This window comes from Aquarana catesbeiana, linkage group LG04, assembly GCF_042186555.1.
Source record: "Aquarana catesbeiana isolate 2022-GZ linkage group LG04, ASM4218655v1, whole genome shotgun sequence".
Classification (NCBI taxonomy): Eukaryota; Metazoa; Chordata; class Amphibia; order Anura; family Ranidae; genus Aquarana; species Aquarana catesbeiana.
Window position 1 is genome coordinate 58193994 of NC_133327.1, and position 72089 is coordinate 58266082.

Below are 72089 nucleotides of genomic sequence, written 5' to 3' on the forward strand. Positions count from 1 at the left end.
TGTCCAGAGGGGCCCGGGCCCCAACTAGGGCTTTTATTAATGCAAGGCAGCTGCTGTCAGAGTGGACCTGTCTGGATGCAGAAGAGGGTGGAGTGGTGGGTGGATCCCAGGTGTGTGCAGGGAGCAGTCGGGCCCACTGTCAGGCAGACTCTGGTCAGGAATGGCAGTGTGTGTCCGGCTGTGTCAGGTGGATCAGGCCAGGGGGTGCCAGCGGAGGGCCCCGTGGAGGAGGTGAAAGAAGTGGAGGGGGTCAGGGTGGAGGATACCCCCCACTCTTTGATGCAGCTGCCGCTGGAGATCCTGGTAGAGATGAGACACAGACTCAGCTACCCCTCCTGGCACCAGATCCTCTCCCCTGGAGCCGCTGTGGGACAGGTGCAATCTGGGAGGACTGGTGCCTCCCAAGGGGTGTGTGATCAGAAAGACACTGCCACCCTCCTGTCCCGCTGCCCCCTCCTGTCATACTGCCCTCCTTCCTATCCCTCTGCCCCCCTCCTGTCAAACTGCCCCCTCTTGTGACAATGCCCCTCTCCAGTCTGGCTGCACCCTTCTGTGACACTGCCCCCCTCCTGTCCAGCTGCCACCCTCCTGTCCCACTGTCCCCCACCTGTTCCAATGCCCCCTCTTCTCCCAATGCCCCCACCTGTCCCACTGTCCTTTCCAGTGACACTGCAGCCCCCCTGTCCCGCTGCCCCCTCCTGTCATGCTGCTGCCTTCCTGTCATGCTGCCTCGCTCCCATCCCTCTGCCCCCACCTGTCCAGCTCCCCCCCTCCTGTGACACTACCCCTCACCTGTCCCACTGCCCCCTCCAGTCACGCTGTCCCCCGCCTGTCCCACTGCCATCCTCCTGTCACGCTGCCCCTTTTTTTCCCACTGCCCCCCTCTTGTCCTGCTGACCCCCACCTGTCCCACTATTCCCCTCCTGTCCCGCTGCCCCCCACTTGTCCCACTACCTCCCACCTGTCACAATGTCCTCCCTGTCCCAGTGCCCCCCTCCTGTGGAGGGAGAAGATGAGATTGGAGGAGGAGGAGGACATGGGATGGAGGAGATGGGACTGGAGGAGGACATTGAAATTGGCCACCTGGTTCTCAGAACTGTTGATAAAGTTAAGAGTTCTCAAACTACAATTTTCAGATGATCAACCAATCCCTGAGGGGCATTCTTATAATGCGTAGCCTGCCATTTGGACTTCTCTGACTTTTCAGAGACAATAATCACACAGTCTTCTACTGTCATAACCCCTATGCTCCAGGCCAAAATCTATGATTTGATAATCCCAGGAGTCTTGGTAAACATGGAAAACATGCGATTCTTACTATGACCTTTCCGTTTGAGAGAAAAAACTGTTAAATGCCCTCGGCCTCTCTGAGGTCTTCTTTTACCAATGAACCGCATCATAGTTAATATTCATCCATTATACAAAATGCCTGTATCCGGCATTTACTACTTTAGGGTCACATGTGAGTGGAGTTTATATGTGTGTGTGGTTTAAAGGGAACCTTACATGAAAAGGCAAGTTAAGCTTACTACCTAGTGCCTTCTTCTAATGTTTGTTGCTTTGTTTTGTTTTTTTGTTTTTTTGTTTTTTTTAGCTTTTAATTAGTAGATGTCCTTTGGGAGTGGAGGACCTTGTAATATGTGGACCTTTCATTTTCATGCTAAATCTGCTTTGAGAAGGCTTGCCTGTACAATGCCTTATCTGATGAAGCTTCCCCACTTCACTGTATGTGGTGATGGCTCAATAAACCCACAAATAATGAAGACTATAAAGACCTGTTATTCCCAACAAAACATAGCTAGCCTTCCAATGCCACTAATCTAGCATAAGTGCTAAACTTTGTGGGTATGTGTCACCTTTGTTTGGGTTGTGGTCCCTTTAAGGGGGATGATAAGAAGTAGTTTGGAGTACTCAGGGATTCCAGGGTGATGTGGTAAAGAGGGAAAACTAAATTGCAGTTTTCCCAGAATTTCCTAATATGGGTCCTAGAATTTGGAGGCTCTGAGAGATCTTGGGTAGAAAAGAGCATCCAATCTTCACATGGGGTGCCTTGGAACTGAAAGGTTCAAAGTATAATTAAACACAGTTTATTTAATTTTTTTTTAACATTTCGGATAGAGTGGAGAAGGATTAGAATACCTGTCAGGTTTTATTGATGTCTGTGCCCCTGTTAGGGAGATTTACCCTCACGATCAGTGGCGTCTCCAGCTTTCATATTTAGGGGGGGCACATGGGGGGACAGGGACAAAAGTAGGGGGGCAACTATAATATGCAATTATATATATATATATATATATATATATATATATATATAGATATATATATATATATATATATATATATATATATATCTATATATATATATATCTATATAGATATATAAATATATCTATATAGATATATATATATATAGATATATATATATATATATATATCTATATATATAGATATATATTATATATATATATCTATATATATATATATCTATATAGATATATCTATATATATATATATATAGAGATATATCTATATATATAGATCTATCTATCTATCTATCTATCTATCTATCTATCTATCTATCTATCTATCTATCTATCTATCTATCTATCTATCTATCTATCTATCTATCTTTCTATCTATATATCCTGGGGCCCTTTACTACGATCCCACAATGGCCCTTTCACATGTTCTGCAGTGAGCTCCCTTCCTACTGTATTGGGGCCCCCCAGGGTGGCAGAAAACAAGAGATATATGTCACCAGCATACCAAAAAAAATAAGGTTCCAAAGCAGTGGGAGAACTATTAGGGTTGCAAAGGTTGTCTTGCCACCGGGCCCTGGTGTTCTGCCACTGTGAGGTTCCCCAGCCTCCTCTTGCTGTCCTGCCCTTGCTATTGACAGTGCTGGTCTGGCATCTCTTGGAATTTACAGGCTGGTTCTCCTGTCCTAAGGACGGGAGAAATCAGTCTGTTTTTTCAGTAACTGAGAGTCCTGGTGGAGTCCTTCCTGAAACTTGCTCGTCTCCCTGCCAATGAGGATGCAGGGAAAGGAGCAGATCGGGCGGCCGTGGTTGTATGAGCGCTCGCATTATGCACTGTCAGCGAGCAGAGGGAGGGGGGAGGAATCACCCGCAGGAGCTGACTGGGGACGCTCTCCCTCTTAAACATTGCCTTTTTGTAAAAAAAAAAATAAAAAAATTGTATTTTAATGGGGCGGGGGGGGGCACATGGTGGGGCACAGCAAAATGTTGGGGGGGGGGGGGGTCAGGGCCCCCTCTGGCCCCCCTAGGGACGCCATTGCTCACGATTTGTCCTGTTTACTATTATCAAGTAAAAGAAAATCCTACATTTTGGACTGTGGACTGGGATTTCCTCTCATTTCCAGTTTTGGCTGTGGGTCAGGAATTAAAGGGAAATCTCCCCAATTGGACACAGATGGCAAAAATAAACATTACAGGGGTTGTAACCCTTCCTTACTCTATGCAAAATGACAAAAAAAATTGCCTTTTATTCTACTTTAACCAACCCGCAAGAGAGGGCTGAAAAGGGCAGGAAGCAGATGTCCATTAGGCACTTGTGAAAAAAGAGCTATTTAGCTACTGAGACCCTTCTGAGCTGTGGTGACCTTTTCTCTGGACCTCTGGAGCAGGTGGGGACTTTAAACCCTGTTATAGGTCAAGTTTATGCTGTTCGATGAGCCAAAGTTTTACTTTGTACCAAAAGCTGATTAACTTGCTGTTTGTTTTATGCTGAAAGAAATAAAAACTGTTTATTTTTACATAACATGGCTGACCCCAAGATTATCACAATTAGGTTTATCTATAGCAGGCATGGCTAAAACTAGTGTACATGTGAGCATGGTGCAATGAAACCAGGTTTTCATTAACATTATAATAAACACTTATAGCACATGTAACCACGCATATATAGAATATAGCAACAACAACAACAAAATTATAATGAACAAAACAGTGTTGCGCTACCAAAATAACATGTTTTCACCAGAAACAGGGGTCAGAACGTGAGGTGAGTGGCTAGGATATTGCGGTGGAGGAGAGCACTTGCAATCCTTTTTTACACCAGTGGTCTTGTCTTACAATTTTTAGCAGCGGTCACCAACTGGGGGGGGGGGGGGCACACCGGTGGTAAGCAATTTTTCGTGGGCAATGGCCGGTGTTGGCGGTTCAATCATCATGGCACCATGGTTGATATGGTGTCAGGGTGATTGAAGTGCATTGTTTCTATTGTTACATTCTAATATATAATGCCACCAGATGCAGCTTGCTACTTGCCACTGTCACCTGCCACTACATGTGGATTGTCACTTGCCACTGTCGCCTGCCACCAGATGTGGATTGTCACTTGCACCTGTCACCAGGCACCAGATGTGGATTGTCAGTTGCCACCTAATGTGGATTGTCACTTGCCACCATTTGCAGATTGTCACTTGCTATGTCACCTGCCACCATTTGCAGATTGTCACTTGCCATGTCGCCTGGCACCAGATGTGGATTGTCACTTGACAACTGATGTGGATTGTCACTTGCCATGCCAGCCAGTGCCACCAAATGTGCATTGTTGCTGCATTGGTGGCAGGCTGGCAGCACTGGTCTATTTAGTGAGGGCAGGAGAGCAGTGATGCGGGCGGGCAGTGAGAGATGATGTCATCTCCGCTCATCTACCCTCTCACTTCTTTCCTCTCTTTTAGGCTACTTTCACACTGAGGCACTTTACGCTAAATATTGCACTTGCAAAGCGCCTGTAAAGCACCTCTCCTGTCACTCCAGTGTGAAAGCCCGAGTGCTTTCACACTGGGGTGGTGCACTTGGGGGACGTTAAAAAAAGTCCTGCAAGCAGCATCTTTCAGGTGCTTTAGGAGCGGTGTATACACCGCTCCTAAAGTGCCCCTGTCATTGAAATCAATGGGCAGCGCCACCGAAGCACCTGCAAAGCGCTTCGGCAGCAGAGCTTTGTGGGCGCTATTAACCCCTTTATTGACCGCTAGTGGGGGTTAAAAGCGCCCCGCTAGTGGCCGAAAAGCACTGCTTAAACTACGGTAATGCGCCGCTAAAAATAGTGGTGCTTTACCGTCGATGCCTCCCCGCCACAGTGTGAAAGTGCCCTTAGAGTAGCCTCTGTGGGACATCTGCTGCAGTGAAGGCAAAGAGGGAGTCAGTGTTCCCCTCATGATCAGCGGGCTGTGCTGGCAGTGAAGCCTAGTGCTGCTTTTTGGCTGAGGGCAGCTTAGTGGGTGATGAGGCTGGGGAGACTGCAGCTCTGTTACCTCTGTCAGATGAGGAGGAGAGGGAGGCTTCAGCTGTGGTCTCGTCCATGTCAGAGTCTGGGTGACAAAGTCTCTGGGTACTATAATAGAGGGTATGGTGCTGCGCTAAACCAGTAGGAGATAGATACTGTTGTTCAAAGTAGTAGTATGAGTCGCAAATCTTAATGAGTAAATACGTGTACTGGTTTAGTATCACAATGTAGGATTGTAAAACTAAAATAAAAGTGCCACGTGCATAAATAATAGAATAAGAAAGTAAAAATGGATGCTAATAATATAAAACGCATTCAAACAAGTGACTCAGTGGCAAACACTTCAGTGCAAACAAATGTAGTGCCCTGATAAGGGTATAAATTCAGATGCTCAGAGACATAAAAACATAAATACAATATTAAGTAATGGTATGTTTATCGATAAATGAAATGCAACTGGTGAAAAAGTGCAATACGATGCAGTGTAAAAATTACTACAATCGTGTGTATCATGCACACAAAAGGGTACACTGTGATCTCAGCGTGTCTAATGTGAAAATACACACAATGACAAATATTCTACATAAATGCCAAATACATTGTATACATATAGGAAGGAGCACAATGTAGTGCCTAGTGAGATAAATAAAATAAGTGACAAAGGTATTATTCCATAATGTGTTGATAAAACATCCAGTGACTTCACACCAAGCAAGAAAGTTCTTCACAGGGCATATAGTGAGTGTATGCCATAAAGTGTATCTACCAGGGAAAAACAACACAGTGACTCCTCTTCGTGACAAGACTCCTGCACTAGTAAGTAATGGCCCCTTACCAAATCTTACTTTGGTAACAGCATAAACAGAAAAGCTGATACTGGCTCCTTTTCATAAACCCGGACCCGGCTCTGCTCTCCAGACTCTAGGTCCCTCCAGAGGTGTAGTGGTAATAAATAGAAAGAAGGGGATGACACATAGTGTAGTATTATGATTGTAAACAGCCAAAGTTTATTTAAAGCAAAGGTACTCACATAGTGCTGACACTGTGGAGAGCAGACCTCTGTAAGCAGCTCCCTGCAGCAGCTCCGGCCATCCGGCCACCCAGCTCCGGCCATCCGGCCATCCATCTTGGACCCTTGGATCCATCCTGATCCCTTTGCAGCGGTCACCGGGACCCCCCCTCACTGACCTACATCCGAGGGCCACATCCAGACAGCCGGGACACTTGGGACACTCCGCGGCCCCGGCCTAGCTCTCTGCAGCGTCACTCCGGAATCCCCCCTCCCTCCCCCTACTGACCTTCTCCAGGTGCCGCGCTAAGCCAGCAGGCCGGCCGCTCAGGGTCCTCTGCGGCCCGGCCTAGCTCCGGCTGCTAGCTCGGCAGGACATCACTGCCACCCCACACTTCAGCCTCGGTCATCCGGCCTCTCAGCTCCGGCCATCCAGCCACCCATCCTCGGATCCGGATTCAGCCCGTCTCCCCCTCCAGCGGTACACCGGGACCCCCCCTCACTGACCTACATCCGGGCGCTGCATTCAGCTAGCCGGCCGGCCGCTCAGGACACTCCGCGGCTCCGGCCTAGCTCCAGCTGACTGCCCGGCAGCACATTACCGCCGCTCATCACACCAACCGTCAGGTAGCTCATTCGGCGGACCGCGCCCCCCCTTCCTGCCAGCCTTTTCCACACCGGATCTACCCGCCTACTAACCGCAGAAGGGCCCGGGTAACTACGCTAGGACAGCCCGCGGCTCGGGCCTAGCCGGCGGCCATCTTGGTACCCCCATTGCCGGCCAGTCCACGGCTCGGGCCTAGCCGGCGGCCATCTTGCTACACCTCTAGGCTGAACGGTACAGCTTCTGGGCCTCCCTCTTGAGACCGCAAGCACTCCGGCCGCATCACCTCCTGACTGGACCCTCCTCCCACAGCCCCCCTAGTTGTACCCCCCCCCGGACACCACCGCAGCCGCGGTTCTAGCCACCTCAGTCTAGCCACTAGATTGGTGGGACAGACCACGGCTGCGGCCTAGCTCTGGCAGCCACACACCCTCCCCCCACTCTCGTCTAACAGAGCCGGTGCCCCTCCACACCTGGAAACACCCCCCCGCTACTGGACCTCACCGCAGGGGGCACTGGTTATTCACCTGAGGCCAATCCACCGCAGATCGCCCTAGACGCAGCCACCGCACCACCCACCATCCTACAGGTAAGCACCGAAGGTCACTAGCAGTTGATCCAGGGGCCGAGCCCGATCGCCCCTCGGGGGGTCAGGAAGGAATTTTTTTCCTCTGCTGCGCAATTGGCTATCGCAGCTGGAGGTTTTTCGCCTTCCTCTGGATCAACAAGAGGGTGGTAGGCACACCACCTCTGCACCACATTAACCCGTCACCCACACCACTCCAGAAGCAGTGGTGACCATCTGATCCCTACATCCTCCAGTAAGCTCGTTATCACTACATCAGTATCATCATCATCATTAGATTAACCTTCCTTCAACAACTCTGCCTCCTCATCATGTGCAACTTCAAATACACAGCAGACGCCCTTCACAGGCTAAGAAACGCTGCCTCAATTTTGCCAACCGCCACTCAAAAAAGACTGAAAAAAGAACAACTACTAAGGACCAAGCCACAATCAACCATCAGAAACAGGGAGACATTGATCCAACCACAACTAGCATGCACCATGATCAACACCAGATCTGCAGTCAAGCACAGGCTGGAAATTCACGACTTTATCATCGAAAACAACATTGACTGCCTCTTCATTACAGAAAGCTGGCTAACACCTGACTGCAACACCATCCTAACTGAATTGGTGCCCGAGAACTACAGTATCCTAACTGAGCGTAGAATAGGAAAAAAAGGAGGAGGCCTAGCAGTGATTTTCAAATCGCACCTTGAGTTTACCAAACCAACTTTACAGAACTCAGTGCCTTTCATGGAAACTCTCTCACTGCATCTTCAAACAACACCTCAAGACACCATTCACATACTACTATGCTACAGACCACCAGGACCAAAGACCAATCTCCTTACTCCACTCACCGAATTCTTCTCAATACACACCCTGAAAACCAAAAACCTGCTGGTACTTGGGGATTTTAACCTCTGGGCAAACTCAGCCCAAGACTGTATCACAACCGCCTGCGTCAACCAAATGGAAGAACTAGGCCTTCAACAGCTGATAAATGCTCCCACACACGGTTCAGGACACATTCTAGACCTCATCTTCAAACAGAATATGGACATCAACATACTGGACAACACTCCACTACCGTGGACGGACCACCACGCTATCAAATTTAAAATCACCATCAACACCACCTCCCAAAAACAGAAACGGGCAACAACAACAAACTGGAATAGATCCCAGAAGAAACTACACTCCGAACTCTTCAAAACCACATTATCAAACAAAATACTTCTGCTAAACTCAAACCTCTCAACGGAACAAACACTCAACTCCCTAAACAAGGTATTACTACAAACAGCAGACTCAGTGGCGCCAAAACGCAGAACACCTATCCGCAATAAAAACTCGAGATGGTTTAATGCCACACTCACTCTACTCAAGCAGGAACGTAGAAGAGCTGAAAGAGCATGGAGAAGAAATCCCACCAAGGAAAACCGTACCAACTACAAAGAACTTACTGTGAAATACCACAAGGCAATCTTCAAAGCCAAAAAAGAACATTTCTCGGACACCATCTCAACTGCCCTAAACCGTCCGCGGGAACTTTTCAAATTAGTCACTCAGTCAATGAACTCGACTTGCTTAGAGCCACCCGGAAACAATACTCAAGAATTCTGCAATTAATTATCAGATTACTTCATCAACAAAATCGACAATATCTGGAAACCAATTCATGAGAAAAGAACAACCAACCTCATTCAACCAAAGCAAGAAGAGGATATTAACACGAACATCACACAACCACCGAATTTCTCTTTGTCCCCTATCACCTCTGACACGACTATAAACATCATCAGAAGCCTTCGAGACAGCACATCACCAAACGACATCATTCCCACAAAACTCCTGAAAGAATGTTCCAACATCCTGGCCCCTACTCTTACACACCTCATAAATCAATCATTCAAAGAAGGGACTGTACCAACCTCCCTCAAGCAAGGCATCATCAAACCCCTGCTGAAGAAACCCAATCTTGACCCTAAGGACCCTAACTGCTGCAGACCAATAACAAGCCTCAACACCATCTCCAAGATTATGGAGAAAGCAGTAGTACTGCAGCTACAACACCACCTGGACACACACCAACTCCTGGACCCGCTGCAATCAGGCTTCCGCCCGGGCCATGGCACAGAAACAGCACTCCTCAAAATATGGGACGACGCCCTTGAAGCAGCAGATGACGGAGAATCAAGTCTCCTGGTACTGTTGGACCTCAGCGCAGCATTTGATACAGTGGACCACAATACTTTACTTGTCCGACTCTCAGAAGTGGCAGGAGCCACAGGTCCTGCTCTAAAATGGCTTGCATCCTTCGTAGAGAATCACTCTCAGATAGTGAAACTAGGAACATTCACCTCGGAAACCCGAGCAATCTCCTGCGGAGTTCCCCTGGGCTCACCCCTGTCACCAGTGCTATTTAACATCTACATCCGCCCACTTCTCAATATCATCAGGAAAATGGACATCTGTTTCCACTCATACGCTGATGACACCCAGCTCTACTTTCGCATCACCGGACAAAAAAACCATCATCAACAATTAGAGGAATGCCTCAGTTTAATTGATGACTTGATGACCATCAGCTCCCTCAAACTTAACGGTTCAAAAACAGAACTTCTTCTCCTACACGCCAACAAAAATTCCAAAATTAAGACCCCGTGGACACCTCCCACCATCCTCGGACAGACCATCGTTCCAAGCATCAAAGCCTAGAGTCTCGGAGTCATCTTTGACTCAGGAATGACAATGGCTGCACAAATAGGATCAGTGGTGAGCGGATCCCACCATCTCCTCCACCTCCTACGAAGACTCCTCCCCTTTATTCCAGAAGAAGACAAAGCGGCAGTTGTGAGAAAAATCATCAATTCCCGACTCGACTACGCAAATTCGCTCTACATAGGACTACCCCAATATCAGCTTGCGCGCTTACAACTCATTCAAAACACAGCGGCAAGACTGTTAACAGGAAAAAAACCCTGGGAATCTATTTCACCATCACTAAAATGCCTACACTGGCTAACCGTAAAGAATCAGATCAAATTCAAGACCCTCTGCCTCACCCACAAATGCATACAAGGAAACGCTCCGCTATATCTCCAGGAGAAAATAAAACACTACACACCCAATCGCAGCCTTCGATCAGCTAACCAAAACCTCCTCATGATTCCCAAATATCGCTACAAAGCAAAGGGAGAAAGAAGATTCGCAGTCCAAGGACCTCGACTATGGAACGCTCTTCCGACCCACATCCGCATGGAAGAAAACCATCAGGCCTTCAGGAAAAAACTAAAGACCTTCCTTTTCTAAGAAGCTGGCAACAGAGAACGCATTCTAGCGCCTTGAGGCGATTCAGTTCGCATTTTCAGTGCTCTACAAATCCTTCATTCATTCATTCAGAAACACAGCAGTAAGACATATCACCGACGAGCAGCGAGCTTGTACGTGTCCGTCAATGGGATGTGCCTCTCCTGTGCTTATGGCCACTGCAGATGTCGCCTCCCTATATACAATAATACCTCACCACCTAGCGTGCAAAGCTGCGAAATGTGAGGAAGCATACCCAATTACCCTGCATGCAGAGAAAGTTTTTAATTAAATGCATTGATTTTAGTCTAAAGAATAATTATTTCTGGTATGATAAAAACTATTATCACCAACACACTGGAGTAGCAATGGGAGCGAAATTTGCCCCAAGTATAGCTGGACTTTTTATGGCCCAGTGGGAGGAGGAAAATGTTTTTCTAAACACACCCAAAGAATTGGTAATTTATAAAAGATATATCGATGACATTTTCATCCTATGGAAAGGCGACGCAGATCGGCTAATACTTTTTCTGGAAAGACTGAACAAGAATAATAAAAATATAGGATTGTCCTGGGACCTCAGTGAAAATACTCAGTGAAAGTACTCAGAATGGTCAGGGGTGGGTAGTGGGGTTCCCCAGGGTTCTGTGCTGGGACCAATCCTATTTAATTTGTTTATAAACGACCTGGAGGATGGGATAAACAGTTCAATCTCTGTATTTGCAGACGATACTAAGCTAAGCAGGGCAATAACTTCTCCGCAGGATGTGGAAACCTTGCAAAAAGACCTGAACAAATTAATGGGGTGGGCGACTACATGGCAAATGAGGTTCAATGTAGAAAAATGTAAAATAATGCATTTGGGTGGCAAAAATATGAATGCAATCTATACACTGGGGGGAGAACCTCTGGGGGAATCTAGGATAGAAAAGGACCTGGGGGTCTTAGTAGATGATAGGCTCAGCAATGGCATGCAATGCCAAGCTGCTGCTAATAAAGCAAACAGAATATTGGCATGCATTAAATAGGGGATCAACTCCAGAGATAAAACGATAATTCTCCCACTCTACAAGACTCTGGTCCGACTGCACCTGGAGTATGCTGTCCAGTTCTGGGCACCAGTCCTCAGGAGGGATGTACTGGAAATGGAGCGAGTACAAAGAAGGGCAACAAAGCTAATAAAGGGTCTGGAGGATCTTAGTTATGAGGAAAGGTTGCGAGCGCTGAACTTATTCTCTCTGGAGAAGAGATGCTTGAGAGGGGATATGATTTCAATTTACAAATACTGTACTGGTGACCCCACAATAGGGATAAAACTCTTTCGCAGAAGAGAGTTTAATAAGACTCGTGGCCACTCATTACAATTAGAAGAAAAGAGGTTTAACCTTAAACTACGTAGAGGGTTCTTTACTGTAAGAGCGGCAAGGATGTGGAATTCCCTTCCACAGGCGGTGGTCTCAGCGGGGAGCATTGATAGCTTCAAGAAACTATTAGATAATCACCTGAATGACCGCAACATAAAGGGATATGTAATGTAATACTGACACATAATCACACACATAGGTTGGACTTGATGGACTTGTGTCTTTTTTCAACCTCACCTACTATGTAACTATGTAACTATGTAAAATAAAGTTACATTCTTTGCTCTGGAAATCTTGCAAGAAAACTCCGTCCTTAGGTCGCAGACGCATTTCAAGAAAGTCGATAGAAATAGCTACCTACCCATAGAGAGCTATTACCACAAGAATTGGCTTTTTAATGTACCAAAGGGCCAATTTATATGGTTGAGACGCAATTGCACAGACCTAAATACCTTCTTAGATCAGGCAGAGAAGGTAGCACTTAAATTTACAAAAAAAGGCTACGATTGCCATTTCATTGAAAAGAAAATAGAAGAGGTGACAGCAATGAACCGGAATGTATTATTTAAAGATACGCTCAAACAGAAACAACCAATGACGGGAGCACCTTTAATCTTAGACTTCAGTGCTCAGCACAAGAAGATAGAAATAATTATTAAACGTCATTGGCATATACTCCTAGTCCCTACCTTTGAACCCCAGATTTCTATATAAAAGAGCACCAACGATTCGAGACAAAGTGGTGAGGAACATACTAGATCTACCAAAAAAGACTTATTCCTTTTTTAATGGAAAAGGCTTCTACCCATGTAAGAGATGCTTTGCCTGCCTAAGAACAAGAAGGCCAAATGAAAAGAAATTTCATTTTACATCCTCTAGTACAGGAGACACATATGAGGTAAAAAACTTCATATGCTGTAATACAGAAGGAGCTGTGTACGCCCTTGAGTGCAGCTGCAGGCTCCAATACATTGGCCGCACTAAAAAACCCCTTAGGGTGTGGATTAAAGAGCATGTCCAGAATATTATCAATGGATATGATAAACATAGTGTCTCGAAACATTTTCTGCTATGCCATAACAAAGACCCCCACCCACCTTCAATTCTGGGGAATTGAACGTTACATTAGACACTGGCAGGGGGGTCACAAAGTTAGGACCTTAAGTCAGGCAGAGTCCAAATGGATATTTATACTAGACACATTCGCCCCAAGAGGCCTAAATATTGAATTTGATCTAAACTGCTTTCTCAGCGATTTCTGACCATTTTAAATCTATTGACATTTAAATACAATATAATAGAATATCCACCCCCCCCCCCCCCCAGCTTTATGTAGAATGCTGGTAGACTTTGGCCTATTCAATAATTGCTGGGTAATGACATGATTATCAGGGCCTTTGTGGTATTCTTTCATTATTCGTGTGTGCGTTTATCAATCCACAAGCCCCACTGTGCACCTTAGTACTCCCCACCTGTTTTTCATTTCATCTGCAATGCATTTACTTATCCCTCAATATTTACATGATGCACTTTGAATTGTGATAATTTTAAAGAATTTATTATGTTATCCATACCATCACTTAATTTTACTGTTATGTGCTCTGGATAGTTTACACTAATCTGTATGCATATTTACAATCATGATGCTCTTTTATGTTATTCTTACCTATTATGTATACCGTCATCAATGTTATGGCCTATCCTATCCCGTCGGTTTTTACCAAAAGAATGAACGAACTTGTGTAATGATCTTCCCCTTGGAAAAAAAAATTATTCTAATTAATTTTTAACCATTTTTTTTATATATTTTTCACATTTTTATTTGTTTTTTAAGTAATAAAACCTTTTTATATTTTTTAATATTTCAAAAAGTATCAGCTTTATATAGTGTGGTGCCTGCAATTATTATAATGGGCTGCTTTTATTCAATATTTTTTATTACTCTTTATTGCTCATTGGTTAGTTAGTAATACACTAGATTTTCAGCTTTAGTCCATCAGTCCATTCTTACTTGGGTTATATGTTATATGGTCTGTGGCAAGAAACACCGCTTGCAAGCATATTTGCAGCCGCGTTAGTGTTTAGATAACCAAGAAAATGTCCACCTCCATCACTCTCTCGGAAAATGGCTGCTATGACGTTTCCTACAACAAAATGGCCGCCACATACTGTATTAGACCATTACTACTTAAGAACAACACCCAGTGCCCTCTAGCATCCCCTGATGAAGTCACGAGGCATGTGACGTCACGCGTAAAAAAAGGGACAGGAGAGGCACATCCCATTGACGGACGCGTACAAGCTCGCTGCTCGTCGGTGATATGTTTTACTGCTGTGCTTCTATGTGAGTACCTTTGCTTTAAATAAACTTTGGCTGTTTACAATCAAAATACTACACTATGTGGCACCCTCATCTTTCTATTTATGGCCACTACACCTCTGGAGGGACCTAGAGTCTGGAGAGCAGAGCCGGGCCTGGGTTTATGAAAAGGAGCCAGTATCAGCTTTGCTGTTTATGCTGTTACCAAAGTAAGATTTGGTAAGGGGCCATTACTTACTAGTGCAGGAGTCTTGTCACGAAGAGGAGTCACTGTGTTGTTTTTCCCTAGTTGATACACTTTATGGCATACACTCACTATATGCCCTGTGAAGAACTTTCTTGCTTGGTGTGAAGTCACTGAGTGTTTTATCAACACATTATGGACTAATACCTTTGTCACTTATTTTATTTTATTTATGTCACTAGGCACTACATTGTGCTCCTTCCTATATGTATACAATGTATTTGGCATTTATGTAGAATATTTGTCACTGTGTGTATTTTCACATTAGACACGCTGAGATCACAGTGTACCCTTTTGTGTGCATGATACACACGATTGTAGTAATTTTTACACTGCATCATATTGCACTTTTTCACCAGTTGCATTTTATTTATCGATAAACATACCATTACTTAATATTGTATTTATGTTTTTATGTCTCTGAGCATCTGAATTTATACCCTTATCAGGGCACTACATTTGTTTGCACTGAAGTGTTTGCCACTGAGTCACTTGTTTGAACGCGTTTCATATTATTAGCGTCCATTTTTACTTTCTTATTCTATTATTTACGCACTTGGCACTTTTATTTTAGTTTCACAGTCCTACATTGTGATACTAAACCAGTACACATATTTACGCATTAAGATTTGCGACTCATACTACTACTTTGAACAACAGTATCTATCTCCTACTGGTTTAGCGCAGCACCATACCCTCTATTATAGTTCTATTACAGCGCCAAGTGGGGCCCTTTGCGGTGCAAGCAGCTTTTCCATACTTCTAGATACCCATACATAATAGCGCGGGATTAACTACCTAATTTTTCTAAAGTCTCTGGGCAGTGGTTGAGGTGAGGCAGGGCGGCCGTTCTCTGCTGAGCCATTTTGGACTGCTGTGTGCTTCATGAATAAATCCGTGAGGCGGTGGGCAGTGTCGTCACTAGGGTTGGTGTCACCTGGTGCAGCAAAACATGGTGTCACACCCCTCCTGTCTATCCTGCCCAGTGCCCTGCAGGCAGTGCACATTCACGAGGCATACCTCCAAATGGCCCCTGAAAATTAAAGTATAGGGTGGTATTGGGCAGGCTGGGGTGATATAGGGCAGGTTGGGGTGGTATAGGGCAGGCTGGGGTTTTATAGGACAGGCTGGGGATGTATAGGGCAAGCTGCGGTGGTATAGGGCAGTTTGTGGTGGTATAGGGCAGGTTGTGGTGGTATAGGGCAGGTTGGGGTGATATAGGGCAGGCTGGGGTGGTATAGGGCAGGTTGGGGTGATATAGAGCAGGCTGGGGTGGTATAGGGCAGGTTGGGATGGTATAGGACAGGCTGGGGTGGTATAGAGCAGGTTGGGGTGGTATAGTGCAGGTTGGGGTGGTAAAGGGCAGGCTGGGGTGGTATAGGGCAGTTTTCGGTGTTATGGGGCAGGCTGGGGTGGTAAAGGACAGGTTGCGGTGGTATAGGACAAGCTGGGGTGGTATAGGGCAGGCTGGGGTGGTATAGAGCAGGTTGCAGTGGTATAGGGCAGGCTGGGGTGGTATGGGGCAGTTTGTGGTGGTATAGGGAAGGCTGTGGTGGTATAGGGCAGGTTGCGGTGGTATAGGGCAGGTTGGGGTGATATAGGGCAGGTGTCAGGGCTGGCTCAGCCCTTCCTTCTCTGAGCTGGTTGCTCAGCTGTCGGCTAATTGCCAGATCTCATCTCTCTCCACAGTTACCCAGCTGTTCCTGATCCTGTTCGTCTGACCTGCCTACTTAAAGCTGTCCAGCTCACTTCATCTCTGCCTTTGCCTTGGTCACATCACAAGAAACCATCTCCTGCATTCCTGTTCAAGACTGGCTTTGCTGACATTCCATCTGGCTCCTTATTCTGCTTGCTGTTCCTCTACTTGGATCCCTGACTTCTGGCCTGGCTGATTACCCGATCTGGTTACTGAACTCTGGCTTGGCTGATTACCCGATCCGGTTACTGGACTCTGGCTTGGCTGACTACCCGATCCGGTTACTGCACTCTGGCTATCCTTTGACTACGCTTACTCTATTTACCTTTTTATTTTTATTAATAAACAAGTGTGATTTTACTGTACTTCTGTCTCGGTCTGGTTCATGGTTTCTGACAGCAGGCTGGAGTGGCATAGGGCAGGCTGCGGTGGCATAGGGAAGGCTGCGGTGGCATAGGGAAGGCTGGGGTGGCATAGGGCAGGTTGCGGTGGCATAGGGCAGGTTGGGGTGGCATAGGGCAGGTTGCAATGGCAGAGAGCAGGTTGCGGCGGCATAGGGCAGGCTGGGGTGGCATAGGGCAGGTTGCGATGGCATAGGGCAGGATGGGGTGACAAAGGGCAGGTTGTGGTGGCATAGGTCAGGCTGGGGTGGTATGGTGCCAGGTTAGGACTCTATGACATGTGCAGCAGTGCAGTAACTTACATCATGCCTGGAAAAAAAGACGCTCTAGCTGCTATGTCCTTGTCTCTTTCTCCTTCAGCTGTGGGATCAGCCAGTGAGTGAAAGAGTCTGTGGGAGGAGTGGAGGAGGCAGCCACATCCCCAGCTCCGCCCACCAACTCTGGCTGCCTCCGGAGACATTGGAGATTTGACATTGGAGATCCCCGAGGCCGAGGGACAGCTTAAGATGGGGGGAGTGCTACAGGCAGCAACCCCCGCATGGCTTGGTGCTCTGCTCCCACCGCTCTGCTGTGGCTCTGCAAGCAGAAGTACAGTGTGTAGCGGTGGGCGGTGGCCCCAGTGTCACCCCTCTGGCGGGTGTCACCTGGTGCCGCCCACCCCCCTGCACCCCCATAGCAACGCCGGCGGAGATCCAATGTCTGCAATCGCTGCTGGGCCATGATCTGCTGGTGTGCAGGGAACTCCTCCTCCCTGTAAGATATATTTGCAGTCACTTTGTGACTGCACACTGTTTTGTTAATTATATTACTTATGTGAAGTGAACGCATTTTTTGTGTGTGCAGCAGCCAGGTGGGGGGGTATTTTTCACACATTTTTTTTGTGTTGTTTTGGAGGTATTTTTGTTATAGCACTTATTATTTTTATCACTGTTCAGTGATTGAGGTCTTTACCATTTGCGCTGATAGAATTTGTTTCATTAACAACAAAATTATGCTTCTAGCATTGCATAAAGTTTTTTTTCTTTACTTGTTAAATCTGTTTATTAACGTTTGAACATAACACAGGCAAAGCTGGGCACAGTTAAAGAAATATGGTTGGTCAATACACTACAGTGCCACTAGTGCAAATAAAAATTAGTAAGGTAAAACAAGCACCAAGAAATAATAATAAATGGGCATATAAGGTATGAAGCAATAGTATGCGAACAAAAGTCCTGGATGGCTTAACTCCAATGTAAAAATGCATATAAAAGCAGAGGAGAAGGCCTTCAAAAAATACAAGGCTGAGGGATCATCACCAGCATTCAGACTTTACAAAGAATGCAACAAGATATGTAAGGGTGCAATTAGGGTGGCTAAGTTAGAACACGAAAAACACATAACAGAGGAGAGGGAAAAAAATCCCAAGAAATTATTTGAGTATATAAACAGTAAAAAAGGAGGACAGACCATATTGGCCCCATAAAGAATGAGGAAGGACATCCAGTTACAAAGGATGGGGAGATGGTGAGGGTATTGAAGTTATTCTTCTCCTCAGTCTTTAAGAGGGATTCGGGGGGCTTCAGTAACCAAAACTGCAGTGTTTGTCCTCATGACACATCACAGGAAGCACCCTCATTGCTAACAGAGGACAGAATTAGAAATAGATTTGGGAAACTTAACATTAATAAATCACCGAGACCAGATGGCTTGCACCCGAGGGTACTTAGGGAACTCAGTCAAGTAAATGCCAGATGATTGTTCCTAATTTTTACCATCAGTCTACTGACTGGAATGGTACCAGCTGATTGGAGAAAAGCCAATGTAGCACCAATATTTAAAAAAGGGCCAAAATACATCCCTGGGAGTTACAGACCAGTTAGCCTAACATTAATAGTATGCAAGCTCTTGGAGGGGATAACGGACTATATACAAGATTTTAGTAATGAAAACGGTATCATTAGCAATATTCAGCATGGATTCATGAAGAATCATTCTTGCCAAATGAATCTATTAACCTTCTATGAGGAGGTGAGCTGCCATCTAGATAAAGGAAGGCCCGTAGACGTGGTGTATTTGGATTTTGCAAAAGCATTCGACACAGTTCCCCATAAGCGTTTACTGAACAAAGTAAGGTCCGTTGGCATGGACCATAGGGTGAGCACATTGATTGAAACCTGGCTACAAGGGCGAGTTCAGAGGGTGGTGATAAATGTGGAATACTCGGAATGGTCAGGGGTGGGAAGTGGAGTTCCCCAGGGTTCTGTGCTGGGACCAATCCTGTTTAATCTGTTCATAAAGGACCTGGAGGATGGGGTAAACAGCTCAATCTCTGTATTTGCGGATGACACCAAGCTAAGCAGGGCAATAACTTCTCTGCAGGATGTGGAAACCTTGCAAGAAGATCTGTACATATTAATGGGGTGGGCAACTACATGGCAAGTGAGGTTTAATGTAGAAAATTTTAAAATAATGCATTTGAGTGGCAAAAATATGAATGCAATCTACTCACTAGGAGGTGAACATCTGGGGGGAATCTAGGATGGAAATGGACCTGGGGGTCCTAGTAGATGATAGGCTCAGCAATGGCATGCAATGCCAAGCTGCTGCTAACAAATAGGGATGAGCCGAACACCCTCCTGTTCCGTTCGCAGCAGAACATGCAAACAGGCAAAAAATTTGGCAGAACACACGAACACAGTTAAAGTCTATGCGACACGAACATGAATAATCAAAAGTGCTAATTTTAAAGGCTTATATGCAAGTTATTGTCATAAAAAAGTGTTTGAGGACCTGGGTCCTGTATCAAAGCAAATTTTTTTTTTAAAACGGACATTTTTTCAGGAGCAGTGATTTTTTTAATGCTTAAAGTGCAACAATAAAAATGAAATATTCCTTTAAATATCGTGCCTATAGTATGCCTGTAAAGTGGCGCATTTTTTTCCGTGTTTAGCAAAATGACAGTTCTAAAGGAAAAATTGTCACCTAAAACTGATCGTGGCTGTAATGTATTGTTGGGTCTCGGCAATATAGATACAGATAATTAAAAAAAAGAGCATGGGATCCCCCCCTCCATTACCAGGCCCTTTGGGTCTTGTATGAATAATAAGGGGAACACCGAATCAAAAAATTGCATGGGGGTCCCCCTAAAATCCATACCAGGCCCTTCGGGTCTGATATGGAAATTAAGGGGAACGCTGTGCCAAAATTTTAAAAAATGGCATAGGGCTCCCCCCCAAAATCAATACCAGACCCTTATATGAGCACGCAACCTGGCAGGCCGCAGGAAAAAAGGGGGGACGAGAGCGCGCCCCCCTGAACCGTACCAGGCCACATGCCCTCAACATGGGGAGAGTGCTTTGAGGTAGCCCCCCAAAGCACCTTGTCCCCATGTTGATGGGGACAAGGGCCTCATCCCCACCACCCTTGCCTGGTGGTTGTGAGGGTCTGCAGGCGGGGGGCTTAACAGAATCTGGAAGCCCCCTTTAACAAGGGGACCCCCAGATCCCGGCCTTCCCCCTGTGTGAATTGGCAACGGGGTACAAAAGTACCCCTACCATTTCACAAAAAAAGTGTCAAAATGGTAAAAAAGACAAGAGACAGCTTGGGACAAGTCCTTTATTAAAAAATAAAAATGTCCCACGAAATAAGTTCACGCCGCCCGACGGACCGAAAAAAAAAAAGCCACAACCGACCCGCCTCCATGGGAGGCTCCCGCCATGTGACGCTTCTTTGCTGTGACAGCTCTTAAATAACCGAGGGACGTAACCGGGTGACCCCGCCCCCCTCTGACGCATGGGAGCTTCCCCATGGCTTCCCCGTGGTGTCAGAGGGGGCGGGGCCACCCAGTGATGTTCAGCACCTGAACGGCTGGAACATACAGGAATAGACAATATAATACTAATATATAATCACACACATAGGTTGGACTTGATGGACTTGTGTCTTTTTTCAACCTAACCTACTATGTAACTCTCCTACTAGTATGCGACTATTTTAACACAGTGCAAGAAGTTGTAGCCATCTATTATGAACCGGGGTAAATACGAGCATAGAGGGTAGATAGGAAAAATTAACAAAGTAAATACGACTTGTGATAACTTAGAGGTAGGGTGCAATATGCCCAGCTGAGTAGAGTACATTTACTGTAGCCTACAAATAGAAAAGGAGGGGGAGGAAAATATGAAGGGAAAAGGGGAAGAAAAGTAAGAAAGAGAAGAAAGATAAAGGTTAGGAAAAAAGAAGATGTAGGGAAAGATCCCTGGGAAATGAGGTGGCTCTATGTGCGTGAGGGGAAGATGTGGTCGCCAAAGAGGGCTTTCCAGTAGGGATGAGCCGAACACCCCCCCTGTTCGGTTCGCACCAGAACATACCGAACAGGCAAAAAATTCGGCAGAACACACAAACACCATTAAAGTCTATGGGACACGAACATGAATAATAAAAAGTGCTCATTTTACAGGCTTATATGCAAGGTATTGTCATAAAAAGTGTTAAGGGCCCGCTTTGTGGAAATTCCATGCATGTTTCCTACACCGTGTTCAAAATGCACTGCCCTTGTGATCTGCAGCGGGTATCAATGCAATGCTAACACCCCAAACAAAGGTCACAAACGCAGTGGATCCGATTGCAGTGCACTTTTTAAAGTGGTTTTAAAGGCAGAAGTTTTTTTTCACCTTAATGCATTCTATGTATTAAGGTAAAAAAACCTTCTGGGTGTAGCTCCCCTCTCAGCCCCCCATTATACTTACCTGAGCCCCATCTCGATCCAGTGATGTGCATGAGAGCAGTGGCTCTCCTGGGTCTCTCTTCATTGGCTTATACAGGAGTGGGAGCCACTGCTCCTGCTGCTGTCAATCACAGCCAGTGAGCCAATAAGGAGAGAACGAGGGCAGGGCCAAGCCATGTTCTGTGTGTGAATGGACAATGTCCATTCACAGGAGTGTGGCTTGGAAGCAAGCCTGCTCGAGTGCCCCCATAGCAAGAGGCTTGCTATGGAGGCACTCGGCAGGGGGGAGGAGCCAGGACCAATGACAAGGGACCATAGGTGTGCGCAGCCTACTGTATTAGGGTGTGCACCCCAAAGCTCAAACACATGCGTGTGTATATATATATATATAACAGTAGGGCAATGGACAGTGTCGGTAGAGCAATGGACAATGTCAGTAGGGCAGAGATTGGTGTCAGTATTTTTATTATTATTTTTTTTTTATTATTACTTTTTACAATTGTATTTTTTTTTACAATAATTATTATTGTTTTTAGCCCCATTGGGGGGACTTTGGTGAAATATCAGGGGTCTAAACAGACCCCTGAATTCTCACTTTTGAGAAATTCCCTTTCTCTGCAGCCAAGCAGCAGAGGAAATCAGCACAGGGTGATTAGGGTGTGCCCAGGCACACCTGGCACACCCTGTGCGCACGCCTATGCAAGGGACCCTAAAACATAAGGATGAGGGCTGCACTGTGCAAAACCATTGTACAGAGCATGTAAGCATAACATGTTTGTTTTTTTTTTATTTTATTGTAACCTTTAGAATTACTTTAAAGTAGTGCTTGCACTACTTTTGGTGCGGTGCAGTGCAATTTCAGCTCATGCCAATGAGTGGGCTGAAAACGCACTGCAGTCAAATCGGACAGGAACACAAGCATATTCCTGTGCAATTTCTGGTGTGAACTGGCCCTAAAAAATACACTACAAAAAAACTACTGATCAAGCCTGCAAACAGTGTTTTCAAGCTTCATTCATACAGGGGTCACTGTCAGCCCTTCTGAAACACAGAGTGGGACCTGGCTGTCAAACTGAAAGCTGGGTCCTGTAATTAGACCAGAGTAGTTGCAGTGGTTAGGGGAGATTCAGTTCACGTGATTAAGAGGGTCAGGTTTGTGCATTCTGTATAGCAAACTGAATCTCAATTAAAGAACTGAATAGCAGTTATAAAAATCAGACTGTCTGGTAATAAATTGGCAACTCTAGTCAGTTTCAACAGATCAGTAGTGGGTATAACTGAGCCATGATCTATAAAAAAACAAAACAAAACAAAAAAACATTCCAATGTATACAGTATGAGCAACTTGGAGAGGATTTTATTTCTCTCAACAAAAGTGAAGTTCCACTTTAAATGATGCCTATACAACACTCCACTTTGTGATATCTTTCTGTACATTTCGTACAGCACTTTAATTCACTTTGCGTAATGTCCGATCCTGACCCGCAAATCATAAATTACTGGCTATATATATCCAAACCTGGAAGAATAAAGCACTTAAGGGATTGTGGGACGGTCTCAAAACATTAAAATGATTGGTGACCAAAAGCTTAATGAAAAAACGTAACTCAATAGGAGGAATCCGGCTGCAGAAAATAAAATGCATAAAATGACTAGAGATTTTCCAAGCAGAAATATAGCTGCCAGTTTATGTTGCACATTCTATGGGTTATATTACAGCAGGAGACACATTGGGATTGAAGAATGTCAGTCAACGGAGTGAAATGTAGTTCCATGACCTGTGCGAAGGCTGGAGCTTTGAGAACTTCTCATGACCTTACTAATCATGTGACCGGCATTATGCTGGCATAGAACATCAATGTAAGGTTAGCCAAAGACTGGACAGCTACAGGCTGTTCCAAATTTCACAAATTTGATACCTGGCTGATTATATGCCTGAACACAATAATAAATGACCAATAAACTCAACTATCATGTGAACTGATTTTCCATATTGTCAGAAAATCATCACTGCAGACATGTTTTAGAGTGGAACTCCTGGCATGCACTTGTCCCACCTGACACCCATCTTCCTCCCTCCCCCAAAGTCCCTTCCGAAATTTTTGATTTTAAAAACTCTATAGATATCTTGACTAGGTTATAAAAGATGCCTTGTCATCCACACTGCCTGACCACTACTCCACCCTTTACTATTAGCTACTGTAAGTAACCACACGTAACATAGGTTGAAGTTTAGTGGCCATAGCAGCCTTTTATTAACATATTTTAAATAGCATATTAATATATCATCATATTTACCTTCAGTACAGTATTAATGGGTCCCCAAGGTCCATACAGGCATCTACTTGGACTAGTGGAGTGGGTGTAGGCTCAGCAGCGTTCCTCCAAATGCAAAGCATACACGTTACAGTGTGTAGTGCCATGGGACAAGTCGCTTTACAGAGGAACTCTGCACTTTATTTATGCATACAATGAAGGCTCAGCTCTATGTTGGGGAAGTGCCCTTAATGTTAGATTCTTCACATGATCACAGTCTCCATCTGATCCCGGGCATTGGTGAGGTACTACCACGGGCATTGGAGCAGATGACCCCACCCACAAGCTGAACAAACTACCCAATACAGACATACTGTGTGTCTGCAGAGTAACCGGTACCTCTGAATGGCCAGCCAAAGGTTGAAAACTGACCATGCAAGAACAGATCAACTTTTGTACTTTGTGTTGTCAGTTTAGAACAAGGTAGAAAGGTGACTGGCAGGATCGACCAGGTACTTTGGATTGAAGAAGTACATGAAAATTATAGAAATTGCGGTCTCAATTCACAAAATGTTAACTATCGCTTTAAGATCATTGGTAAAATGGCGCACAGCGCTTTTTAGACATTTGCTTATGCTTTTGATATTGCTTTTTGATATTTGCAATTTTCTAAAAACCGCTACTAAAATACTACATGTGCTATTTGTTGAAGTGGTGCAATAGTTTATGTAGCGCATCCCCCATAGGAGCCGCTGGTGAATAGGGATCCTTCACCCCGCACAGCCAGGCACACTGAATTTCCACAGGTTCACTTGAGACAGGAAAAAGTCCAGCAACTTTGTTTTTTGTGTTTTATTTAGAGGTTAATAAACTTGGATGGGTATAGGGGTATTATGGGATGCCCACTTGACTGGGACAAACTCTCTTCAGGGACACTTCAACTATATACACTTCTTTCCTTCCTCCTGCATAATCTTGCTTGCAGATCCACTGTGGTGTCACCCAAGAAAAATCTTTAGCAAATGCCCTTTACAGGCAGGGACCACGGCCCCCTATAATTGAGAACATTGGGGTGACACCACTAACACTTTCACTGCACTTCCTCCCATGGTCACTGGTCCCATCACCACCTCTTCAGGGTTTGCCAGCCCGCCTGGCTGCAGCAGATTATTCCACTAGCCCTCCTGGCTACATCCCACAGTCCTCCCAGATTGCACACTCACCAGCCCACCCAGGTAACTTCTCCTGGAGACCTCCTGGAGGTGCTCGCTGGCTCCTGCTGGCCTCACTCTTACTGCCGTGCCTCTGGACAGGATTCCTCCGTGTGTCTTGAGTCCCTCCAGCACCCCAGCCCCAGGGTCACCCCCCAGACTAGGGACTACCTTCAAGCACCTCCGACAGTCTCCTCAGCTCTCCATCATCTCCAGCTTCTAAACTCCACCTGCACCTGCTGGCCTGCCCCTGAGTATTTAAGAGGGACCTAACCCGTTCCAGCCCCTTTGCTGGGGATTGGCTGGGGCCCTCCTCAATACTCCAGGCAGCTCTTCCTAACCTCCCTCCCATTCTTCTGGAGGCTTCTCCAAGGTTCCAGCAAGTAGGGGGAGGTACCAAAAGTGCTGCCTGATGAGTCTACTAGCCTCCCTGAGCAATTCTTCCTTACCCAGATTCAACCCAGCCTGGCTCTCAGTCAGGCCAAACAACCAAAAAACCTATTTACACTTTCTAGCACACTAGAGGGTGCTACATTTAGTAGTGAAAACTTTTGATACCTTAAATGCCAGGGCCTGCCGGCATCCTTAACAACCAGTGCATAGCTGGTTGTTAAGGAGACAGCACCTGCCGCCTCCTTAACAACTATGACTCATCTGCTGTCAGCAGGATTCTCTGATTTTTGCTGCCTTAGGCTATGTCTTATATTTGCCTTCCTCAAATCAAGGTCTGTTGGTTAGATCCCCAATGACTGGTTGTCATTTTTGGGGTTCCCAGTACAATAGTAAAATGTACATTTTGGGAAGCACAAACTCTTCGCCCAGTTGATGCTCTGCTCTGAAAGTACAAATTCATTTTTCGACTCCTGCTCTCTTTACGTAGCAGTGTGCTATCTTTCCTAGCAGACAAAGACCTTTCCATATATCTTCTTGTATTACAGAGTGGAAAGATCCGGTAAAGTCATGCTCTGTCAGAACATTACAGATTCATTCTTGCCTAAAACGGAAATCCTGAAGAAACTGCATGGCCGGCAATTTTTTGCTAATTTTAAAGGAGACATTTCAATTATGTTGAGCTCATTGGCATAGTAAAACATTAAAAAGGCCATCGTCTACATTATTGTTAATTATAGTTTTCAGATTTCTTGTTCTTGATGATTCTCAGTAAACTGCATTTGATAAATGAGTCTGGCGGTCTCCAGCATAAAACTCCTCAGCATTAGTCATCACATCCAAATCAAACAGAAACCGAGACTCGGAACATACAAAGTAGACAAAACTGGATTAATTACTATTTAAAGGAGAAAGCTTTGGTCAGCATGATTAGGCTACATCCACATCGGTTATCAGGGCCGGGGCGAATAGAAGCTGCAGGAATCAGAGATTCCTGCTGTGGATCTCAGCGGTTAGGTGCTGCCACTGGCCTTGTTCATTATAATGATAGGTTACCGGCGGCAGCAGATATTCGCGACTGTAGCTGCGGTGATTGCTGCTGGGCGCACTTTTACTGCAAGTAATCACTGGCGGTGCAGAGAGCCGCAAAAAGCTGTGGCCGCCAACGACCTGTCATTATAGTGAATAAGACCATCAGCCGCACTTAGCCGCTGAGAGCCACAGCAAGAATATCTTATTCCTGCAGCTACTATTCGCCCCGACCCTAAAAGCCAATGTGAATGTAGCCTTAAAGTATACCTAAAGGAAAAACTTTTTTTTTACATTTTGGATAGAGAGGAGATGAATTAGAACACCTGTCAGTTTATACTGCTATTTGTGTCCCCGCTAGGGAGATTCAGCCTCTCTATTTGTTTTGTTTACCATTACCATTGGAAGTGAAAGTAAAAGAAAATCCCAAATTTTGGGTTGTCCCCAAAAAAGTAATAGAGGGGAAATCTTCCAATGGGGACACTAGTTCTGGTGGCCTGGGGGTCCCTAAGAGATTCCCTTAATTTGTAGGGATTTCCTCTCACTTCCTGTGTTGTATATGGAACAGGAAGTGAAGGTAAATTTTTAATTTTTAAATTTTCGATGGGGCACAGATGGCAAAAATAAACCTTACAGGGGTTATAACTCTCCCTTACGCTATCTAATATGAAAAAAATGTTGTCTGTAGTTCTACTTTAAAGTAGCATTTATCCCACAGTGTTTTTTACCTATAACATATTTAGCACAAACAAGTGAACATTCCCCATAAACTATTTGGTAAAAATCTTACCCCAGCAGTTTACAGCTTTTAATACTGATGACATCTACTCTTTCAGTGCTGCTTCCCTGAACTTCCGGTCTTCATGGGAAAGATTGAACAGTGGACAATGCAGACTCCAGCCAGTTTGGAGAAAGGAGGGGAAAGAAGGAGGAAGGATCAGGGGAGTGCCTTGCCATTCTAGGCTATGGGGCTGTGTGTTCGCAAAGGTGGCTCCATAGGACACTACAAGAGAAAGGAGCCACCCTGAAACAGGAAATCTGGGGCAGTGGTCGTGGCACCAGCTCAACCTAGAACATAGGCAAGGATTAAGCTGTAAAGTGATTAAATCAGCTGCTGAAAGTGCTTGAAAAACTGAGGGCTTAATATTACTTTATAGTTCTAGGCCCAACTCCAGGCAATTAAAAAAAAATCCTTGCAGTGGTGCCTGCACTTCAAGGGTTAATTGTTCTGGTCTAGAGCAGGAGTCTCTAAACGTTCTAAGCAAAGGGCCAGTTTACTGTCCATCAGGCTTTAGGGGGGTCAGACTGTGGCCAGTGAGAGTAGAAAATGCACCAACATCAATGCTCCATCATTGGTTTTAATGGTAGAAATAGTGCTCTATTGTTGGTATCAATGGAAGAATAGTGCCCCATTGATAGGGTCAGTAGGGGGACTGATGCCCCATCATTGGTGTCAGTTAGTGAAATAATGCCCCAAGGGCCAGATTCGGCCCCTGGGCCATAGTTTGGAGACCAGACCACTGGTCTAGGGTAACAAAAAAAAAAAGATTTACTTACCTGATCATCCACTCCTCCCCTCAGATAGACCAATCCTTGCTGCTTCTATTCTGCCACGCCCTGATGTAATCAAGACCAAATCAGGATCCATAGCCTTGCATTGAATGTCATCTGCCGGGAAAAGAAGAGGAGAGGAGGGGAGGATCAGGTAAGTAAAACTGTTTCTCCTCTCACCTAGACAAATGAGCTATTAATCCTTGTAGTGAGGGCACAGCCCCACCACAGTGGATCATTTTTAGTTGCCCAGATTTGGACTTTAACATCAGGCAAACAGCTAAGCATACAGTTGAATTAAGTATACAGGAACTATTTTAGCTGCCAAGGGATTATTAATTCTATGCGGCCAGCTTGGTGATCCAGCTAAACCTGCTAGACAGAAAAGCCAGATCATAAAAAAACAGCACAGCACATTTTGATCTAGGACTCTGGGTGAGAACACACCCCCAGCTTGTTGATTGGACAATGAAGTAGCGGTAGCACACCGGTGAGGTATTACTCACTCAGCTTGTTCCTCCTGTCAGCGTGTTTGCTCTCAGCACATGTGCATGCAGGAAAACATTATAGACTCCTAATGTTGCTCCCCGCTCTCACTGTGTGATTGCCAATGTTCAGGTGATTACAAGGTCAGCTCAAGACAAAATAAGGTACTTACAATAGCAGTATGTAAATATATTGAAAGCGCAACTCCAGCCTTGTATTCAAACCTGCACAGTGTGCAATGAAATGAGTAGGGCTTCTCTCGGTGTGCATTAGAACCCGAAGCAAGTCATTTGTTGGATTTAAGTTATTTCTTTCCAAAAAATGTTGTTGAAGTTTTCAAAAGAACAAGTACAAAACAATACAATAGTTTTTGTAGGTCCATCTCAGCGTACAATACTGGTTACAAAAGAAAAGATGTTATCTATCCATAGAATAAAAGCCATAAGTAACCCATCATGAGGTCAGGTAGTTGAGCCATAATTTACATGGATCCTTAACGGGATATGGATTACTGAAACTTGTTTTCCAAAGAACACAACAAGAACAAAACCCATGTCTAAATATATACCGTACATATAGGAAGGAACATCAGTCTTTGACCCTGCAGACCTCTTCAAAGCCCTTCACCATTTTATCTGTTGATGGGGTCGCACCGGACCAACAATTGCTTAGGCGTTATACCAGCATCGTAAAAGAAGAGATGGAAAGTGAAAAGAAATAAGGAAAAATCTAGTAAAGCAAAAGACTAAGTACAAGGCATGCATCCTCTATGCGCTATATATATTAAAAAAAAAAAAGGATCCCTCCAACCGTTTAAGGAGGGTCCCCAAATGTATTTTATCCATGGATTCCATGTTTTCTCAAAATAGGTCAGCTTATCTGGGAGAATAGCCACCGATCTAAGTTATTTCAATCATGGAGGCTCAGCATCACATGTGACACAGGTGCAGTATTATTGCAGGTGCATCATTATCACAGGTATAGTATTGTTATAGGTGTAGTCTTATCACCGGTATAGTATTATTACAGGTGCAGTATTATCATAGGTATAGTATTATTACAGGTGCAGTATTAACATAGGTATAGTATTATTACAGGTGCAGTATTATCACGGGTATAGTATTGTTACAGGTGCAGTATTTTTATAGGAGCAGTATTAGCACCTGTATAGTATTATTATAGGCAAGGTATTATCACAGGTATAGCACTATTACAGGTGCAGTATTATTACAGGTGCAATATTATCACATGTGCAGTATAATCATGGGTATAATATAATCACAAGTACAATAATATCACAGCTGCAGCATTATTACAGGTACAGTATTATCACATGTGAATTATTATCATAGGTACAATATTATCACGGATGCAGTAAAATCACAGATAAAATATTATCACAGGTACAATATTAATATGGGTACAGTATAATCACAGATATATCACAGGTACAATATTAATATGGGTGTGGTATAATCACAGATATATCACAGGTACAATATTAATATGGGTACAGTATAATCACAGATATATCACAGGTACAATATTAATATGGGTACAGTATAATCACAGATATATCACAGGTACAATATTAATATGGGTGTGGTATAATCACAGATATATCACAGGTACAATATTATTATGGGTGCGGTATAATCACAGATACAATATTGTTGTTTCAGTTCAGCTCACAGGAAGTGACAAGGACATTTAATTTCTGATAAGATCAGCATGTATTTACTGAAAATGTTTTTAATCTGAAAAATGAAAACGAATGCAAGCTGCTTAAGCTACATCTAAGGACCGGTAAGCTGCTAAACATTACATTTTTGTTCTTAGGTTTCAATATCTTTTATATTACTTATGTAACAATTCTATAAGAATAGTGTCATACTAAACGCAAACCATTATGAATAAAACGTTAAACGTAATTTGTAACATTATTACCTCACTTGATAATATGAAAACAAAAATTCCCGAAAAATATGTTTTTTTATTAACCATAACCATGAAGGTGAAATTCTTTAATTAGTTGATTAAAGTTCCTGTATTCTAAGCAAAAATTAGTAATTCTACATACCCTATAAAAAAAAAAAAATGGAAAATATATTGCAATAGTTTCCATAATTGAATCTTCTGAGTCATACGGTGGTGGAAATTATGTGAGATCATTACTAGGTCCTGGCAGGATATTTTACAATGAGTTATTGCCCTACTCATGTGGGACAATTAAGAAATCCTTAGATGATTATAGAAGGCTTAGTAAAATGGATGTCTTGTGGAGGCTCGCTCAAGAGGGGGAAATTTTCAGGATGAAAATGTGAGGACCTATCCCAAAGCCAAAACATTTTGACTCTGCCTCAGCAATGCCAAGATCATATCTTACACAAGTGCTATCCACTTTGCTGTGGTGAAATGGAGCAAAAGGCTGTTGAAATAGGTCCTCCTGGGAGAGGTATTTTTTAACATCCTTGCAGGGAAAACTGGTTTGATATAATTACCTCTTCCTTGTCTCGTTATTCATGCCCAGAGATGTTTAGAAGAAGAAAAAAAAGCACTCCTTTGAATGACAAAATGGCTTTTGTGGTGTTTGGGATTACTGAAATACGGTTAGATTATTTTTTAAGCCAAGTATTTACAAAGTATATTTGGTTTTAGCCAAGCAATTACACCACAAGCTTCCTCAAAGCTTTGGGTTTCGTTGACCGCACATATTTAAGTTATCAATCAATACAATGACTGACTGCATCCAGGTGTAAGTAGGAGTCCAGCGTTATGTTTGTAATAGAAGTGAACAGCACTAGGCCGAGTGAAAGGTGCATAGATTAAAGCTAGACTTCCAGCAGACACAGATGAAGTGCATATATATGGAAGCCATCTTCCCTGCTGAAGAATTTTTATTTCTGTCCATTCATTCCTGTTATTCAGACAGACCTGCCATGCACCACAGTCGGCCTTAAGACCTCATTTTTCTCCTTTGCAGTTAAAGTAACACTAAACTCTAATTTAAAAAGAGAAAAAATCAAGTATTTATTCTTAATTCAAAAAAGTACCTTCTATTGTGCTCAGCCTCCTCCAAATCTCCAAAGGTAGCTACCTTCATTCTCAATGGTCCCACTATAAGTATGAACATAGCCACCCTCTCTTGCTTGCTCCTGAGATGGACTATGGGATGGACTATGGGATGTGTAGTGTGCATAGGGCAATCTACATGACTGCAACTAAAATGTACTGCTCATTCCAAACAAACACAAGTGAGGAATAAAAGGAGAGGTTCGGGAGCTCACAGAGAACATTACAAGAAGGCAAAAAAACACAGTAAGAAACGATTTCATGAAAAATAATGTAGATTACCAGGCCATTAAGTAGTAGATGTGTAGGGATTATTTTTAGAGAATTATGCGCATGGAGAATAAGGCACTCTGGATAACAAGGAAACTTTAACAAACAGTACATGACTGGCTCTTGAGATGTGATTAATGCACCATGACAGCACTTCAGAAGAGGGAAGCACACTCTATAGAAAAAACAAAGCAGAGAAGAAGGCACTGGAATCCAGGCAACCGGAAGTGACGTCAGAGTGGGGGGTACATGTTTTGAAGGATGCCCAGTCACTCGTTCTTCAAACCAAACCGTGCATGTCCATTCACCGATTCAGGTCCGATTGCAGCGCAAAGTTTTGGCTGAATTCGGACCTGAAAATGGTCCAAAAGACGCACAGGATTCCTGTGCAATTCACACCGGAGCCACCACGGAGATGTGTTAACCGGCTGGTCACAATCTCCTGCTATGGAAACCCACATCCAATTCGCAATAGTGTGAACCCAGCCTAAAGGAAAAGGTGCTTTGGGGAAAAAAATCTCCCTTTATCAGGGCAGTATCAATGTAGCAAGACTAACTAATTGGACTCAACAACAAAGCTTGTGAATAGAAGTTGTATCTCGGAGAGGAGAAATTATTCCGAAATGTATCCTATTCCTACATTGTTTGAGCCTTGATGAGGGGAGATTTTCAGCAACGAAACGTGTTGGTGTCTTTGTACTCCTGTTGCTACTCATGATATAATTGAAGGACTCCCATGAGAACTGATTGGCACTCTTTTTCACTTGGTTTTCTTGAGTTGGTGGCCTCTTTAAAGAGCTGCCAAACCCAAGCCATTATGCACAATCAGTGACTTCCTCTTACTGGATAAATCTCTGTATTCAGTGTGTCACCCCTACCTCCCCTTCTTCTTCTACTGTGCTGTCTCCTCCTATCAGCAAATGAGCACTTCAGCATACCTGGTTGACTTTTGGCGCTACTTCTATTTCTTCTAGCCAGGGCTCTGCTGTTCAGGGGATTGAAAGCAGCTGATACCAGGTCAGACTCTGGTACTTACATTAGTTGCTTTTATATTAGTTTTGTTTTTGGGGTGGACACGTACCTGCATGAATAGCTGTTTTTTATTTGCCTATAGTTTCGCTTTAACATACGCTATATTACCAAAAGAATTGGGACGCCTGCCTTTACACGCACATGAACTTTAATGGCATCCCACCCAGTCTTAGTCCGTAGGGTTCAATATTACAACTATAAGAGCTTCAACTCCTCTGGGAAGGCTGTCCACAGGGTTTAGGAGTGTGTCTATGTGAATGTTTGACCATTTTTCCAGAAGCGCATTTGTGAGGTCAGGCACTGATGTGGATGAGAAGGCCTGGCTTGCAGTCTCCACTCTAATTCATCCCAAAGGTGTTCTATCGGGTTGAAGTCAGGACTCTGTGCAGGCCAGTCACTTTCCTCCACCCCAAACTCGCTCATCCATGTCTTTATGGACCTTGCTTTGTGCACTGGTGCGCAGTCATGTTGGAATGTGAAGAGGCCATCCCCAAACTGTTCCTACAAAGTTGGGAGCATGAAATTGTCCAAAATGTCTTGGTATGCTGATGTCTTAAGAGTTCCCATTACTGGAACTAAGGGGCCAAGTCCAACCCCTTTAAAACAACCCCACACCATAATCACCCCTCCACCAAATGATTTGGACCAGACACAAAGCAAGATCCATAAAGACATGGATGAGCAAATTTAGGGTGGAGGAACTTGACTGGCCTGCACAGAGTCCTGACCTCAACCCAATAAAACACCTTTGGGATGAATTAGAGTTGAGGCTGTGAGCCAGGCCTTCTGGTCCACAACAGTGTCTGACCTCACAAATGCGCTTCTGGAAGAATGGTCAAACATTCCCATAGACACACTCCTAAACCTTGTAGACAGTCTTCTCAGAAGAGTTGAAGCTGTCATAGGTGTAAAGGGTGGGCCAGCTCTAAGGGATGCTATTAAAGTTCATGTGTGTGTAAAGGCAGGCGTCACAATACTTTTGGTAATATACTGTATATTAGGCAGGAAAAATAATTTAAAGCTGAACCCCAGACATATAAAAAAAACACCAGTAAATGCAGGTATGTATTCATTAAAAATGATTAAATGTATCTTTAAATGCAGCTGAATATAAGCTGGTATTCCTTGTACTTACCTGCACAGTAGACTGGTAGAGGGAGGGGGCAGCACTGGGAACCAATCAGTTGTGCTACAGGCAAATATGCTGACAAGGATCATGTTGGTAGGAGGAGAAAGCAGTCTGCTAAGCTCCACAGTCTGTCCAAATGTTGCTTTACTGTCCAATCACATGCCGGGAACAAGGAGTTGACCAGGCTGTATTGTATAACCCCAATTCCAAAAAAAGTTCTGATGCTGTGTAAAATCTACATGTAGCACCCATTTCTTAAACAGGGGCTATTGGTAAATGTAACTGTGCTAGGTGGTAACTAACCTGGCTGATTTGTAGTCTTTGTGATCATTTGGGTTTTCTCCTAAGCCTGTTTGTGGTTCCTCCCTTCTGTCAATTAGTGGCACTGTTGCCTTTGGCATTAGTGTGATGAGCTGCAGCGAGACTGAGTTATGAACATGCATATCTCTTTCAGCCAAACAGTAGAAGTTTCAGGTCACTGAGCATGCTGGGAGAAAGTATATATTTGAAGGAAGTGAGGTGATTGGGGTCCTCCCACTCAGACCTTGGTCTGGTATGGATGTGCAAGGAACAGCTGTGTTGGGTGTGGACTGGAGTCTAAGGCCTGGCCATGTGCTCGAGGCTTTGCCAGAGAGAGCCTATTTTCTGCCTGGAGGCATGGGAGAGGCTCTGCCAGAGAGAGAGCCTCTTGTTGCCTGGAGGCATGAGGAAGAGGATGAAGTTCTGAGATTACGTACCGTGAGCCGGAGACTGTGGAGAGGCTGGGAAAGCCTCAAGAGGGACTCATCCAAAGAAACCCTGTGAGTTTTTGGTTGCCATAGGAGACAGCTGTTGCTACGTAGGTACAGAACATTGGGTGCAGGCCTAAGGCCCTTGTTCTGTATTGCTGTCTACTTGGCCATTTTGTTTTTGGAGTCTGCTGCTCTGCCTGCTTACTGTCCTAGGGTGTCCTGTGCCCTAACCCTCTCTCCCACATTTTTCTGTTATGAGCAATAAACTCACTTTAGTTCATCCTAAAAGCGACTGGCGACCATCTTTTGTGCAAGCATCCACATCCATCATGCCTAAGAACCAGAACCCTGAGGTCTTAAAAAAGCTGGGATAGGGCCACAAAAAGCTGGCAAAGTAAGTGGTACTGACAAGGAAGATCTGGAAGAACATTTTTCAGCTAATTAGGTTAATTGGTAACAGGTCAGTAACAAGACTGGATATAAAAAAGAGCATCTTAGAGAGTCGGAGTGTTTTAGAAGATGTGTAGAGGTTCACCAATCTGTGAAAAGCTGCGTCTAAAAATTGTTGAACAATTTCAGAATAATGTTCCTCAATGTAGAATTGTAAAGCCTTTAAACATGTCATCATCTACAGTACATAATATCATCAACAAATTCTGAGAACCTTTAGAAATCTCTGTGCACGAGGGACAAGGCAGAAACACAAGATTTGATGATCTTTGGGTCCTCAGAAGGCACTGCAATAAAAACAGGTATGATTCTGTGATGGACATCACTTCATGGACTCAGGAATACTTCCAAACATCACTGTCTGTGAACACAAGTTTGCAATGCCATTCAAAAATCCAATCTGAACATGATCGAGAAACGCCACCATCCTCTCTTGGCCAAAGCTCATTTAAAATGGTCTGAAAACTGTTCTGTGGTCAGATGAATCGAAATTCAAATCAAATCTGTTTTTATGCAGATTTTACACAGTGTCCCAACTTTTTTGGAATTGGGTGGTGTATACCTGCAGTAGAGAAAAGTCAAGTAATCTTCTACTGGGGTTATGTAAATCTCAAGACTTAAGCCCTGTACACACGATCAGACATTCCGACAACAAAACTGTGGATTTTTTTCCGACGGATGTTAGCTTAAGCTTGTCTTGCATACACACGGTCACACAAATGTTGTCGGAAATTCCGATTGCCAAGAATGCACTGATGTACAACACGTACAATGGCGCTATAAAAAGGAAGTTCAATACCAAGTGCGCCACCCTTTGGGCCCCTTCTGCTAATCTCGTGTTAGTAGAAGTTTGGTGTGAGACGATTCGCACTTTTCAGCCTCGTGTTTTTCAGTTCATTACTGCTCTTCAGTTTGTGCTTGTGGGTTTGTATCTGTTCTTCAGTTTCGTGTTGTCAGTTTGTATCTGTTTTCCAGTGCGTTCTTGTCCGCTCGTTTTTGATTTTCAGATCGTTCTTCTCAGGCCTTTCTGATTTTCAGTGCGTTCTGTTAGTTCGTTCTGACCAGCCGACCGTTTTCTAGCCATGTTGCGGGTATGTACTCATCTTAGAGTTCGTGCTGTGCAAGGGCTTGGTGTTGGAGTTCTTTCTTTGACCCAAGTCCAGTCCATGAACAGGGCAAGGAGGAGTTAATGGACGAAGAATTGGTTGCTCCAGCGTGACCAATTCTGTCACATGCCTTTGTTGCGGGAGATCCGGGAGAATAATCCTGATAATTTCAGGAATTATCTCCGGATGAAGGACCCCATTTTTCACCGTCTGTTGGTTTTGCTGTCCCCTCAGGCCTTTCTGATTTTCAGGGCGTTCTGTTAGTTCGTTCTGACCAGCCGACCGTTTTCTAGCCATGTTGCAGGTACATACTCATCTTAGAGTTCGTGCTGTGCAAGGGCTTGGTGTTGGAGTTCTTTCTTTGACCCAAGTCCAGTCCATGAACAGGGCAAGGAGGAGTTAATGGATGAAGAATTGGTTGCTCCAGCGTGACCAATTCTGTCACATGCCTTTGTAGATCCGGGAGCATAATCCTGATAATTTCAGGAATTATCTCCAGATGACGGACCCCATTTTTCACCGTCTGTTGACTTTGCTGTCCCCTTATATTACCAAGCAGGACACCTGCATGCGGCAAGCCATCACTCCCGAGCAGAGGCTCGTCGCCACCTTGCGGTATTTGGCGACGGCGAGAAGTCTCCAGGACATCAAGTTCTCGACTGGGATCTCCCCCCAGGCTCTGGGAATCATTATTCCAAAAACCTGTTCTGCCATAATTCAGCTCCTGCAGTAGGACTATATTAAGGTAAGATTTATCCTTTAACATCACATTCTATGTATTTAATGTTTACTAATGTATTGTATTTATTTCATTATTCCCTAATTACTATGATTGTAATATGTTGTCCTCTTTATCCTCATGCATGCTGGAAGCTTTTAAAGTTTTTTTTTGTCCTTCATGCATATTTGCCTTCACTAACCTCCCCAGCATGCTATCCTGGGCCCATACACACCTAGCCTAGTCACTTAACAATGTATTTTGTCAGCTCCGTTGTAGTGCTTACCCTAAACACCCCCTAAAATGTGTTTTAAATGTTATTTTTGTCCTTAAATTCACGCAGGAATCTGATAAGTGGACCTTTTACTTTTGTCTTAAAATACTAATTTCAATAAATGTTATACTTATGTTGGCCAAGAATGTTTGTGTCTAATCTACCTGCAATGTTATGTGCAAAAGTACTAATTTTTTTTTCTTGTTTGACTCCACAGTTTCCTTCAAACCCACAGGAATGGCAAACTGTGGCATCCCAGTTTGCTCAGCAGAGGGACTTTCCTAACTGCGGAGGGGCAATCGATGGAAGCACATCGACATCGTCCCACTGGGGTCATACTGTTATAACTATAAGGGGTTTAATAGGATTGCGATGTTGGCGGTGGTGTCTGCAACATACAAAACATAGTTTTTGTATGTGGATGTGGGGAAGAATGGCCTGATGTTGGATGGTGGAGTCATCGCCCAGACAGAGTTCTACAGATGGCTCCAGAATGGAGATGGCTCCAGAATGGCAGCTTGGGCTTGCCACCTGCGGAAGACAATGTGGGTGGTCTTCCGTTTGTAGTCGTCGCTGATGAAGCGCTTGGGCTGGGTGATCACCTGATGCAGCCGTTCCAGATGAGGACCCTCACCCCAGACCAGAGGGTTTTTAACTACCGGAGCCAGAAGAGTCGCGGAGAATGCGTTCGGAATAATGGCCAGCCGGTTCCGCCTATTTCTGACAGCAATACACATGGCGGAATATAAACTGAACCATATTGTACTTACCTGCTGCATTCTCCACAATTACCTCAGAAAAAATGCAACAAACTATGTGGCCTCAGTTGGGGCTGAGGCCGGATTTCAAAATACAAATCTGACGACACTTGAACCTGGTCATCCTGACTTGCCCCCCAAAGCGCCCGCAAAGTTAGACAGAAGTATGTTGAGTACTTTGCGGGTAGGGGGCCCATTGATATACCAGGCAGTGTGTGAAACATTTTTAAAATACATTTTTTTGGTATAAACTGATCTCATATTTCATTTGATTTACTGCTTGTGTTTCTTTTAGCTGTCTCCTAGGTTCTCCAGTGGCCTTTTTTTGGCCATTTTCTTCAATAGTGCAAACGTAACTTATTTGATACATGAGGTGACAATCTCTTCTTCAGCTAACTGTTATGTTGTGGGTCTGCTACACACACACATTGTTTTTGTTGTTAATGTATGTAATGCATTAATGATAAAAATAATCATCCTTTTCAGCTCCATGAATTAATTGCTTTGAGTCCCTAAAGTGTCATGATTGGGGCAAATTTTAGAGCAATGTGGGGGTTATTTACTAAAGGCAAATCCACTTTGCACTACAAGTGCACTGAAACTCCACTGAAAGTGCACTTGTATTGCAAAGTGGATTTGCCTTTAGTAAATACTCCCATTGTCACTGTAAACTACACCAACTTACTCCAAAAACTGGTATTGAGCATTGAAAGAAGAAGCCACACATTGTTGAGTATAAAACATTTTACTCAAAGCACATTCACATGTGCGTTACAAAAGGGTTTTTTAACAAACCAACATCTTTGGTGTATAACATTTTTATGTTTGACAGTAGATATATCCTTTTTTGGGTTAAACAGGCATGTTTAAAACCATAACATACACAACTCAGGAACTTACAAAGTTCAACTCGAATAAATTGAAGGCAATATGTAACATTAGTATGTCATAACTGTGTTGAACTTGCCTTCATCAGATGGGGTGATGGGGTAAAAGCCAAATTTTGAAGATGCACACAAATTGGGAGCGAAATGTGGATTTCCCTCCTGATCCCATGCCTAATGTCAACATTTGCTAGTTCCCATCATGGGGGATCAATTGACATGTTTCGGGGGTGCAACCCCTTCCTCTCATCTACTTTAGTTTCGAGGAACGGGTTACACTCACAAAACGCGCACATTGATATCCCGTGATGGCAGATAGCACATGTTGACACGCTGGGGTTGATTTACTAAAACTGGAACACTCAGAATCCAGTGCAGTCGTGCATGGTAGCCAATCAGCTTTTAACTTCAGTTTGTTCAATTAAGCTTTGACAACAAAACCTGGAAGCTGATTGCCTACCATGCACAGCTGCACCAGATTTTGCACTCTCCAATTTTAGTAAATCAACCCCACTGTGTGCATCTTCAAAATTTGTCTTTCAAATTACTTTAAAACTTTTTTAAAATTAAAAAATATAATGACAAAATGTAAAAATTTTGGGTGTTTTATATTCTGCCTAAAACATCATTGATGTTGTTGAGTCTTTTTTCAACATCATTGATGTTTTCCTTTATCTTCTCTAATTCCCGATTGCACAACATGATTTTCCCGATGAGGATCTGTGCACTTGCACTGTGAAATGAGTTTCTTCTTCCAGAACATCCACCACATCACCTAAAAATAAAAAATACACCATGTATTATAAATATGCAGGCATACATCTATTATCTGAAGCTGTGGTCTCAGACACTGACCTGTTGTGGTCAATATTTTGCCCAATTCCGGAACCTCTCCCTGCACATCTTCTTCAGGGTGTGTGGGGAGTTCCCCTTCTTTAGGAGCTGTGGTGTTCTTGGTGTCCTCAGATGTCCCGAGTCTTTTCTCCCCTCTGTGAATAAAAAATAAGGTATACTTAGCAGACAGATATTTGAGGCAAGAAATAGGAATATGAAACATTGCTTGGAAGAGTCGTACAATTGTCTGATTTGGCAGAGTTCCAAGCTGAAAACATGTTTTTTTCCCTTTTTAAAGCTGGAATACTTACCTTTTTTTTTGTTATTAAAGTTTCACAGATGGAGAGACCCCTAGTATCCACTGGAGCACCTGTGTGGGACACCCTAAAAAAGGTGTTCTAGTGTCCCACACTAGTGCTCCTGCGTCCAGATGTGTAAACAGCTGCTGAATGTCCTCTCGTTACACTAAATCAAGTTTGCATTTCATTCTAGTTACAAACACATCTAGACAACAATGTCCAAACTTCTTTTCATACAAATAGGCCTAAACAAATGTAGTTAACCTGCATCTGCCAAAAACATCTTATTAGGGGTCGAACAAACAATGTTTACTACGACGATCTAACGAACGACGTTTACTATGAACGATTACTGTCCCCACGCCATTTTAAAATGTACAACAGTAAAGAAAAGCACATGGAGCAGCATGCAAGTAATAATAATTGGAACACACGACAAAATACTTACTTTTTTGCAGCACGCTCTTGATCCTTCTGTACTGATCCTGCTCCCTCAATTTAAGGTCTGACCAGCGTTTCCTCAATTGCTCCTTGGATCGTCGTACCCCAAAATTCTTCTGCAGACTTCTCACAACTTTAGTCATGATCTTGGTCTTTCTCACATTTGGGCTTCTGTACGGTTCATACTTCCCATCACAGTCGGCCCTCTTGAAGGTGTCCACCATCTCTACAAAGGACATTGACGCCTTAAATCTCCTCCTGGATCGGGACGTTTGTGGCTCAGGGCTTTCATCATCCTCCTCGTTGCCGAGATTATCATGCACCTGTTATCTCTCCACCATGAGCTCTCCCACTGCGCCGAAAGAGAAGGGGCGGGGAGTATACTAGAAAGAAGGTCAGGGGCGGAGTTTCACGCATGCGCAATGTAGATAAAGCATAACACGCGTGAGTCGTACGATCTGTGAGCGGAGGACGGAGTAGCATAAGCGCAGATCACGCAAACGAAGGTACCATTTTAACTTGGGGCATCAGTGGTTAGTGGCTTATACTGATTTTAGAGATTGAGGCCTATATTGGGACAAGATTAGGACAGTTTAGCCGGACATTAGGATTTGTCTTGGGTTGTGTCTTGCAGATAAAATGGATACATTTAATGACCATGATTTCCTCCCCAAGTTCATTGATAAGTACAGAGAGCTGCCAAGTCTGTGGCAAGTGAAACACCAATTTTATAACAACAAACTAAAGAGGAAGACAGCGCAGACAGCGCTGGAGCAACTGTTGGAATTGGTGAAGCCGGTGATTCCCACTGCAGACATCACCTATTTGAAGTGCAAAATTGGTGGCCCGAGGAGCACGTATAATAGGGAGCGCAAAAAGGTCCAGGATTCCATGAGATCAGGAGCAGCAGCAGATGACATATGTGTCCCCAGGCTCCGGTACTATGACAGACTGCGGTTTTTGTCAGACCAGAGTGAACCCAGGCCATCACTATCTACACTTCCTTCCACCTCAGATGAGGCTTCCAACATACAACCTGGGCCTTCCACCCAGGAAGGAGATGTGGAGGAGCCCAGCTTGAGCCAGGTATAGCATTGTTCAACATATTTCTGGTAAAAATTTGAATGATGTTAACTAGGAAAGTGGCAGCCAGGAGGTGGCGGGGGAAAGTGGCAGCCAGGAGGTGGCTGTGCCCAGGAGCCTGACCGAATCGCAGGTTCCTCCGTTCCGCCTTCCAACAAAAAGGTCCAGGAAGGGGAGGAACGTAAAGGAGTCAGCCCTTGGTTTGATTCGGCAGGCTACTGCAGTCATCACAACCACCCTTCTGTCCAGGAGGCCTTTGGCTGTATGACGGCCAGTAAGATGCAAGAAATGGAGGAGGGCCAACACATCATCTGTGAGGAGGTCATATTTCAGGCCCTAAATAAGGGGGTGAGGGGCCAACTCACCAATAAAAGTCATGTATGTGAGTTGGACCATACTCCTCCTCTACCTCCTGCAACAACTCCAACACCACAGCCACAGCCTGGAAGGAAGCATGGAAGGAAGTCAAGAGAGTGATGGCCTGGGTTCGGTCCGGTCTGGCAAAAAACGCAGGCTGTGTAAGACCACAGCCTGGGGTCATATACAGTGGGGACGGAAAGTATTCAGACCCCCTTAAATGTTTCACTCTTTGTTATATTGCAGCCATTTGCTAAAATCATTTAAGTTCATTTTATTTCCTCATTAATATACACACAGCACCCCATATTGACAGAAAAACACAGAATTGTTGACATTTTTGCAGATTTATTAAAAAAGAAAAACTGAAATTTCACATGGTCCTAAGTATTCAGACCCTTTGCTCAGTATTTAGTAGAAACACCCTTTTGATCTAATACAGCCATGAGTCTTTTTGGGAAAGATGCAACAAGTTTTTCACACTTGGATTTGGGGATCCTCTGCCATTACTCCTTGCAGATCCTCTCCAGTTCTGTCAAGTTGGATGGTAAACGTTGGTGGACAGACATTTTTGGGTCTCTCCAGAGATGCTCAATTGGGTTTAAGTTAGGGCTCTGGCTGGGCCATTTAAGAACAGTCACAGAGTTGTTGTGAAGCCACTCCTTCGTTATGTTAGCTGTGTGCTTAGGGTCATTGTCTTGTTGGAAGGTAAAACTTCAGCCCAGTCTGAGGTCCTGAGCACTCTGGAGAAGGTTTTCGTCCAGGATATCCCTGTACTTGGCCGCATTCATCTTTCCCTCGATTGCAACCAGTCGTCCTGTCCCTGCAGCTGAAAAACGCCCCCACAGTATGATGCTGCCACCACCATGCTTCACTGTTGGGACTGTATTGGACAGGTGATGAGCAGTGCCTGGTTTTCTCCACGCATGCCGCTTAGAATTAAGGCCAAAAAGTTCTATCTTGGTCTCATCAGACCAGAGAATCTTATTTCTCACCATATTGGAATCCTTCAGGTGTTTTTTTTAGCAAACTCCATGCAGGCTTTCATGTGTCTTGCACTGAGGAGAGGCTTCCGTCGGGCCACTCTGCCATAAAGCCCCGACTGGTGGAGGCTGCGGTGATGGTTGACTTTCTACAACTTTCTCCCATCTCCCGACTGCATCTCTGGAGCTCAGCCACAGTGATCTTTGGGTTCTTCTTTACCTCGCTCACCAAGGCTCTTTTCCCACGATAGCTCACTTTGGCTGGACGCCCAGTTCTAGGAAGGGTTCTGATTGTCCCAAACATCTTCCATTTAAGGATTATGGAGGCCACTGTGCTCTTAGGAACCTTAAGTGAAGCAGAATTTTTTTTTGTAACCTTGGCCAGATCTGTGCCTTGCCACAATTCTGTCTCTTAGCTCTTCAGGCAGTTCCTCTGAACTCATGATTCTCATTTGCTCCGACATGCATTGTGAGCTGTAAGGTCTTAAATAGACAGGTGTGTGGCTTTCCTATTCAAGTCCAATCAGTATAATCAAACACAGCTGGACTCAAATGAAGGTGTAGAACCATCTCAAGGATGATCAGAAGAAATGGACAGCACCCAGAGTTAAATATATGAGTGTCACAGCAAAGGGTCTGAATACTTAGGACCATGTGATATTTCAGTTTTTCTTTTTTAATAAATCTGCACAAATGTAAACAATTCTGTGTTTTTCTGTCAATATGGGGTGCTGTGTGTACATTAATGAGGAAAAAATGAACTTAAATGAGTTTAGCAAATGGCTGCAATATAACAAAGAGTTAAAAATTTAAGGGGGTCTGAATACTTTCCATCCCCACTGTATGTCATCTGCTGCTGCTCCCGATCTCTCAGAGTCCTGGACCGGATTGTGCTCCCTATTAAATGGACTCCTCAGCCTACCAATTTTGCCTGTCAAATAATTGATGTCTGCCCTGGGGTACAAAGGCTTCACCAATTTCAACAGTTTATCCAGCGTTGCCTTCCTCTTTAGTTTGTTATGACCCCTTATAAATTGCTATTTTTATTTTTTACAAATACTTGGCTATGTGTTTTAGTTCAAAAAGGACAGTTTGTTTGTGAGTAGGCAGGTACATTTCAAAAATACAATGTCAAATTAACAAGGGACACCAACACCAACCAACCTCTTTGAGTTTAAAAAAAACAAGATAATAATGGTGTTGTGGTAACTTGACACACAAAACGACAAAAAATATTATCTATCACTATAAAAAAAAAAAAAAAAAAAAACTAAGGAGATCTTGATAAAAAAAAATAATAAAAAAAGTAGATCATTAAAAAAAAAAAAATAAGAAACATTATTTTGGAGATCTGGCGAAAAAAAAATAAAAAAGATTATTCAGGAGATCACGAGAAATAATAAAGAAATCAGTTTGTCAGAACTGTGTGTGAATATGAGCAGCAAAGCAACTTCATTATTCTAGCATTATAAAGAAGAAGAGAATGCGCTGCATTGAAAGATTAAAAAAATTGCAGTGTGAAGATAGTGAATGTGCTATCTCCATTACGAACGCTAGTTTTACCAGATCGATCGCTTCCGTCTTGTACTTGATTCTGAGCATGCGTGGAATTTTGTGCCTCGGACTTGTGTACACACCCTCGGAATTTCCGACAACAAAGTTTTTCGTCGGAAAATTTGAGAACCTGCTCTCAAACAGTTGTCGGAAATTCCGACAGCAAATGTCTGATGGAGCATACACACGATCGGAATTTCTGACAACAAGCTCACACCGAATATTAAACGTGAAATACTAATGCGTCACTAAACTTGTAAACGATAAACGTGATAAAGTGCCTTAATGTAAAAGTTAGATATAAAGCAGCTAGCTTCTAAAGTGTTGCCAACAGCAAACGTATATGTGATTTGTGGTGAAACAGCGCTAAATAACTCTACAACAATACTAAATGTTATGGCCGTGACCGGAAGTTCCTGTGTTTGGCACATGTTTTTTGTTGATGGCGTTTTTGCCACTTTTAAACTGTTATGCCACCTAATTTTTTTAAATGCAAGTTTTTTACTACTACACTATGGAGGCTCTTCTCTTCTACCCTTTATCCCTGGAGACAATTTTTTGAAGGAGCTGGTCGTGGAACTCTGTGTTTGTGGAGAAACAGCCTGGAGATTACAGTGACCATCTGTCTAGGATACACCCAAGGTTGGAGGAAAAGGACACATCGGTGGTGTACATTCGTGCACAACTAGTCCCATCTGGGATCTTCCCTTGAGGTGAGAGGCTAGCACACACAGAGTGTGGATTGGAGAAGGATCTCTATCTATTAATATATATATAAGCTATTATATTATCTGCATTTGGACTCTTTCTTTTCTTTGCTGCACTTACTCTCATAGAGACTATTGCTTAGCATCTGTAGTTACATCTTGGATTAGTTATCTCTGTGGATTTTACATATTCTTTGATGTCATTTGTTATCACATTATTTTGCACATTGGAAAGTGAAATTGATATAAGCAATCAATTAATAAATTAGCACTTTATACCTTAAGATTAGTTCTACGTATCTATACATTTAGTATTGTTGTAGAGGTATTTAGCGCTGCTTCACCACAAATCACAAGCTCACATCGAACATTTCCTGTTGGAAAATCCGATCGTGTGTACGAGGCATAAGGATAGAAATAAAAATCCTTTGCCAGGAAAGCTAAAGCCATATATGTAGTTGGTGGCTTTTGGCCACACATTTTTGTTCAGTAGAATTATGCTGTACATTTTATCATAAAATTCAATTAACACATTAATATGTTATGTTCGGACCATTTAAACATGGTTTGCATATAAAAAACTGATCCTTGTTGACTCAAAGATGCTGCTTTGAGTGCGAATATATTATGACTACATTCTCATATCATGGTAATGAGATTCCAATACTTTTAAGGTTGCCCCCGTTTTATGCATTGAGGTCAGCAAAACATTCAATTTGCCCTCCAAGCTGTACACCCAGAAGAACATATCAGCTTCATTTGGTTCAACACACTAGAGTTGGGCCTTAGGAAGCACACGTTGGGCTTCAAATGCACACTACATGTCAGGTGAATATGTTGTGGATTTTACATTGTGGCCTACAGCAGGCTAAGTATGCTACCGATAGCCATTCAGGATTAAACTTTGTTTACTGAGTCTATAATCTTTCCGCTGAACTGGTCAGTGGGCTTGTACAGTTCAGATCTTGGTAGGAAGCCCAAATATGTTCAGGCACAACAGAGTTGTAGATAAAAGAGAACACATTGACAGAAACCTTTTGCACACTGACTTTAGCCTTAAAAGCATTTTAGGCAAAATTCCCAGAAATAATTGGAAGTTTTGGTGTGTATTTTTTTATAATCGTTTAGATCAATCTGAAATTTTAAACAGTCAATTATTTTGACTTTTTTCCTGCCCGGTTTATTGAACCGAACTTTGATTCCAACCATTGTAAATATTGCCACAGTGATTAGGGCTGCAAGTAGTTTTTTGGGGGGGGGATACCCTCCCCATCTACATAGTTGAAATGTTCAGAATAGTTGATTAAGGTAATTCTGCTTTAAATCAAAATCACCCTCTGAAAAGATGATTTTGTAAGCCAAAGAAAATGATGGTGCTGCTTCATGTATTTTAGAAATAGAAAGATTTACAGATGAAGAAAGGACCAGATTTCGGACCTTTAGTCAAGTGGGCCTCCTTATGTTGAACAAAATTTGTTGAGCACTACATACACAAATATGTGCACTGACACTAGAAAAAAAAAAGTTCTTGCAGTACTTGAAATTAGCAGCACCTTACTAATTATTTGAAAATGGACCCGCAAAGGATGGAAGATGCTTGAGATAGTTGGTCAATTTGGTACAAAGAAAAGTTAATTTTTGAGGGCCAGTTCACACCATAGGAACGCAGTCCGGATGCGTTTCAGATGCTATTCTGCATGCAAGTTTTTGACGCGTTCCAGTGCACTTTTGATGCATTCTCGCTTTTTTTGATGCAGTCCAGTACATTCCCCCCCCCCTTTTTTTTTCTTAACCTTAAATAAGGACATGTGTTTTTTTGATGCATTTAACAGCATTCCAGTACAGCCAAGTGCAGGAAAATGTAGCATGTTCTACGTTTTTTTTTGGAACTGGAACGCACTTGGAGCTGTAAACCGCGCGCCGTGTGAGCATGACCTCGGGTCTCGCGGACTCGATGTCCGCCGGTGGCCCGCAATCGTGACTGTTATCGGGAGCAGTGATCTCTGTCATGTTTTAGTGAGCCCCCCCCCTTACAGTTAGAACACAGTGAGGGAACACATTTAACCCCTTGATCGCCCCCTAGTGTTTAACCCCTTCCCTGCCAGTGTCAATTACACAGTAATCAGTGCATTTTTATAGCACTGATCGCTGTATAAATGTCACTGGTCCCAAAACAGTGTCAAAAGTGTCCGATCTGTCTGCCGCAATGTCGCAGTCACGATAAAAATCGCAGATTGCCGCCATTACTAATAAAAAAATATTTTAAAAATGCCATAAATCTATCCCCTATTTTGTAGACACAATAACTTTTGCACAAACCAATCAATATATGCTCATTGCAATTTTTTTACCAAAAATATGTAGAAGAATACATATCGACCTAAACTGAGGAAAAAAATCAGTTTTTGTATATATTTTTTGGGATATTTATTATAGCAAAAAGTAAAAGATATTGCTTTTTTTTTCAAGATTGTCGCTCTTTTTCTGTTTATAGTGCAAAATATAAAAAATGCAGAGGTGATCAAATACCATCAAAAGAAAGCTCTATTTGTGGGGAAAAAAGGACGTCAATTTTGTTTGGGTGCAACGTCGCACGACCGCGCAATTGTCAGTTAAACTACACAGTGCCATATCGCAAAAAATGATCTGGTCAGGACAGGGCTGAAGTGGTTAATCTCAGTATAAATACAGCTGATTAGTGAAACAAAACTGAAACCTCTTGCAGCTAAGAGGTAAAACATGAGCACCAAAGAGTGCTCAAACATATACAGTACATCCAATTACAAAGTTCCTTAATATTAGCGATGAGAGATGTAGTTCCGTACAGCCACAACTATGTGATAGTGTTTTTAAGACTATTACTTGACCAGTAAACAATTTTTATATGTTCACATCATCCTTCTTTTTGGTCATCCATCCTTGTGGGACTACACTTACCAGCCACCAGCTATATCAGCACATAGTTGTGGCTGTACGGACTTACATCCCTCAGCTCTAATATAGAGAAACTTTGTGGTTGGATGCTTTTTAGTAACCTAGCACTTAAGATGGACAATTTCTGGAATGTTTCCAGATTTGTGAATACTGCATTTTTAATGATCTCTATAAACTCATTAGAAATGGGAAGTTACTACTTCTAAGCCAAATGTATTATCACATTTTTTTTGAAGTATTCTTTTACAATGAGGCTTGTTGGTGGGCAATATGACCATTGATTTAGGGATCATCACTTCGTGATTATGGACCTCCCTGATTGGACTAGGTTGATGCGGCAGTGCTACTTCTGTAATTCAAGATCGTCAAGATATACAGTTCAAAGTTTTCTTGGTTTTACATGTAAAGAAACACACGTTTGAAATCAAAAGTATATAACTGTATAGTCTAATCTCCAAAATACATTTTTATTGCTGTCTGTGCCCCCATTAGGAACACCAGTTTGGCCACCAGAGTCATTAGGACTCTCTCCAATATGGACATTGCCAGCAATAAACTATGTGTAAATAAACTATATGTTTATATACACATAAGCAATAAGCTATAGGTATATGTTTTGGCTGGAGTTAGACTTTAAGTGTACACTTATGTCTTTGTGTAATCACTAACCAGCAATACACCAAGAGGCTTTCACTGAACCTGCCGAAACTTACCATATAGCAGTGTCTACATCAGCAGTGGATTAATTGTACCATGGGTCCAGGGCTCTTATCTTATACAGGGATCTTATACAGTGGTGCTATGTAAATTATACACAGTATGATAGTAGATAACATAGAAACAAGCCTTCCAGGTACACATTCAAAACATACATATGGAAGCAAACCTTCCAGATAGTGGGTATAAGTATTGTGTATGATTGTTTTATTATCTTAAAAATACATAAAAAATTAAAAGGCTAATGACAAGCCTTTTTGGCACAAGAACCAGTCCAGAAATAAGCCTCCATAGCCCTTAAGAGCCATTTAAAGAACATTGAACCCATAAACCACCCAAAACTACCTACATTATGACTTCCCTATTGACTTGCTTGCATTTTGCCAAAATAGTGGAAGGCTGCTAAAGTCTGCAAACTTTTGCTGGAATTTTAGGGAATTAAAAACTCTCAATTTTACTTGTATCGAGTCCTGAACAGTTGGCCATCTGGAAGACTATGTGGAGAAGAGTTCTTGGACGTCCTATGTGGTTCAGCACCAGGTGACTTGTGACATGGGAAAAAACCTGGTAACTCTTCCCTTTTCTTCATTTTGTAGTAGAACTTCCTACAATAAGGAGTTTATAGTGCTTTCTGTAGCATCATATGTGCACTTTGAACATTACCACACTACCAGAACTGCAGCTCCATACCATAAAACCCATACGGCTAGGAGAAGAACTTCTATTCTCTTTTCATGTTTTTGCCTAACCTTTTCTTTTAATGTAGGTAATATTACATATAAAACAGATTTTTTTTTTTAGGGGGCTGAGCACAAATGTGAGAGCATTGATTTGAAATGGGACTTTGATGGCATTGCTCTCTGGCAGTCTGCTGCAAAGTTTCCCCAGTCTCTATATGTCCTCTCCAAACTCCCACAGTCTTCAACCACTCCTGTAATGTATATGTAGTCTCTGATACTCGTCAGTAGCATTGTACATGCTGAATATTATCTGCGACATCTAGGTGCTGTATGTGGCCTTATTCAGGTCCCCTATATTTACTGAGTTAACCACTACTGCTCTAACTGAAGTCTTGTGAGACTTCAGTTGCATGAACTCTGTGAACAAAGAGGGCTCCATTGGAGGGGAAACTGCTGACCTCACCTATCATTTGACCAGCAGACCAAGAATGCTGTCAGCACTGAATTGTCTTATCAGTTCTGCATACTTGATGACGTAGCAACATGCAAAAGGAGCAACCAGGTATTGTACATAACAATTATTTAATAAGTCTACAAAGATGGGTGGTTAAGGAAATTACCCCATTAGAATGTCATCTTTTTATGCTTTCATTTTTATAGAGGGCGAGGACCTGAAGAAAGTAGTAAGAGCAAGGCATATTTCCCAAAAATTACCAAATCTGATATTCCTGCCATAACTATGTTAGCACAGTCCCATTTTGTATCATGGATTACTTTTTTACTATACTGCTATTTATTTATCCATGGGTATATTGGCTGTTACAAGAACCTTATATACAAATGTAGTGACTGTCCTTATTTTAATGTTATTGTTAATAATAACATCTCAGAATAATCAGCACAGAATATATTACAAATATTTATGTATTAACCCGACCTAGTCTCCTCAGAAAAATAATTTTACCGCCTGACCGCAAACAGTTTTTAAACAACACTTCAATAAAATAAACGCTGTTCTTAGTCAAGGTGTGACTATTTGTGTGGCCTGTGTTTAACTAGGTATCAAAAATCCTGTTCTACCTCCTAGCTGCCAATAAATTCTCTTAACTGCAACCCAGAGGAATAGACAATAATTCCTGGCTAAGAATAGAAAATGTCAGACATTATAGCTTAGGTGATTGATGTAACTGATCTTGGTAGTTCTATATACAGTATAGTATGTGTTGAGGCCACCTCAGTATGACCAAAAATACCCAGCACAAAAAGCCCATAAATAGAGGTGGACATATTAATGAATTTAATCTATGCAACCCGTGCTATTACATAAGGACACCTAATTATCGGAGATGCCATTAGGGAGCCAGGTGGCCTGGAAGGGTCTATCCATCCACTGCTGATAACCAAAGGCTTCTTTTGTAGAACGACAAGATGATAAAAAGGTTGTCAGGGCAAGGGTAAGGGTTGTCTGGTATTGCTATAAGATTATAGGAAAAACTATAAAAAGGTATCATAACGTTTCAAGACTAGCTCTGTTTTCAAGAAAGTACAGTACTTTATTTATCTAGGTTTACACACTATCACCTTCAAAATCCCCTTGCACAGCAATACAGCATTCCCAGCGTTCCTGCCACTTCTGGAATGTGCCCTGGAAGTCTTCTTTTCGAAGCACGTCAAGCCCCTTCTGCGATTCGTGCTGGATCTCCGCAAGGGTTTCAAAACGGCGACCTTTGATCTGGATCTTCAACTCATTGCAGCATTGCAGAATCATGTCAAACATCTCTGTTTGCCCAGTTTCACGCACAATTTCATGTTTGCTCTTTGTTCTAACTTGCTGTCCATGACGATATAGCAGACGTGGTAAAACACAGTCAGAATAGCACCAGTTGCACAGCTCCCAATGTACACAGGACGATGTCTTTTGACACACTGACTTATGAAGGTCTGTGTTTCCTGTGACTGTGTGTGCAGCCTTGTTGGCATATTACGAGTCTTGAAACTTTTTGATACCGCCTCGTATAAGGAATCTGGCTGGATGGGAGCCTGCAACTGTATTAGTAATTTCTCTGCCATTGTACAACATACTAAATGAATATATTCTTGGTTTTTCCTTAATTTGTTAGCGTGCATTTTTTTCACTCTATCTCTCCACCCTCAGGTGCAGACCCCTATAACTCCTTTTCCCACAACTCCTTGGGTTCCTGGACAGGCTAAGTGAAGATAAGTTTCTCTACCTTCATCACTTCATCAGCTCAGATAAGCCACAGCTGAGGAGGCAGAGGTAGCTGGGCATGTGATTTGCAGCCAGGTGAGAAGCCCTCTATTACCAGAAAAACATGCGGGCAGCTGGACCAGAGACCGAGAGCACACAGCTTCTCCAGTAGACCCAACTACTGTGGGGAGAACCTCGTTATTTGCTGGTGGAGTAGTACAGTTCCAGTGGGGTGGCACTTTGTCCTTGGACTCCTCCAGCTGTTCACTGGTGTTACCAGAGCTACCCTGATGGACAAGGCCATGCTGTGTGGTAGAGCTGTGTAAATCTTAGGAATAGATCGACAGAAATACAAAGTAATTGGAAGGTAAATCAGCTCTAATATATTTATTTAATCAGTGTACTTAGCGGTTTGCCTGGCTTTCACCCTAAAGCTGAATTCCAGGTATGGTTTTTATTGCATAGTTACAGTGGTTCAGCTTGGATTGATGTAAGTTTGTATATGCCAAACCTGTGAGATCCCTGTGGAAGCTGAAAATCACTGTAATAGTTAATGCTACTAAAGTGATCACTGTTGTTTTCTGGGTCTCATGCCGATCACTTGTCCTGCTGCATAGTAACCACAGTCACCTTGCATTTTTTTCATTGAATGCAAGTCATTCTCTGATTAGACAAGGTGGGGAGGTGGGGCAGTGAGGTCACAGAAGGAATAGGAACATGGCTATAGGTGGGGATAGTGGATACATAAATGACTTGATGGATACATAAATGAAAAATATAGTGTACTATAGCAATATGAGGGAGAATTGATCAGGGTATGGGATTAATTCATTCATTCATTTCAATCTCCCGATTTAACCCTCTTGGAGACAAAGTTCAGGGGGAATATCCAGTTTGTTTCTCTCTTTCAGAGTTGTTTTGAAACATTCAGCAGTGGAGATGGATTCTATGATCCAGACCCATAGACCTGCAGATGATTTGTTATGTCAGGGTACCTCCTGTGTTCCCGAAATCTTGCACATAGTGTTCTTATGCCGCGTACACACGGGCGGACTTTTCGACCAGACTGGTCCGACAAACTTTCCAGCAAACTTTCGACGGACTTTTGACGGACTTCCAACGGACTTTCTAACGAACGGACTTGCCTACACAAGATCACACCAAAGTCCGACGGATTCATACGTGATGACGTACACCGGACTAAAATAAGGAAGTTGATAGCCAGTAGCCAATAGCTGCCCTAGCGTCGGTTTTTGTCCGTCAGTTTTTGTCCGTCGGACTAGCATAAAGACGAGCAGATTTCTGGGTCCGGCGGAGTTACGACATAAAGATTTGAAGCCTGTTCCAAAGTCCGTCAGATTTGCGACTGGAAAGGTCCGGTGAAGCCCACATACGATCGGATTGTTTGCCGGATTTGGTCCGTCGGCGTCCGTCAAACCAGTCCGGTCGAAAAGTCCGACCGTGTGTACGCCCCATTATTGTCCTGCCTACATAGAGGAGGCCACAAGAACATGTCAGCTAGTATACTGCAACTTTCTAGTATCACTTTTTTTATTGTTTTGCAGAACCATACAATACTGTTCCATCTGCACCTTGTAGTCCCACCTCATTTCCATCAATGTCTCTATTTTTACAAATTTTTCATTTTTTTTAGGACTTTTTACTAGTTGTGTATTGTACAATATCATTAGGACCACACAACATTATATTGCAGTAAGGCAGATCAATTACCTAGCTGCGTCTTGTAATCCCAGTTTAGGCATAAATAGACCAAAATTTCACCAAGGGGTATGGCTTGACAAAGAGGCTAGGTGCCTCAAAACGCATTAACATGTCCCACTGACTAGTGATGTCACATCCAGCCCAGAGACCTCTACCAGCTTAGTACTTCCTAAGTCCTGGCCAGTCCCAGGCTACCACATCTGGACTGCAGTGGCTGCTGACTACTCTATGGCACTCCTCACCTTTCATATTGAGCAATACCACATTTTGTGTGCACTTGGTATTACTATACTGTATATGCTGCACTTAGTTAGGCGCCTTCTGGTGTCCCCTCAGTTTCACAGGTATATCCAACCGACAGCCTTGTGCAACTCCTGGTCTGGACTCTGGCTCGCTGCTGCTCTGAGATCTTGGCTATCATAGGCCCAACTTTGTTGATGAGCATACTTTTAACTGTCTATATGTGAGTTGCCAATTGTCTTTTTTCACAATAAATATGTACATTTACTACACTCAGATCATGCCCACTGTCTTATCTGTCATTCTTTGGCAGGCTAAAAGTTTGAAGGCAGCTTCAGTCTCTCCTAGTAAGTGTAGTGTCTAACTACACTGTATGGGAAGGCTATGTCCCATAGGTCTGCATTTTGTAAGCAATTGTAATAACTTATGATTTGCTACATGGAGGCTGACCACAACTGGCACATTCTACCGATGACATAAATTCATTTTATTATGCAGACAGTAGACTGTAGGGTAGCATTAGGTGAAAAGGGAAACCAACAGTGTCTAATTCAAGACATATTATTCAGCCTCCGCAGAGGCTGTCCAAATTCCTTTAACACTCTTTATTGGCTTTGGTAATACTTTTTTATAGCTGCTGTTACTTTACCAGAAAAACATGGACTAAGAAGTAAATTCTTAATTCGCCTGCCCAGCACCTTTCTGGACCATTAAATTGTCTCATAAAATTTGTGCTTATGTCTATATCCAATATCTCCCTGACGAGACCACCATCCCCTTCAAGTCGCAAGTCGTCATCGTGAGATGTATTTCATCATCCTCAAACTCAGTTATGTCTGGATTACTGCACTTCGTCTCCCCACACTAACTACAATTGTTGTCTTGAAAACAATTCAATGGTGACATCATCTTCACTCTGAACCATCGCTGTTGGCTCTATCTACATTCTTTTTGCTGCGTCTCTTTTAATAGAATTCAGGGTTTGGCTCCAAAACTGCTTGAGTTACTCAGCGACTCCATTCCAAGAGCTTCTTGTACCTTACTAACATCCTCAGACTCTGATGTCAGCCAATAATGATATTAAGATTTTTACAAAAAAAAAAAGAAAAGCAGACTACAAACCATGGGTAATAGTGCTACTGGCTTCTCACAGGAAATTACACCATTCTGGCACCTAAGACTTGTATTTGCACTTTTAAAAATAGAATCTTTTTTTTTCTCATCCAAAGTTCAGTAGATGCCAGTTTATTCTAGGCTTTTCGGTAATGTAGAGTGCAGATGTCCGTGGCTTTGTCCGCTTGTCTTCCTGATGTCTCAGCCGTGTATCAAGAAAAACATAGTTTTTATGGTGTAATACAATCTATTTGTTCACAGGGCTACAGAAGTCATATATTACATTTGCTTATTTAAAGATGCTTGTTTTTCCATTGCTTAAGCCACAAAGAACGTTTTTTGAGCAACTTGAATTACACATTTTTCTGCTAAGAGATGATCTTGATCATTTTTTTCAATTATTATTCTATTATTCTAGGCTTTTAGAAATGGCTTTATATTTGCAGAACAAGCAAAACAGACTTTCGAGATGAGCTGTTTCACAGCTTATTCATCATTTTCACATATTAGAGAAAAAATAGTACTTTAGTTATGAGTGACAGGTGATTTGAACCTTTATCTCTAAGGGATTTTAGAATTGAGACTGCCTCTAAGGTTCCCAGCTCTGTCATCCATGCTGGAGCATCATGCCCCTTATTCTATATCATAAAGGTAAATACCAGCATGTAAAAGCAAGTCTTCAACATAAGTGGGTGGAGCTGGGAACTCAGAAACCATGCTAAGGTCATGATCAATGGCAGTGTTGTTCGTATGGGAGCTTCACTGTTGTAGGTCTATAGGTAGGTAATAATTTGATGGTCTGGGATATTTTTGTGGCAACACCTGTGCATTAACTGAATTATCCATATTTGAATATAGCTCTGCTATGGGCCCATTACACTAACACTCTGAGGGTAAAGAGCTGAGATATCAATATTTCTTTCCAGTACTTTTCCTCCCTTTTCTACTAGGGGTGTGGGGACTATTATTTAGCCCTAGGGGGTGAGAGAGGATGGGATATATTCTTCATCCTGCGAGACTCTGAAGGGGTCATGTTTGTGTCTGTTGCAAGAGCATGGGGACTATTATTTAGCCCTAGGGGGTGAGAGAGGATGGGATATATTCTTCATTGTGTGAGACTCTGAAGGGGTCAAGTTTGTGTCTGTTACAAGAGCTCCCCCAGGTAAGTTGGTCTTCATCTGGCTCCTACAGTATGTCTGCCCCCATGACCTGTATGTGCAAGCGATCTATGATGTCAATCTATTCTTCAATATTGCAATATATAATCCAACATATCCTAAAGAAGAGAAAGTTGGGTTATATATCAACATATTACTCCAAATCTTGGAGTAATATCTGGGCACCAGTATTAAAAATGTAATATTAAATCTATACGAATGTTAGGGGAGCCCTATTTTCATTGCAGTTTTGGGTACTTTGTTTTGCAATATATGTCCCCCTAGCAGAGGTAATGCTTCTATTATGATAATTGTTTATTGATTGTAATAAACTGTATGATTTTATATTATCTCTGCCTCATATTGTGCCCTTAAAGTCCACCTATTTTGGAACAATTTGTTTTATTTTTTCTTGATTAATTTAACCCTAACAATATTTTTCCCTGATACCCTAACCCTTCCTTTTATTCTAACTCTCCTAGCAATTCTAGCATTGATTTAGCAATTCTAGCATTGATTTAGTGGCAAAAAACAGGTTTTACCAATGCAGGAACTCTTATGCCGCGTACACACGGTTGGACTTTTCGACTGGACTGGTTCGACAGACTTTCCAGCATACTTTCAACGGACTTTTGACGGACTTCCGATGGACTTTCTAACGACCAGACTTGCCTACACACGATCACACCAAAGTCCGATGGATTCGTACGTGATGACGTACACCGGACTAAAATAAGGAAGTTGATAGCCAGTAGCCAATAGCTGCCCTAGCGTCGGTTTTTGTCCGTCGGACTAGCATACAGACAAGCGGATTTCTGGGTCCGGCGGAGTTACGACGTAAAGATTTGAAGCAAATTCCAAATCTAAAGTCTGTCAGATTTGCGACTGGAGAAGTCCGCTGAAGGTCCGGTGAAGCCCACACACGATCGGATTGTCCACCGGATTTGGTCCGTCGGCGTCCGTCGGACCAGTCCGGTCGAAAAGTCCGACTGTGTGTACGCGGCATTAATTTTGCTCACTGCTTAGGCAAATTTTGCTTGGCAAGAACAGCTATTCCTATTCCTTTGTATTTAGTGGGTATATTTAGATTTATTACCCTCTTTTCATTATTTGTGAACTGTCACTTATTTATACCTATTTATATTTAGTTTTTTTTTTTTCGATGGCAAAAAGCAGGTCCAGGTTTTTTCTCCTGCTGGAGCAAATTGGATCATGCTTTACTGGGGGTTTTGCCTTCCTTTGGATCAACTGTGGGTATAGGATTGTGTATATAGGATTGTATTTTCCCCTTTATTGTTTGAACAAGATTGACTTGTGTCTTTTTCCAACCTGACTAACTATGTAACTATGTAAAGCCCACTGCATCATTAACCACCAATGCATTTAAACAAAATGGGGAAAGCTTGCACATTTTACCAAAATTTGGTGAAAATGAAAACACACTTAGGTTCGATCATCTCTAATTGACAACAGGCTGGCTAAAGAGAGCAAGAGGAGACTACCTGTGCAAGTTCAAATTGGCACAGTGGACCTTCTACCCAAAAATAAAAAAAAATGTTGTACTAAACTTTTCTGAAAATTTAGAAAAGCAGCACAATTTTCATCTCATTAATTTTCATTTAGCAGCACTTTAAAGGCTTTTCCGCCTCTTCGCAGGCCCTGGTGATGTTGTGATTCCCAGCTGCCTTCTGGGAAGGCTACATCACCATGTCTCTCAGACATCTCTCAGAGTTAAAATGCAAGATCTTGGGGGATCTCCACTTGCTCATTTAAACTGTTTTTTTGTACTTAAATTACATATACAAATCTTATGTGTGCAAAAGGCAGATATCTTTCTATGAATCATTTAATCAAATTCTATGAGATCTTGGCAATTTAATTAAAGATTTGTTCATGTCTCTGTAAACATGACATTTGGATATCTCATTTGTGCAGATGGAATTTTTGAATGAAAAAGCACTGTCTTGCTGTTTTCAACTATCAGAGCTTCAGTAAAAAAATGGCATTGAAATATTATTATTATACTGAATTAATTGTGCCAACAGTCTGTGCAGAGCTTTACAAAATAAAGGGAGACAGTACAGTTACAATACAATTCAAGATATGAGGGTTGGGAGGGCTGCTCTTGAGAAATGACAATATGAAAGGTAGGGGAAAGTGATAAAAATATGTAAGAAGTGTGGGGGTGAGTTGTTTGAAAAAGGTAGGTGTTGTTAGGTGGAGGGGGATAGGCTTCCCCAAAGAGATGAGTTTTCAAGGATTGTTTGAGGGCAGACAGGAGATTACTGGATGGCATGGGGTAGGGAATTCCAGAGGAGGAAAGAGGCTCTGGAAAAGTCTTAGAGGTGAGCGTGGGAGGAGTTAACAAGGGACCTAAAGGGCAGAAGGTTGTGAGAGAAATGAAGAGGATGGTTTGCTAATATTTGAAGTTGGTTAGTTAGAGTTAGCTTTGTATGTTCTTGGTATTTTGAATTTTGTTTGTCAAACAATTAGAAGCCAATGAAGGGATTGAGAGAAGGGGTGAACATTTACTAAGGTGGATGAGTATAGCAACAAACATTCATGATCGAATGATTATGGATGATAACCTGTGTAGAAGTAGACCAACAACGAGAGGTATGCAGTAGTTGAGGCAATAGATAACAAGTGAGTAAATTAGTAGCTTGGTGGTGTTAAGAAGGATCATATGGCAGAGAAGGCAATATTTAAATAATCACATGTGAACTCCATGGCTGGACTTGCCCGAGAAAGAAAGAAGAAGGATTTGGCCGCCAATGAAAGCAAAACTATAGTGCAGACCTCTGTGGTACCAAGGGGACAGGGATCTCAAGTCCTAAAATATGTAAGAGGCAAGGGAGGTAGTTCATTTTATTTTATGAGAAGAGTGGTGGTGGTGGTAGTGGGGATGAGGGGGGGGGGTGGTGTTCACTTTAACATGAAGGTGTTAAAGTCAGAATCAGTTCACCATTTTGTTTACAACCACTTGTACAGCTATTAAATCAACACTTCATTCTGTCATTTGTTCCATAAGGGTAAAAAATATGTAATCTCCTGCTCAGCTTTAGACAAATATGTTCTCTCCATATGCCTTAAACATTATATTTAACTGCGTCAGGATCTGCTTATGACTTGAAACCAAAACCATATTCAATTAGTCAAAAAATAGTGTTTGGATTATAAGAAAAAAAAGGAACCTTAGTAGGCACCAAAAGAAAAATAGTGAGAAATATAAATAGAGGGATTACAGTTGATTGGTGTAACAATTTCGTAAAGCCTTGTGTATGAAAACAATGAATCATAAGCCAATTTCCGTCCAAAGGATGACAATTAAATCAGGCCAAGCCAAGGGGTGCTTTCCACATTGTAGGAAATGAGTGCTCATGTTCCAAGGCATTTTCCTTTCACTATATTTGTCTTGCTCCTCACCCACTAGTAAACAGTAGTCAGGAAGCAGGATCTATAAAAGATCGTTTCCCGGGGACATGGAGGTGTGAGTTTCGGAAGTTACATAATACAGTTTGAATATCCTAAAATAAATCTCTGCTGCGGACTCTATTAAAAATTCACCAATTAATCTATAATCGTCTGCAGGGTAGACCACCATAAATGTTATTTTTGTATTGAATAATGCATTGATTTATGAAAAGTATGGCTCTGTCAGGGGGGCTATACTGACTTGAAGGTGAAATACTTCAGGGAAGGTGTTTTAATTTAAAGTGTAAAATCTGAAGAGAAGTAAAACGAGATACAGAATGATCCAGATGGTGGGCTTAGCATCAGAGCGCCACGTTTGTCCCCAGCTTCACTGCGTTAATCTCCAGATGTTTCTGCAGATCTATGTCAGCCTGTAAGGTTTCAAAGATATAAGAAAGCTGAATTTTTCATTCTGAAAATGTTAGCTGTCTGCAAATCATTCGGATCCTCTTGAGTGATTGGAGCTACAAATACAGAACAAGCATTCAGCCACTAAAGTCAAATAGCATTTTCAGAAGATAAAATAAACAGTGGCAGACTCCATATTTTTCTGCACAGGTTTGCTTTAAAGTAGATGTAAATCATAAACGGTTGACTTTCAGATTGCTAGAGCACTGTGGGGTTGGGGTTGATTCACTAACGGCAAATCCACTTAGCACTGCAAGTGCACTTGGAAGTGCAGTTGCTGTAGATCTGAGGGGAAGACCTGAAATGAGGGGAAGCTCTGCTGATTTCTATCATCCAATCATGTACAAGTAAAATGCTGTTTTTTTTTTTTATTTTCCTTGCATGTCCCCCTCAGATCTAAAGCAAATCTCAGATCTTGTAGTGCAAAGTGGATTTGCCTTTAGTAAATAAACCCCTGTGTATCATAAAATATTGCTTTCACCTTTGTTGCATCCTGGTGCTGTTGATCTTTTCATTTTTTAGCCACTTGCTATCTTTAAGTGTAGGCAGGTAATAGTCACAGCAACTGCTAATCCAAGGAGTGCTGCTGCTGCTTTGTTGGACTATCAGTGTGGGAAAAGTTGCAGCAATCCATTGTTTTCTACTGGAACTAGGGATGAGCCCAGTATAGGACCACTCTGTTCTCTGCTATAGATTCTGGGCACCATCTTGGGAGAGCCTGTGTCAAAATTGATATGGTGTACTCTTGAGATTTTGGTGGCCATCCTGGACACAGGAAGGATTTATATAGACTTTGCTCTGTTCTAGAGATGAACTTTGATGCTGGGAAGAGTGGAGGTAGGGATAGCACCCCACTTGTTAAAGCGGTGTTCCAGACACTAAAATATATTGTTTAAAAGTCAGCAACTACAAACACTGTAGCTGCTGACTTTTAATAAGGACACTTACCTGTCCAGGGAGCCCGCGATGTCAGCCACCCAAGGCCAATCCATCCATCGGATTGGGTGCAGGTGCCACCATTCTAACCAAGGGAGACCGGCAGTGGATCCTTCAGGCTTCACCGCTGATATCCTATGACACATGAGCGAGTCGAGCTGCACTTTCTGAATGGCCCCGTTGTTTTCTGGGACACACACAGGTCCCAGAAGGCAGCTGGGGAGCAGCAGAATGTGACGCCCTGGGCGTGCGGTGAAGGTGGGACGGAAGTACACAAGGTACTTCATTTAAGTCAAGAAAGGAAAAAAAAATTGTTATCCAAAAACAAGTGGTGGGGGGTGGTCATTCCTTTAAGAACAAGTTATAAAAGTGGGTGAAACTCTGCTTTAAGGACAGATAGATCTCAGGCCTCAGTCAAAGAGGGTTGGAGCCCTGAATGTGGGAAACTGATTCCTTAGAAATTGTTGAAATCTGAACAGCTGATGTAGGTGATTTATCCTGTTCAAAGCTTAAAAAGGAACTTCAGTCTCCTTTTACCTTTGGCCCACTACCCTCCTACGATGTCATCTTTGTTGGTCTGGCGCCTGTGCAGATGTGACGAAGGGTCAGGCCTTCAGGTCCCAGCAGAGCTCGTAGAATATCTGTGCAGAGAGTGGGATGGGGGAAGAAGGCAGGGGAAAATTATTTTTTTAGGGTGAAGGACTACTTTAAGGAAACATGGCTTACATATCCTCCTGTATGTAAGTCCTGCATCCATGCTTTAATTATTGTTCGTTATACCTGCCTTCTTTTCAGAAGCCTGATGTGTGTGAGATAGCACTGGATCAAAAGAAGAGAAAGTTGGTTCCGATGGATCTACCATAAAGTGATTTTTCCTTCAAAGAAGCAGATTCTGGCCCAAGGTGGTAAATTCTTGGATGTGTACTGAGGAACACCTGGTACAAAAGATCATCTCACCTGAAGAACGTTTTGGAACATTTAATGGTTAAAGCATCAAACACAGCCAACACTTTTTGAGGGTAAAAAAGTTTTCCCCTCTTCAAGGCTTGAATAAATGTTTTTTGTTTTTTTTTAACCATTTTCATATATAGTTCAAGTGTATGCCAGGTGAAAATATAACAAAATATTTTTAGCACATGCACATTTGGTTTTTTCAAAAATACAAAAGAATACCTGATGATTTTTCCAGAAATCCTTTGAGCTCCTAGCATCCCGTAGTGAGCTGACAATGCTGCACTGAAATCCCACCCAGTGTTTTCAGATCTACCTGAGTTCTCTCCTTCTGGACTACAGAGCGCTTCCTCCTTATGTTATGGAGATAAGAAGAGGGAAGGTGTTCTGAAGCCCAGCATATTTGACCTAGCTTTAAAAAGAGAAATATGCAGGCTGCCCTTACTGATTTCCAGTTGAAAAACCTAGTTGCCTGATCTTCATTTTGATCGTCTGGCTTCAATATTTTGAGTCACTGACCATTAGCATGTATGCAGCCATTAAGTAGAGTAAGAGTAAAGTCACCTAGCAGTGACAGCTACGTGACTTTGATTGGAATATTGGTGTTGATGAGCCTCTGAAGAGGACTGGTGCTCCAAAGCACTTAAAACATATGAATTCAGCCATAAGGAGTTTGATTCTCCCCTTTAATGGATTAGCTATTTATTGTAACACACATTATGTGGATTTTTATAGAGCTAGGCAATCCCTGATGAGAGAAGTGTGCATGACTCCCAAAATGCATTGACTTCTATTGTTTTCACTACCTTAAAAAACATAGCATTATTTACATTTGAGTTATGCTCCACTGGAGACCGTCATGTTTATAGCATTAAATGCTGGTGTTTTCCTTTCCATCTTTCTAATTAGAGGGGAAAGTCCTCAGGGTGGAGCACAGACATTAGGCATGTGCACAGGGTGCCAGATCCAAAACATAGATAGCTCTTCCAGTGAACCATACAGGAACTCAATAACAAACTGACTGAGAAGAGAATCCTATGGGCAATTGGCAAGTGGACTTGTAAGGTGTGGCCAGGCCCAGCATGCTAGAGCATTCCTGAGAAATCATTTATCTTTCATTTCAAAATATGGATGGTGGAAAATGGTGATGCAAGGATCAGGAGTTTTCTGTGCTGTTTTCAAAGAAACAAGATAGGCGGAGATCTAAAGTTGTAATTTAGCGCTAGATTTAGGGTAAAGAATTGGGTACTTAAGTTTAAAAAATAGACAAACAGACAAGAAAGAAAGAAAAAAAATTAAAAGAAGCAAAACAATGGGGTTGAAATCACAGACAAACCCCCTCATTTTGCTTTTTTTCCTTTCTTCTTAGCCGTTTTTCTAATTCTTACAGTAAACACAGGGAAACAAACTGAGCAGTATATGTGCTTTTACAAAACAACAATAAAGCATATACAAACTACAGTTACAGAAAAACAATACAAGACATACAGAGTGCCACAAATATTCATATACACACCACACAATCACATACTATCAATACTTTTATAGCAAATTAAAGTGGAGCTCCACCCAAAAGGGAAAGCTCTGCTTGTTTTCACCCTCCCCCCCATCCACTGCCACATTTGGCACTTTTTGGGGGGAAGCAGGTACCTGGTTTTGGCAGGTACCCACTCTCACTTCCAGGTAAGATCGCTGCACAGTGACCTACGACATATCCAGCCCCTCTTCCTCCCCCTTCCCTCCCCACTGCCTTCTGGGACCTGTGTGTGTCCCAGATTGACGGCGGGACCATTCAGAAAGTGCAGCACGACTCGCACATACACAGTAGGAAACTGGCTGTAAAGCCTGAAGGCTTCACTGCCGGTTTCCCTTACTTGCAATTCCGGCACTTGCACCCGAAGCCGATGGACGAATTAGCTTGGGGTGTCGACATTGCGGGATCCCTGGACAGGTAGGTGTACTTATATTAAAAGTCAGCAGCTACAGTATTTGTAACTGCTGACTTTTCATTATTTTTATTATAGGGAAACAGTGCTTCCGTTATAGCTGGTCCATGATTTCCGTAGTAAACAGGACTTTGTGTGTCAAGCAACTTCAGAAAAACTGGTTCTTGATCTTTTCAGTCTCTCTTTCTCACAGTAAAGCTTTAGCGCTGTTCCATGGAGTAGTCCTCCTCTGAGATTTTGGATGCACCCATTTTTATCTTGGAAGTTTATAGCCCTTCCTACGTGGTCTAACATCAATTTCTATGGGAAAAGCATTTCTGCCTGCTAACTCTAGATGGCCTCACAGCACCATAAATGCTATAGGTAAATTATGTCAAAAGGTCAAACTATTGTAGAATCTTATTGATAATGCTACTATAAAGCATAGATTATTTGACCACAGCTCCTTTAAATAATGTAACAGCTGAAGATGCGTACATTCTTGGCAAATGATTTACAGTATACACACAGTCACACAACCACAGTTCCAATATATTTAAAGCATAACATTAGTGGCCTTGTGAAGCAAACACTTACCGTACTTTAACAATAGATAATGTATAGTGCCATAAGAACTGAAGGACAGTAGATATGTGTGTGTGCTGAAAATCACCTGTGGTAATAAATATATATATATATATATATATATATATATATATATATATATATATATATATATATATATATATACACTCAGGGCCACTTTAATAGGTACACCTGTTCAATTGCTTGGTAACACAAATTGCTAATCAGCCAATCACATGGCAGCAACTCAATTCATTTAGGCATCTACAGGAGGTGAGGACGACTTGCTGAAGTTCAAACCCAGCATTAGATTGGGGAAGAAAGGGGATTTAAGTGACTTTGAACGTGGAATGGTTGTTGGTGCCAGGCGGGGCTTGCCTGAGTATTTCAAAAACTGCTGATCTATTGGGATTTTCACACACAGCCATCTCTAGTTTGACAGAGAATGGTCCTAAAAAGAGAAAACATCCAGTGAGCGGCAGTTGTATGGACGAAAATGCCTTGTTGATGTCAGAGTTCAGAGGAGAATGGGCAGACTGGTTTTTAGATGATGGTAAGGCAACAGTAACTCAATGACCACTCGTTACAACCAAGGTATGCAGAATACCATCTCTGAACGCACAACACAATGAACCTTGAAGCAGATGGGCTACAGCAGCAGAAGACCGCACCGGTCGCCACTCCTGTCAGCTAAGAACAGGAAACTGAGGCTACAGTTCACACAGGCTCACCAAAATTGGACAATAGTAGATTGGAGAAACGTTGCCAGGTCTAACGAATCTCGATTTCAGCTGCAACATTTAGATGGTAGGGTCAGAATTTGATGTAAACAACATGAAAGCATGGATCCATCCTGCTTTGTATTACCGGTCAGGCTGGTGGTGTAATGGTGTGGGGGATATTTTCTTGGCACACTTTGGGCCCCTTAGTACCAATTGAGCATCGTTTAAATGTCACAGCCTACCCGAGTATTGTTACTGACCATGTCCATCTCTTTATAATTACAGTGTACCCATCTTCTGATGGCTCCGTCCAGCAGGATAATACACCATGTCACAAAGCTCATATCATCTTAAACTTAGCACCTTTGGGATGTGGTGGAACAGAAGATTCACATCATGGATGTGCAGCTGACAATTCTGGCGAGAGAGAGAGAGAGAGAGAGAGAGAGAGAGAGAGAGAGAGAGAGAGAGAGAGAGAGAGAGAGAGAACAGCTTACAATATGGATGGATGGATGTTCACATGTTTAACATGGCATGTTGTTTCTTGGCTTGCGGTTTCAGGGAATATGTTTCATTGTAAATTGACCACACAATGGGACTAACGGTAGTTACCTGACAGTCGCTGCTTAGCTATACCCTAAAAAGTGATTTACTGTGGATCCCTTTTCAGAGAATGGGCTAGTGTAAACTTAGCAGTTTTGGAGCTAGACTAAGGGTTGCGAGAAGATGAAAGGGAAAGAAGGGAAAGGTTTATTTAAAAGTTTGGCTGCAGTTTATAATGCAAAGAGGATTAGGGTTAACCTATGGCTCATGTGAGGCAGGTGATTCTATCATCAGCGGCAGTGACATATTCCCATCATACACACTTTATCAAATAAATGCTGTTCTTTAAAGTGGAGCTCCCCCCAAAATGGGAAGCTTTGCCTGTCTACACCCTCCCTCTCTCCACTGCCACATTTGGCACTTTTTTTTTGGGGGGGGGGGGCGGAGACCTATCAAAACCAGGTACCCGCTCCCACTTTCAAGTAAGATCGCCGCACAATGATTGGCGGCGATCTATGGAATTTACAGCCCCTCCTCCTTCCCCCCGCTGCCTTATGGGAGACACACGGGTCACCAGAAGACAGTGGAACCATTCAGAAAGCGCATTTGCAGCAGGAAACAGGCTGTGAAGCTGCAAGTCTTCACTTCCTGTTTCCCTTACTGAAGATGACGGCGCCTGCACCCAAAGTTGATTAATGTAGCTAAGACTAAGCACTTTTGAGAGTGTGAAACGCGTCAACTAATCTATCCTGTACCCTGCTGTGGTTTGAACTCTTATTGTTTTATACAATAAAGGCGTTTTTATTGGAGGGCGGCTGTCCAGATCTTCCTTCTTCTAATTTTGGTTAATGCATCAGCTAGGGGTGCCGACACCATGGGATACCTGGACAGGTAAGTGTCCTTATATTAAAAGGCAGCAGCTACACTATTTGTAGCTGCAGATTTTAATTTATTTATTCTTTTACAGGCTGGAACTTCTCTTTAAGGCTTCAGTAGCATCACACAGAGGCACAGAGGACATTGGGGTTATTTTAGGTGATCCGTTTAGATGCATAAGACACTTAAAAGAGTTCTACTTTAAAAGAAGAAAAATGGTGGCTAAAAAAAGATGAGTAAGAAATTGGCAGGTCAGGAAGACACAACACAAAAACGTATTTTAGCCATTCAATCAGCCACAACCAGGTGAGTTATAGGAAGCTTTGGATATTTGTAGTTTGTGAGCATCGCCATTCTGGTAATTTCTCTACCCTCCATAAAGATGTCACTTCACCAGAGCGAGAGTCGGACATGGGCTATTAAACGTGATCCTGGAGGAGCTAAGCGTTAAACCAAATGGAAAACTGCATTAAAAAGTATGATTAATGTTTTTTTTTTCTGAAGCAACCAACTGAAAACATCCATCATGCATCCTCATATACCCCTGCTAAAATACTCTGAAATTGTCAGACTTCTACGGAGTATTAGAGAGATGATAACCTGGTTTGCCATAGTGAACAACAGAAACAGGAGACTAAGTATATTTGTTCTAATATTTTTTAATTAAGGTTTTAAAAAATATGTAGGATTTGACCCTATTACATGTACATCCAAGATTACTACAAAAAATGATTTGTAGTAGCCGGGGGGGGGGCAAATGCTACTCTTATTCTCAGCTTGTTTCCCATCTGATAGTGTTTCAATTGAGAATACAAGATAGGTTTGTGATCTTGGTCCCAATGCCTGTGCCTCACTACTGGCCAATGAACACCTACATCACAGTGATTGGCCAAGAGTGAAGCTCGGGGTTTGGGATGGTGTGGGGCTAAAGCCTCCAAATATGTAAATACTAGAACAGGATTTGTGACTCTCAGAGCTCCCAACTGAAAAAAAAAGTCAGATATCCTTACTGTTAAAAAATAAAAACATGACCTGATTACATAGTTGCATAGGTAGTCTGGTTGAAAAAAGATACAAGTCAATCTAGTCCAACCAATAAAAGGAGGGGGGGATTATACAATCTTATACTCACATTTGATCCAGAGGAAGACAAAAAAAAACAGCAAAGCATGATCCAAGTTGCTCCAGCAGGGGAAAAAATCCATCCTGATCCCCCTATAGGCATTCAGATAATCCCTGAATTAACATTACCTATACATGTTAGTATCCAGTTATATTATATACATTTGGGAAAGAATCCAGGCCTTTTTTAAAACAATCTACTGAGCTGGCCAGGACTATTATACATTTTCACAACTCTAAAACCTCGTACACATGATTGGATTTTCCGCAGACAAAACCTCAGACTGTTGTCCGAAGGCGTGTGCCTGGATTTTGTCTTGCATACAAACGGCAAGGAATTGTCGGCCAACAAACACGAATGTAGTACGTGGTTTTTCAGCTCTTTAGTGCCACCCTTTGGGCTCCTTCTGCTAATTTCATGTTAGTAGAAGTTTGGTGAGTGTTGATTCAACCAGACATGTTTTGGAATCGGAGGAGATAACGTGTTATTTATTATTGGCTTTGGAGTTATTGCTTTGACCCAAGTCCAGTCCAGGAACAGGAGGAGGAGTTCTTGGACCAAAAATTGGTTGCTTTATTAATCGTGACCAATTTTGTCATATGCCTTTGCTGCGGGAGTGCAAATAGAAAAGGGTTGCAAAAAAGGTAACCCAAGGTCGGAATTTGAGGGCACAGCAAAAAACAAAAGGGATATGAAAAAATATTGGCATTTATTGAAGCACAAATATAGATATACATATAGTACAAAAAAGGGAACATGAAAAAAACATTAAAAATGATATATACAGGATGTACATGAAGTGAGCCCTAATGCGTCTACGCGTTTCGTTGTCAAACTTCTTCAGGACACATTCAGGGTTCATTGATTGCAAGAAAGAAAAAAGGTCTCACTATCTTTCAGAGGAGTCAACACTAATCGACAGGTAGTCAAAAAATGGGGGTATCCAATATCGGAACGGATGACTCATAATAAGAGCAAGTCAGAGCACGAGGACATATGGGAGCCAACTGTGGGCAAAACAGTCATAGGTGTCCTAATGTGGTAGTCTCAAACAGGGGATACCATATAGAGTAAAAAAAATGTATATAGCCATATAGTGTTGATGTAGACAAAGAGGTCCTTCAATCCAGAATAGCCAAAACAAAGGCTTGGCTGTACCCCAAATATGATTCACAGACAGCGGTCCAAAACGGACTGTTGTAATCCAAAACAAATCTGTAGGTATGATAATATAGCGAAAATCCCCTGGGTGAGAGCAAAAACGCTCTGTGTACGCGGCATTAGCCCCCAAGTGCATAACTTTATATTTATCAACATTAAACCTCATCTGCCACAGAGTTGCCTACTGTGTGGCAAAGTTGTTCCTGATATGTAGGAAACATGTTACATGTTTTCTAGTGTGCAAAAAAATATTAGCTGTGGCATACTTAGGGGGCGTGGTCCACACCAGATGCCGACATTTTGGGTAGTGTTGCCACTGCCTGGCATTATTTCTTTTTTTGGGGGGAGTTGCAGGGCACTGCAACACTATTTCTGATGTCCTATCAGCAGCAGTTCAGAGCCAAGGGAAGGCTCCTTCTCTGCTCCTGTCACACAAGACAGACAAGGGGAAGACTTCTCCTCACTCTGACCTGCCGCTGCATCTTGCAAGTTGAGGGGGGAGATTAATACTGAAGTGAGTTCTGTGCTGGGGGAATGGGGTCTGTACTGAGAGTTCTGTGCTGATGGGGACTTGTACTGGGGGACGGCGTCTTTACTGAAGTGGTGGGCTTTGGGTGGAATTTTTACTGGGAGGATTAGATAATAATTAGTTGTGCCCTGTAGTAGCTTGTGTGCATTACATCCCCCCTGATGTTTAACTCTGTATGTCATGCACTCTTGAGCCCTGCACCTTCTAAGAGTCACACTCCTGACCCCTGCAGTCTCTGTGATACACATTTTCTGTCCTCTGTCCTCTGTGTATTATGCACTTCTGACCTCTGCATTATGTGCATTACCAACTCCTGAGCCCAGCACTCCCTGTGTTACCTGAGAGTTATTCCGCTCTCTGTGTTACATATTTCTGAGCACTGCACTCTCTGCATTATGCACTTCTGGCCTTTTCACACTCTGCTTTATGCACTCTTGAACCCTACACTTTCTATGAGTCACACTCTTGACCCCTGTATTGTCTGTGGTACACATTTTCTGACCCCTGTCCTCTATCCTGAGCCCTGCACTGTGTGCATTACACACTCCTAAACCCTGCATTCTCTGTATTATGCACTTCTGACCCCTGCATTCTGTGCATTACCAACTCCCGAGCTCGGCACTCGCTGTGTTATGCACACCTGAGCATTCCGCTCTCTGTTTTACAAACTCCTGAGCATTGCACTCTCTGAGTTATGCACTTCTGGACCCTTCACCTCTATACTTGCTCTTGCACTCTTGAGCCCTGCATTATCTATGAGTCACACTCCTGATCCCTAAATTTTCTGTGATACACATTTACTGGCCCCTGTCCTCTGTATGTTAGTTACACACTCCTGAACCCTGCACTTTGTACGTTACGCGCTCCTGATTCCTGCATGCTCTGTATTATGCATTCTGACCCCTGCATTCTGTGCACTTGCTGTGTTATACACATTTGAGCATTCCGTTCTGTGTTACACACTCCTGAGCACTGCACTCTCTGCGTTATGCACTCCTGGCCCATTCACTCTGCGTTTTATATACTCTCAAGCTTTACACTATAAACACTATGTTGTACATTTCATACTCTTGACTACTGAATTCTGTATGCTGGGCTGCATATGGAATACTCCTGACCACTGCACTTCAGGTGCATTATATACTCCTTTAGTTCTTTAAGGTAGGTTGTATGTAGAAAAGCATTTTTTTTAAAAAGGTGTTAATTGGTTTTATGTTACAAAATCAAAATAAAGGAAGGACTGGAATTACAGATGTGTAAAGTGCACATATCAGAACCACTTACATAACAGGGAGAGGGGATCAATTTTAACAGTCCATAAGAAACAGAATTACCCCGGTAACACACATTCACGCATTCATACTTGCACTCATTTAAACCTGAAACACATGCAACCCTGTAAAGACAGTACAGGTCTAGGATCCCCTCATGCATTGGATGTTTCCTATAAGGTAATCTGTGATTAACATTACTTTTCGGCAAAAGCCAAAACTGATAGAGTACATTAGTGGTGGGCCTACTGGGAAAGCTGTGAAGAAAGGACATCCCCCCAGAAATCCCCGGAGACATGAAGCCATGGTTGCCATATTTTGGTGAATTTCTTAGGGCATGCCTTACTCTTGTATATCAATTTAAATTTGGGAAGAACCCCATGAACAATGCGGAAGAAGGCGTGGGCTGAAAGAGGGCTCACATCCTTCCAGTTCAATAGGATGGTTTTACGTGCATAAAATAACAGTATATGTAGCAAAGTCCTGGCATGGGTACGGTGAACATGGTCATTGAGGATTCCTAAAAGTCCCACCTCCGGAGTGTGAGGTATTGGTAGATGAAGTTTGTGGTCGAAGAAAGCAAATAATTCCTTCCATAAGGTTGAAAGTCCGGAACAGGTCTAGAACATATGAAAAAAGTCAGCAGCAATCATATTACATCTAGCACATGCAATATCCTGTCCCAAACCCATCTGGACCAGCCTAGCTGGGGTGTAATGCAGGCGGTGCTAATTATGTCCTGAAAACATATCTCAGTTGCTTCTTCCCAATCTTCTTCAGAAAGCTCAGGCATAGACAATAGCCATTTGCGATGAGACTTCTGGAAAGCATCAGCTCCCACCAGCTGGAGGCGGCCATAAAAGGTCGTCATCAGTTTGGCAATTTCCAGGAACAACAGGAGGTTGACCCAATGACCCAAACTGTGCCCGGATGGTGTGTCTGAGTAAGAGATACTTGAAAAAGAATTTATTGTCCAGGCCATATTTAAATCTGAGTACATCAAAGGGTGAATGAATGATTTGTATAGCGCTGCAATTCGAACTGAATCGCCTCAAGGCGCTTGATCCATCCTGTGTTGTCCAGCTTCTTAGAAGAGGTACGTCTTGAATTTTTTTCTGAAGGTCTGATGGTTTTCTTCCATGCGGATGTTAGTCGATAGAGCAATCCATAGCTGTGGTCCTTGGACTGCAAATCTTCATTCTCCCTTCGATTTGTAGCGGGACTTGGGTAGTAAGGTAGTAAGGTATTCTCTTCAGCTATGTGGGTTAGGTGTGTAATACCAACTCGACTCCACCATGTCGAGTCTGGGTGACCGAAGCGGTCAGAGAGGTTGGGGTTCCACCACAGAGGATTCTGTAGCGTGATACCGAGAGAAGACTGTGTCAGAGTTCCCCCTCCCCCCCTTCAGGCCATAAAGCTAACCTCAACAGGGGAAAATCTGGAACCACCCGATCTCTTTGATCTATGGAGCTCATCCCGTAGAGAGGTAGGAGGTTCAAAGAGGGTAAAAAAAAAGTGCTGTGACAGGAGTCAGTGGGTCAGAATGTTACCAAGCATGAACATAGGTAAGTTGGGAAGCAAGGAAATCATTTCTTAAGTTTGGGCAAGCCAGGCCACCTGCGGCCTTTGCCGCCTATAAGGAAGACCTGGCTATACGAGGTTGGCGGCCATTCCAGACAAAGGAGGAGAGATTGGAGTCTATTTTGCCAAAAAACTTCTTAGTGAAG